General features: G+C 47.0%; 2 protein-coding genes across 5 annotated transcripts; one reads left to right on the forward strand and one right to left on the reverse strand.

Moving 5' to 3' along the window:
* Positions 1 to 1492: 1492 nt before the first annotated feature.
* On the reverse strand, positions 1493 to 15845 carry IHO1 (interactor of HORMAD1 1). Of its 3 annotated transcripts, none has more exons than XM_075574425.1 (8): positions 15742 to 15845; positions 13038 to 13101; positions 11712 to 11880; positions 10867 to 11027; positions 5899 to 5947; positions 5651 to 5738; positions 4134 to 4237; positions 1493 to 3454 (listed from the first exon to the last, which is right to left on the reverse strand). In XM_075574425.1, exons 2-8 carry the CDS (start codon positions 13091 to 13093, stop codon positions 2180 to 2182), a joined length of 1902 nt encoding a protein of 633 aa, XP_075430540.1. In that variant the 5' UTR covers positions 13094 to 13101; positions 15742 to 15845; the 3' UTR covers positions 1493 to 2179. The 3 variants fall into 3 exon arrangements, with proteins under 3 accessions (XP_075430540.1, XP_075430539.1, XP_075430541.1); XM_075574424.1 differs by lacking the exon at positions 15742 to 15845 and adding an exon at positions 15360 to 15735; XM_075574426.1 differs by lacking the exon at positions 15742 to 15845 and adding an exon at positions 15356 to 15735.
* A 91-nt stretch (positions 15846 to 15936) lies between these two features.
* CIMIP7 (ciliary microtubule inner protein 7) lies at positions 15937 to 60359 on the forward strand. 2 transcript variants are annotated; one of them, XM_075574428.1, is made up of 4 exons: positions 15937 to 17038; positions 33112 to 33225; positions 51954 to 52031; positions 59816 to 60359. In XM_075574428.1, the coding sequence occupies exons 2-4, from the start codon at positions 33220 to 33222 to the stop codon at positions 60287 to 60289; spliced, it is 558 nt and encodes a 185-aa protein (XP_075430543.1). In that variant the 5' UTR covers positions 15937 to 17038; positions 33112 to 33219; the 3' UTR covers positions 60290 to 60359. The 2 variants fall into 2 exon arrangements, with proteins under 2 accessions (XP_075430543.1, XP_075430542.1); XM_075574427.1 differs by lacking the exon at positions 15937 to 17038 and adding an exon at positions 24695 to 24788.
* The last annotated feature ends 589 nt before the right edge of the window (positions 60360 to 60948 follow it).

A 60948-nucleotide genomic window follows, 5' to 3' on the forward strand; every position in this document is an offset into this window, starting at 1 on the left:
AGTTTCATTTTCTTTCTACTTAAAGTCTCAGCAAATAAAGGTGAATATGTTACACCCTCTTTAAAAACACACTTTTTTTTGTTATTACAGCTTTTACTTGAAGTTTAATATCACATACCATTTACGTATGTGCGGCACATCCAAACTCCACCCTCCCCCTAAGCGTAATTTTCGTCTTTGTTAAAGAATTTGACACACAAACCATACAACAAATACAAATGTGTTATATACATTAGTGCACAGAGACACACTAAAATGCTCTTCAGTGTTTGTTTTATGACAAAAGCACTTATAGCCATGCTATATACATAGCACCCTTAGTTAATTTGGTAAGGATCAATTGATGACAAATGCAAATGACTAAAGATCATTGCTACACAACAGCATTTTATGTTGATATGAAACTTGTATTATCGTTTCTGTTTTACATCATACTGTTAGGGCTCAACTCTTTAAAGATTATTCAATCTAGCTATGTAATCTGATTTATAATAAAACATAAATTGACACATTTTTACATTTATCTATAATAAATGAACATCTTGTGCTTTATTAAATCCATACATTGCAATTAATTATGTAAAATGTGAATAAAATTAACACTGCATACATAAATGGAAAACAAAGCACATTCAGTATTTACCACAAGTACTTTAACGCAGCAAAACACCATGCACTATATCTTTTTCTTCTTCTTAAAGGATTGAAGCAGGGGGTCTCCGGAGCTGAACCCCATTAATTTCTGCTTCGGGAACCGCCTGCTTCTAGTGATACTTACCTCCATAGGTAACTACGAACTCTGTGGAGTTTAAATATCCAGGTCACGCGGGTCAGTAGGAAGCCACAAGGGGATGACATCACGGCTTCCTATTGGCCAGCGGAACATTTGAACGCCGCTATTTCATTAGGCACACAAGTTCCCTGGCTGCAGAGACCTAGGGAGGTAAGTATCTCTGGGAGCTAGGTGTCCCCAGAGCTGAAATTAATGGGGCTCCGGAGACCCCCTGCTTCAATGTTTTGCTGCTTTAACGTACTGTATCACAGGCTATGGTGTAAACTTCATCCAACTAAAGAATCTGGAGATACATTTACATTTCAGTAAAAAAATATAATAAGGAAATGTATTTAATGAAAAGTAATACAGACAAAAGTGTTAAAATCCTTTAACTGATTCTGTTTTTTTGTACTATCTGTTAACATCTGCGAATCATATACCACAGTTACCAGAAAGGAAATAATGTGAGCCTCTTTTTAAATATTCTTTCATCTCAACAGGTACTTATAGTATAACTAACAGTAAAGATTAGGTGAGCTACACATCCTTATACAAAAAAGAGACTGAGAAGAGCTCTACTACCAAATAATGAAATGTAGCCCTACAACCCAATATAAATATAATTAGGTGGTGCACCCATGAGCAAGAAGACTGCAAACAACAAAGAAAGTACAGCACCAAAAGACAGATACTGTGAACGCTCAAAAAAGAGGCACTCAAGGGGTAAATTACTTGACTGATAATGGTTTATTGTGTGGTCAAAAAAATCAGGACGTGTACAGACACTAAAATCAATTAAAATAACATATAATGCTTCTACATAGGATCGGTGTGAATGTTAAACTAATATACTTGAATAGTAGTGTGGGAAACCATGAGTGAATAGGTCCCTGAATAACAGATATAAATATACGCCCCATACGAAGCTCCTAGTGAAACGCCGCTTTGGGTGTTCCTGCTTCTGCTGGAGTGATCGGTGATCTGCTGTGTGGGACACGGTGTGCTTCTCCTTGCTGCCAATGTCCGCTGCGGAGGTGCTAGCCTGCGAACAAGCCGAACGGATGTGAGGCGCTGTGATCTACAGTGTGAGACCCGGTGCACCTCCCTCTGATACTTACGTCCATTACGTAGTGTGCTGTGCCAGTCTGAGATGAAGACAAGCTGATGTGAGGTGCTGACCACACAATAAACCATTATCAGTCAAGTCATTTACCCCTTGAGTGCCTCTTTTTTGAGCGTTCACAGTATCCGTCTTTTGGTGCTGTACTTTCTTTGGTGTTTGCGAGCTACACATCCGTACAATATTTTTGTGCTGGATTTTCTAATAAAATAAGCATCTAGTAAATGTTCTCTAGCACAAACTAAGGATCCTGGCTGAAAAAGGAATGCAACTGCTCTCACTCATTAATTAGAGTCATCACTACTGTCAAAAAACAGAGACAGGAAAGTCTTCTGCTCTGTTGGTAGTACAGCAGGATTTCTGATATTGCGGGGCAGAGGACTTGAAGGACAAAGCCAGGTCATATCATTTTCACTCTTTATGCTGTAATGGAGGTGATGGCTGCCCTGTGAAGAAAAATCCCAGTGAACAATCTTTTGTTCTGTTTTAGAGAGGACCATTCTCTCGCCTGCACATATCTCCTTCTTTGTAGATGAAGGATGCTCTGTTGTTTGGTGGGAGCTAAGAACTGAACATTTCTCCCCATTCTTCTGCTGTGCCTTCCTTACCGGGGACTGAATGACAGGTAATGAAGGCACACAGCTCTCTGAGTAAAGATTAAAATAATCTTTTTGTGAGTCTTGGACAGAGCCCTCCCAGGTGACAGATTCGTTTCCAGATTTTACTTGTGAACTGTTAGCTAGAGATTTGGAAACGGTCCCTGTATTTTTTTTCATGGGAACATGTGTTCTTTTTTTCCTCATGTTTATTTTACGCTTGCAGGCTTTTTTCCTCTTTATATGGCTAGTATTTTTTTCGGTGATGGTGTTAGGTAACATGTTTTCTGTGCCAATAGATGGATTTGTTAGAACAAATAAATTGTTTTGCCTATGTGAGGTACAATGGTCATTTTGATATAATTTGTTATGTTGTAAAGCTTGCACAGTTTTTACAGTTGTACTGTCCCCATTGGTTAACTTTTCCACTAATATTCTTTTAGATAGCTCCAGAGAGAGCGAATCTGATTGCTCGGGACCCTTCTGAAAAAAGTCAGTGCAAGAATCAAAATCAATCGAAGGATCCTTAACATCGGGAGATGTTACATGAGAGATTTTAAAAGCTCCTGCAGAGTCTTTTAAACACAGATCTTCTCTGAATGGTGTATTGCTTGTTCCATCAGAGCTGCTTCTTACATTAGTTTGGGACAGTGATGAAGTATCCCGACAAGTTTTCATTGTTTTAAACTGTGATTTGATATGATCTTTAAGAGACATATCCTGAACAATTATTGGTGACGTCTGTGTAGTGTCATCTTTCAAGTGCAGTGGAACCTCAGGAACCAAATGAATCTTCTGAAGTTCATTTAGTATTTTATTTTCTGATGACTTCATGTAATCTGACAACCATGTTAATTTCTCTGACAGTTCCAGGTGCTGTTCACACTGTTGTGACTTTATTATATCCACGCACTCTACAAGCAACTGCACATTTGATCTTATGTTTGTTATCTCTGTATCTTTCTGTGGGAAAGGGGACAGGTCATAATCAACAACAACTCCAGGATAAAACTACAATGCATTGCATCAGCAAACCATAATAGTATGTAGACTACTCACTTGTTGGTAAATTAAAACCTGATAGTAATCATACAATATAGTTTTAAATGCCAAAGAGTTTTAGTCAATTGAAAAACTGACACTTAAAAGTACATGTAAGTTGTGTTCTTACATCCTCTAGTCTTGTGGACTCTTAGCATGAAGCCAATTGGAACACAAAACCCTGCTGGCTATTATAATAGTAAACACAGAGATGAACCTGAGGGGTCCAGTTCATTAAGCTTGGGCCCGGGAGAGGAACGGGCCGGACGATCAATCGGCAGAGTCTAACTTTCAGGATTGGCCGGCCTTGCCCCCCTTTGCCAGTTGGGCCTGGGTACCGTTGTCCTGACTCCGCCCCCGCCCCACACCCCCCTTCTCCCTGTCAGTGGCCCTGCATATTTCAGAGAAAGAGAATTAATAGAACAAGAGGTCTTGCTATAAAGCTGGAAGGTAACTCAGGGCAAATGTGAGGTGCCTCCATATTTTTCCAGTTACAAATGTATGGACTCCACTCAATTAAAGTATTTTACTATTGGGGCAAATGTGAGGAATTACTTTTTCACAGGAAAGGGCGGTGGATTAATGCAATAGGTACACTTACTTTATGAATTTTTTCCTCCAAGTCCAATAATACCTGCTCATCATTACTTTTAGCTGACAATGCTTTCAGTATCAATCCATGCTGTGATGCAGCACTGTCTTGCACTAGAAAAAAAAGTGCCTTTAACAGTGCTCTAACATGAGAAAATGTTGTTTTGTTTTTGGCTATAATTAATCTAACTATTTTGATTACTAATTTTTAAAACTATTAGATACTTAAATTGATTTATCTTGATTTGAAACATGGTTATTTTGTAAAATGAGTAACGATTATAATTTGCAAATTCATATAAATGTAAATGTTATATTCTGCTTTGATGTGGTCTGCATTAAAAAGACAATACATTTTCTTACTAGACAAGTGTAAGGCAGTGCTTATACCCAAAGCGGCCAAGCACGCGATGTCGCACGCCACCAAAACAAATGCACGTTTTGCATTGAGCGGCCACTAAGTGCGCGCAACCGCGTGTGCGAACCAAGCGGCCAAGCGCGTGAATTTCGAGCAGATCCAAGAAATTGATTTTCCAGAGCAACGGTTGCGTCATGTGAGCGTTTCAGCCAATGAGGGCGAACCGCTCACGTCACGTAATGCCACGATGCCTCCTGCCTGCAGTGCATTGTTCAGGCGGCGCATCGCCCTGAGGCTACGCCCCAGTGACTGCGTTGCATGCGCCTGCGAGGCTGGCGACGCGTGCAGCCGAATTCCCCGTCTGCAAAGTTGCAAGGGGAAAGACGGGGGGCGGCCGTGACGTCACCCGGCTTCGCCCTCATTGGCTGAAACGCATGGGGGGCGTGGCTTAGCGCTCCGTCGCTAGTTCCCCTCACAATTTTCTTGTAGGCTGGAAAAACTCACCATGCAGCGTGGCGGCCCCCCCCATGCAGCGTGGCGGCCCCCCCCATGCAGCGGGCCTGGCCCCATTGAGGGGCGGCTCTTGTCCCTGCAGCGTCCACCACAGCGGGCGCTGCAGTAGCCAGCGGGGACCTGGCCTGACGGAGCCTGACCGCCGCTGGTATAATCAAGGCCTAAGGCCTCGGCCATGTTACTTGCTTGCTGGCGGAAGCGCGCTGAGGCGCGCTCCCGCTCAGCACTGAGCCCCTACAGCCGCAATTAGAGCGGCTTTAGTAGGGGCTCACCTGCACTTACGCGCGCTTGCGGAAGCGCAGGTCTTGGGGGAATTTAAAATTCCCCCGCTTGCCGGCGAGACAGGCCGGTCACGTGAGCGGTTCGCCCAATGAGGGCGAACCAGCTCCGTGACGTCACTGGCCCGCCCCCGGCCAGTGACGCGCCCGCCCCCGGACCGCCCCCTGACGGCTGCTGAGAGCGCTTGCGGTAAGCAACCGCAAGGCCAGGGAAAGCACCCGCTTTCCCTGCGCCTCAGCGCGCCTCAGCACGCCAGCAGGGACCGTGGACTCGGCCTAAGAGTGAATTCCTCTTTTACGGACTATGCAATAACTATAGCAGTTTTCATATGCCCTCTACTGGTAAAAACATGTATAAATCATATCTAATCCACTCACATGCTTTAGAAACAGTTTTCACTGAATCCAATATTGTCTTGCATCTTAAATCCGTATTCTCCTCAAACTGACAGAAGGTCATTTGCAACTAGAAAAATATAAGTAAATAAACGGTAAGACATATTAAAAACAGACTCTGGAGAAGCTTACATAGTTAAAGATAACCTATTGTTAGAAACATTTTCAGAAAAGATTTCCTTCAATATAAAATTTGCCAGAAAAATGCATTTTTATTCTCATTTACTTACCCCTTGAATGTTTTCTTGAATGTTGGAAACCAAGTTGTTTAACTGTTCACTAGTTGAAACAAATAATTAATTTGTACGCATTTAAAATCAGACTGCATTTAAAATTAGATTTACAGTAGTCTCGGTTATACGACCTAAACGGGACCGATACCGTGGCAGATAACCGAAAAAGACGGATAATACGAAAAGTATTATCCCCCCCACATTTCGCTTACTGGTGGCAGAAGAAGAGGACTTCAAACCACAGGAGCGGTGTCTGTCCGGTGTTGCAGCATGCTCCTCACTGACCGTTCTCCTATACCGCTCTGCTCCGCACACAGGGTCCGATGGTCTTCTCCTTCCTGCTGCCGCCGCCCGCTGTCTTAACTCCATTCCTCCGCTGAAATGTCGTCTTCTCCGGCCATCAGCTGGTTTTACTCTGGTGCCGCTCTTGTGGTTTGCAGTTCTCTTCTTCTGCCACCGGTAAGTGAAAGGGGGGGGATGAGGGCGGTGGGAGAGTGACGGATAAAACGGAGTGTCGGTTAACAAAAGTCGGATAACCGAGACTCTACTGTATATGTATAATGTCATATGCATTGTTGAACTATGCGTGCAACATAAGTATCATTCACTGTTTGCATTTTAGCGTTACTGACATTAAAAGACATATGCCTTTGAAATTACCTGTTTCAATTGCACCTGCACAATAATAACATTATGTCGACTCAGTTCCTCGTTAACTACATCATTTATTAATCCAGTTGGTGAAATTAGTGGAAATATATTCTACTGTGCTTTGTCAAACTATTACATATTAAAAATGCAGAAATTATGCATTACCATTGCTTATTTATTGCTGTCATAGTAGAATACCAATATCTGAAACAATACGATTTGTTTCTTAGGGATATAAAGTAAGTAATGGACCCCAATTACTAAGACTCCCAGGGCCGTCAAAGGGGATGCGCTAGGACTACTGTCCCAGGTCTGGCAGCTGAAGGAGGCCCATCCAGCCACTCCCGGAAGTGTGGACGGACAGGAAGTAGATCGCGAGACTTCCATGATCGGACGAGATGCCAGGCCCCTTCCTCTGCCAGGAGAAATGCAAAAAGATTTTCCATCCCATTTATTAATTTGGTGGCTCTTCCCTGCACTTTTTCTAGTTCCATAATGTAATTTTTATGGAGTGGTACCCAAAATTGGACTCCATATCCAAGTTGTGGTCTTACTAATGCTTTATAGAGGGGCATAATTATGCTTACTTCCCTTCCATCCATCCTCAGTTTAATGCAAGATAAGATCTTATTTGCCTACTCCTAAATCCTTCTCTATCAAGGATTCACCTAATTTACCCCCATTTAAATTGTATGTTGCTTGTTTATTCTTGTTTCCCAAACATATAACCTTACATTTATCCGTATTGAACCTCACCTGCCATTTACTTTACCTACCCACATTTCTAGCCTATCCAAGTCCTTCTGAAGAGAAATTACAGCTTTCTCTGATTTTACTACATTGCACAATTTAGTGTCTTCAGCAAAGATGGAGACTTTGCTCTCTATGCCAACCTCATGGTCATTAATACACAAGTTAAAATGCAGAGGTCCCAGTACCGATCCTTGAGGTATTCCACTCACTTGAGCCCAACCTTAAAAGGTTCCATTTATGACAACTCTCTGTTGTCTATCCTTCAACCAGTTTTCAATCCAGGTGCAAATATTTTTAGAGTCCAATTTGCTTTATTTTGTACACTAACCTCTCAGCCATTGCAAAATGTAACTAGACCACATCAACTGCATTACCCTGGTTCTACTTACCACCTCAAATAAACTAATAAGGTTAGTTTTGCATGACCTATTCTTCATAAATCCATGCTGGCTATTACTAATAATTTTGTTATCCATTAGGTATTCCTGAATATTATCCCATACTAAACCTTCAAGTAGCTTCTCCACTATTGTCCGACTTACAGGCCTGTAATTCCCCGGCTGTGATCTAGCTCCCTTTTTAAAAATAGTCACTATGTCTGCTTTACGTCAATCTTGTGGTACTAAGCCTATGGAAATTGAGTCCTTGAATATTAAATGGAATGGTTTGGCAATTACTGAACTTAGCTCCTTAAGAACTCTTGGGTGTATGCCATTGGGGCCAGGTGGTTAATTTACTTTAATTTTATCAAGCCATTCCTTCCTCAGTTAACCAATTGATCGTTAATATAGATGTCGTGGCTTCATACTGTGGCACTATTTTTGCAATTGATTCCTCCCTGGTAAATACAGAAGCAAATAATTTGTTGAATGCCTCTTGGTATTGGAGCCAGAATTTACCAGTGTCATTGTCAAAGGCCACAATAAAAAAAAAAATCTAATTAATAGTGACTAATAAATATATATAAGCATTAACATACAACACACTTCCTTCAATCAGCCATCAGAATTAGGGAAAGGAAAAAAATAAGTGGGGGAATAAAATGCATCTCAAAATAATAAGTCCCTTTATTTTGTTTTATAAACAACTAGCTGATATACCCGGCGTTGCCCAGAATTTACCCCCCTTCACAGCTGCGGTCTCCCCTCCCTGCACCCCACAAAACTGCCCCCCTGCACCCCACATCACTCTCCCCCATGCACCCCACATCACTCTCCACCCCCCTGCAACCCTCATCACTGTCCACCCCACATCACTGTCAACCCCTTGCACCCCACATCACTGTCCACCCCCTGCACCCCACATCACTCGTCACTCCCCTGCACCCCACTTCACTCGTCACTCCCCTGCAACCCACATCTGTCTCTCCCCCCCTGCACCTCACATTATTCCCCCCCTGAACCGCACATCATTGTGTGTCCCCCCCATGCATGACCCCCGGTCCTCGCTAGCAGCAGTTTCAGATGTCCCTCTCCTTGAAATGTAAGGTAAGGGATTCAGGGAGGAGAGGGACTCCGTGGTGTGGTGTGGCCGGCCCCATCCTCCATCTGCGGCCGTAGTGCAGCATGGAGCGATCGGTGGCCGGGCAGGAGCGAGAGAGGGCCGGGACTCCAGTTGGTCTCTCGCGTGGCGCCGCCTCCCGCCCCCCACACCGCTGGCTGCAAGCGGGGAAGCCAGGGGGAGAGTGTGCTCGGTAGGAGCGGCTGTTAGTGTTGTGACCGGGGGGAGGGGGGTTTGTGGTGGGGGAGAGGTGAGGCCTGCGCCGGAGCAGCTGTTAGTGTTAGTGGCCAGGTGGTTGTGGGCGGGTGAGGAGGAGAAGAGAGTGGCAGTTGGGTGTCGTCATAGAGCCACGCAGGCCAATGAGAGGCGTGCAGGGCGGGGCAGGGATACGGACCAATCTGATTGGCCAGAGGCTGAGTGACAGACCCACGGACCACATCTAGCAACAATCCCACAAAATTCAATTTTATATATATAGAAAAGGTGAAGAGAATGTAGGTGCTTCCAACACAACCAATGTGAATAGTGATTCAAGTGACACAGTATAATGTGACTTTATATAATACACAGTGAACACATAGTGAGTTAATTAAATTATAAGGTTGTAACTCCCTGCTCAGACCCTCTGGTAGGGACTGTCTTCGGTGGTCCCAAGAAGATGCAAGTATTCTTCAGAATCCAGGGGGAGCATGGAAGTTCAACCAAAAAAATTAACAGAGAGATACCGGAAGGACTGAGACGCCACTCCGGACAGCCAACACTACCTGGAAGGACGTTGGTTAATGTCGCGGAGCCCAAGAGAGACACCGGCAGGGCTGGGACGCCGCTCCAGGACGATCAACAACACCCGAGGGGACGGTTGCCGGTGAGAGTTCACGACGTCGAGCACCATACACTTTGTGTTAAATGCTTTTTAATATTGCACACATTGTGAGCGGGATTCTTATACCTCATATATAAAGTTCATAACTTTTTGATCTGCGCAATTGTTTCTCTTTTCTACATTAAGGTACCAATCACTTGTTTCTAATATACAAGAACAGATTAGCAAGGTTTTGGATGTGTCAAAATAAACCACATTATAAGTAGGCAACACATAGGAGCCAAGGTTTCTTGCAACTTCACTAATTTAATACATCTACACTTAGATATGTTTTTCTGTTCCTTTTTTGGTTGAACTTCTCCCACGCTACCCCTGGATTCTGAAGAATACCTTTATTTTGTTTTGTAATTGTTATTCTGTGCACAAGTTTCAGTTATTAGTCATTTCCACCCTTGGGCAAAAAAAGCGAAATAAATTAAAATATGCTTAGTTCTGAGTATTAAGTTACTCTCTTCCCCTCTCCCCTCTCACTATCCCCTCCTCTTACTGGCCCCTCCACCCTCTCACTGCACTCCCCTCCCACCCCCTACTCTCACTGCGCTCCCTCCTCTCACTCTCCCCTCCTCTCACTGTCGCCCCCTCCCTCCTCACTGCCCCCCCTCCCTCCTTTCATTGCCCACTTCCCTCCTTTCACTCTCCCCATCCCTTCTCTCTCTCCCCCTCCCTCCTCTTTCACTCAATCATCACACTCAATTATTCCTCCCTCCCAATACTCAATTCTCCCAGTCCCCCCACCCACTCAATCCCCCACACCCACACAAGTCCCCCCTTACACACACACTCACAAACACACAAAATGCCACCCTTAGACACATACACACAACCCCCCCCCTGCTCCGCCCCCCCCCCTGCTCCACACACACACAATTACACATGTCCAGCACTTTACCTTGGGGCACGGTTAAGTCTCTGATTCAGCGTTGATGTGCAAGGTCTGGCTCAATATCTGGCGCAGCAAGCAGGGCACAGACAAACTAACAGGCACGGGGTAGGAAGAACGTGGAAGTGCTGGCTGGTATTTTAGGTAGGGGCCACACATGAAGCATTGAAGGGTCGCATGTGGCACGCGTCCACGGGTTGATTACCCGTGGACTAAGCTAACGATATCACACTTACTCATTTAAAAGAAAGTTGATTTTATATTCATTTAAAAATATTATTTATACTAAAAAGCATACTTATCCGATTTTTCTTTTGCTTTTTTCTTGTTTTCTTCAAATTGCTCCAAAATTCCTTTGGATTTTCCTGCACCGAAATGCAGAAATGATCCCATGTCTTTGAAGTCACCACTATACAAATGGGGCTTAGTCTGGTATTTCAAAAACACGCTAGGGTCGCTCTGTATTTAAAAGTGAGACAAGAGGATAATAATTTGATCTTTTGGACATATTGATATTGAAAAATTGAGTTAAGCACATAGATATCTGTGTCTACATTACTTATGCAATAAAAAGTGATATGTACCCATTTTTCTTTTTTATAAACACAAACTGTAATATTTCCTATGCCATTTAAGTTGTTTTGCATTTGTTTTACAAATACATTTTATACGTCTGTTATACTATTATATTTGGTCTCCTTGTCAAAATGTTTGCTAAATACTAAATCAATGCCATAAACCCATTAGTAAACTGCAGATGGGGCTAAATAGCTAAAGAATGTTATTTCTGCTTCTTGGCAAGGAATCCAACACAATTGAAATTCTTTCTTTTTTCCACATCCATCTCTTCACCTTAGGTTAAGCAATATTTCAAGTGCTGGGGCTACTGTATTTGTTAATATACTGAGAAAACGGACATCTGAATCTTTCACGGTTTAAATCTGCAATATATGTCAGGCCAACAAAATAAAATACATGTGCACATAGATCAAACCAAAATAATATTGACTAGATTAGTAACAAATTCCTAAAATTATCATATGCAGTTTTTTTTTTGTATTTATTACACATCTATATCTGCAGCAATGAACTCCATCAAATAGTAATTAGCAAATCTGCTAATATAAACAAAAGATCACTTACATCCTGGGAGTTGTGTTGTGAATTTTTTTGCTGTTTAGACTGTGCAGGTAACTCCAGAGATGTTGGCTGTGAAATATCCGGACAAAACTGCGAACCGAATAAAAACTGGGAATCTGTCAGGCTTGAGTAGTCACTGGGATTGCTACTGCGACCAGAAGACCTGTTTGCCCTGCAACACGCCAAACGATTTATATAAGAACATGTCTAAATATATACATCATATAAAAATATTACTTGTGAGCACATTCACGTCTTAGGCGTGTAATATAGTCCTCGCTGCTGTGTGCAGGTGCGCCCAGCGTTACACGTGCACGTGGGTGTTTAGTTGCTAGGGTGCAAGGGGTGACGCCTGCGGTTAGGGGGCGTGACTCTGATGCCACAGCGTGAGGCCGCGCTGTGATTGGTTCGTGGCGTGGCAGCAGCGCGAAAATACAATTTTATTGTATTTTCCCTGGTCTGCCGTGCCACCGCTCACGTTTGTGTGTGAGTCTGAAGTATAGGAACTGCAGGCTCATACCCTGCAATTGTAATTGACGCACGTACGGTAGCGCATGCGCGAGGACTATATTACACGCCTTAGACAGGTCTGCAACCCTGCTTTTCGCCATTATCACCTAGCATACAGTGCTTCCACTGCAGCAAGGGATTCTGGGAAATGACATGCAAATGAGCACTAGTGCCACCTTTTGTCTTAAATCCATTATTACATGGCTTAAGGGTGCATTTGCATGCCATTTCCCAGAATCCCTTGCTGCAGTGGAAGCACTGTATGCTAGGTGATAATGGCGAAAAGCAGGGTTGTAGACCTGTCTAAGACATGTGAATGTGCTCACAAGTAATATTTTTATATTCTATATGCTATATGGTGGAGGGTTTTTAGTCATCTTTTCACCCACCATAACATATATAAATATATATATATATATATTTATGTATTATTATTGTATTTGGGAACCATAAGCAGACAAGTAGTTGTTAACTTTAAGCCTAAATACCTTTTAAATTAAGCTTTTGTTCCTTTTGTGCAGCTTTTAGGAACAGAGGGACCAGCACTGGGTTGTAAAACCCATCTGGCACTCACATGATTACCCAATGATTTATGAACCTGCAATACCACTCGCCTCTCATGTTAAATAAGTAATTAGTTCCATTATATGATGAAGAAAGAAGCACAGGAGTCAATTCATTTCTATATTCTCTTTGCTTATGGTTCAAAACCAGCAAGTTAAATGTTTTAGTATAGTTATGTTTTCAGGAATATTACTCTCTGGTACTAGCAATGATTACTTGAGAATAAATTACATTATAAATACAGAAAACTCTCACCCGGTCCCTGGAGGGATGCTGAACATATCTTTGATGTTCCAAACATTGTAATTCATTTTTACACCTGAGGGGGGAAAAAACAAAGGGAAAATGCATGGAAAGAAGAGGAAATAAAACAACACTAAAGCCCAGGGGTGTGCAAACAGGGGGGCACAAAATGATCCAAGGGGAACGGCGACCTGATCCCTTAGCTTACAGAGGCCCCGCACTCTGTAACTGCCTCTTACTTTCTCTCCGGCTTCTCCTTCTGCATCTTCTGATAGCGACGACGCTTCCCCGTGACAACGCGGGACGGACGTCAAATGGCGGTTCCATATGGACCCAACAAACCACTTTTATGTGATTATCTCTTGTGCTATGCCGGTATATTGGATCTCTAGGGATCCTCACAGACACACACACAGATACCTTTTTTATTTGGACTAACAATTTATGTCATAGGACAAGCTTTCGAGAGTTCTCCTCTCTTCCTCAGGTCGGCGATACTGATTAACAATGGAATCTACGGCTAAAACAGAGGTTAGGAAAGCAGAAAGAAACCCAGAGATTTAGATTAGGGTGGGTGACAAATGGATGTTTGAAGAAATTTGAAGGGTAATAAAACGGTGACAAGTAACAGCATGGAGGGGGAAGGGGATGCTGCCAAAAACTTCAAGGCAGAATGAATATGCGCAGACACTGTATACTCCACCACGAAGAAGGAAGATACTGCTCACCAGTGGGACATCATTTCTCACAGCCAGATCATTCCATAAATTATATAAAAATCAAAATCCTCAATCCCCAAGAACGGAAAACATTTGAACTCAGAATGATAAGACTCTTTGACACCAAAACAAGAGGACTTAATGCGGATATGGGGTTTCTCACACTATCACAATGGTTTGTAATTATCCTGACTGCCTCTCTGCCAATGTTCTTATCCACTACTCCCCCCTTCCCCCTCCATGCTGTTACTTGTCACCATTTTATTGCCCTTCCAATTTCTTCAAACATCCATTTGTCACCCACCCTTATCTAAATCTCTGTTTTTTCTGCTTTCCAAACCTCTGTTTTAGCCGTAGATTGCTAAGGCTAAGGCCCCGCTCCCAGAGTCAGCGCACCCGCACTGCTGACAGGCGGTGCGCTGAGATACACAGACCGCGATATGCGGTCTGTAGGGAGCGGGAGCTGGAGCGGGAGGTGGGCGGGTGGTGGGCGTTTTGACAGGGAGGGGGGGCGTGGCTTGAGCGGAGGGACCCGCTACTCTCCCCCCCCCTCCCTCCACGGACTCGGGCTGGAGCTTCGGTAAGTAAAACACACACACACGCAGGCACTCATCCATACATACACACACACACACACACAGGCAGGCACTCACGCACTCATACACACACACACGCGCGCGCACACACACAGGCAGGCACTCACGCACTCATACACACACACACACAGACAGAGGCAGGCACTCACGCGCACACACAGACACACACACAGAGAAAGGCACTCACCTGCTTTCACTCCACACTCCTCCCCGCTCCCCGAAGCCTCTCCTCCTCCCGCAGCCTCCCCTCCCCATTGGCTCACAGCCACACACGTCACGCGTCAAAGCTAGAAAACACCATTCTGTGGTGTCTCCAGCGGCTGACGCGCGACAGCGTGTAGTCAGCTGTGCCGCCAGTGGGGACCGGGACCGGCTCGCGAGGATTCCCCTGCTGGTGGGGAACTCGCTACATTGCCGCCCGCGCCAACGAGCGCAGCGGGACCGAGGCCTAAGACTTAACCAATATTAGGGTTAGGCTGGCCAAGTCGTTTATTGATTCTGCTATTCTGATGCCAATTAAATAAAACAGAACAAGACCCGTATTTACCCGGCTCGCCCGGCCAGAGAGCCTCCACCTCCTCTTCAAAATACAGTGCACTGTTTGTAAACATCTATGGAGGTCCCTTTTCGGTCAAATTAATAATACCAGACCCTCCAACACTTGGCACATAAAAATAAAGTACTTTATTTGCTGTCAGTGTGGGATATATAAGACCTTCCAGGCACATGACTTCACCAAAGAGGCACAACACGTACAATTCACTATATGCAAAGGTCATATTATAAATAAAATGTGTACATATGGATGTATTTGCATATGTTTATATCTATAATATATACACACAACCAGCTGATTATTAGCAGAAATGTCATCAATCTCCCATCTTTAATTAGCTGAAGGTTCAGCTACTGACATAAGTAAGTACATAGGTACAGCTGAATTTAGATACAGGATACAGAGAATATGCACAGTGCTTGCTAAATAAGTACAGTTGAAGGACTTCTTAATATTCACCTACAAAGTACAGCCATTTTCGACAGGAATGTTAGGGACATTTCTTAACTATGAGGCTGATTTGCATTTTAATATGATCAATAAAAAAAAGTTTAACATTTTTTTTTCATTTGTTTTCGGCTGTAAACTCTTTAGAAATATTATACAATTGTCAGCCACATCTCCTGATAATGAGAATATGCGGCCCACTACCCGAGGAGGCCTGAGCTGCTCCTCCATCTAACACAATCACATTTGCCCAACCCCTCGAAAGAGGCATTTGGAGGAGGTTCCTGCCGCTTGGGAGGAGGGTGCGGAGAAGGGGAAGCGCCGCCCCCCTCCCTCTCGCACCTCCAACTGCAGCAACTATAGGGCCCTACAATTGTGGAGGCGACGATCTCTCTCACCTCAGGTCGATGCCATGGAGTTTTCGCGCCAAACAGCACGCGCCTCTTGAAGCACACCAGGCCGCGAGCGCGTGGACCGGCGGAAGGGAGGGGGCGCGAGGCCTCTGGTGCGCGCGCATCTCTCTATCCCGCCTTTTCTGTTGACTATAAAGCGCGCAGAAAAAAAAAAAAGCGTCGTTGTACATCATGAGGTGATGGTGTAGAGCCGCCATTGTGCTGCTCAGTGTCACCAATTAAGGACACGGTGTGGCGTATTATTTGTTTCCAACAAAACGTTTAATTTCACTTAAATCTAGTACAGCATACTACAGGGCATGTGTCCATAAGCCCAGATATACATTTACATAGTTTAAAAGATTTTATTTAAATAGTATTTTATAAGAATAAGCCATTTTAATAGTACTGTACAATTAAAGTGCAGAAATAAAAGAGTGACGAATAGACACTGATTGGTACTTAGGTTGCTACCAACAAACTAGGGTTAAAATAATGGGATAATGTATTATTTGAAGGTTTTAATGGGGCTCGCCTCAAAAATACAAATATGTTGCAAAAGCGCATAGGCGACCTTGAGGATCTAAAAAATAGTATATTTTGATCTTGGTGTGATTAAAAATATATAACCTGAACCAAATCTGATAGAATTGGAGATACTAAATGTTCTTTGAATATAGATAATGTGCATATGGTAAAAGTTACCCCTCCCCCACCCATTCATTCAATATTAATGTCAATTATATGAAATCAAAGAAAGAATGACTTGAAAAACACTTGGAATTCAAATGTCCCCTTTCTCTCAATTCCACTTTGATCTCTCAGAATTGAAACTGATTTGCTTTTTTCTAATGAGATTTTTTTTGTAAAGTTTCTTTTTCTTTGAGCTCTTAACTATATAAAAAAAATACATCAGTCTCTTTCCGAAAAAAAAAACCTTATGCAGATGTATCAGAGTGCCCAAACTAGGTTTCTTTTCTCTGTTTGTTGTTCATAAATACTTACCTAGGGAGCACCTACATCAGTATCACATTATACTTATTGACAGCTGTGGGGGTCCCCTATCTACGGGCAGATTTAATACCAAGAGGTCTAAGGGCTAATGTGCCACCAGCACATCATATAGTAGATGAAAAATTTACTAGGTCCTGGGAATTAATACTCAAACAATGCTCAATTATGCTAATGACTCTATTAGTTGATCATCAGAAAAAGAGTCTAGAGGTTATTACTAAGGACCTTGAGACCCAACTCAGTGAGATTACCACTTGGAAATCAGATGACAAATTTCTAGAATTAGAAGGTAAGCTCAAAGAAAATATAGATACGTTTACGTCAGAACTTAAAGAACGCAAAATAACTAAGTACGCCAGGGATAAAAAGGATTTTGCTGAGGGTAAGATCTTTCGTTACAAATTCACCAACAAAGGTAGGGCTAGGAAACAACACAACCCTAATCAAGAGTCATCCACAGAGTGGGAGAAATCAGATAGCGAGGAAGAAGTTTTAGTTCAGGACCAAGAGAGCGTACCTTTTTCCCACCCAGCTCTCCCTCCTTTTTTAGACCCCAGTCGGGCACCATTAGGACCCAGGAGGAGAGGAGGAGGAAGAAGACAAGAAGGGGGAAAGGAATGGGTCCTAAGGGACCGAGACACACTGTCCAACAAAGGGAGGAGGGGAGGGAATCAGCCGAGATACTAGAACACCATGATAAATCTAGAATTGTCAACCTGTCTAGTTTCACACTTAGGGCCTCATGCAGAGAGCAGCGCTAACATGGAAAGCGGCATTAATTGGCGGATTCTGCCTTCAGAAAGGCAGAAACCGGCAAGTTTAAAAAAAAGCGCCATTTTTTTTTTGTTCCCTTCAAATTCACCGCGCGCCTGGAGAGTTTAAAATCTCTCCAGTTTTTTTCTCTGCCGTATGCAGAGAGCCGCGATCGCCATCTAGTGGCTGCTCGCGCCAAAAAAATGGCGCGATTTTCAACATTTTCCCTCTCCACCAAGCAGCTGGCGCTCCGCGGCCGGTGGAGAGGGGAAAAAAAAAAACGCGATTTTTTCCCCAATAGTTTCAACAGCGCTAATAGCGCTGGTTGAAACTCTCCATATGCAGAAAGGCAGTTTTCTGCCCTTTCTGCATATGGAGATAAAAACTCTCCAAAAAAGGTAAAATGTTTCCCCCCTCTCCAATTCTGCATAGCGCTGCTCTCTGCATGAGGCCCTTAATGAGAATCATCTCAGTGTTCTGGCAAGAGGCCTTTCTTTCTCCCCTACGACAAATATGGACACCTTTGAATGGATAAAAGATATTAATCTATTCGCACGAAAACTAAAACTTCACAAATTCTTTAAACGTAGGGAAGATAGACTGGTAGCAGATGGTAGGGACCCCCTGGAAATGGCCAATGTTAAACTCCTGGAAGATCTCCTAGAGCAGCGGTGTGCAAACTGTGGGGCGCGACCCCCAGGGGGGGCGCGACACTGCCGACGGGGGGCACGGGGTTTACAGAGGCCCCGCGCGCTTCCCGAAGGCACTTAAATTAAGTGCCCGGGGAGCTGCAGGGACTCTGTAAACCTAACTTACCGTGGCTCCGGCGGCTTCCTCCCTGCGGTGCCATGGCAACGCGGCGTCAAAATGACGCTGCGAGGTCATGTAAGCAACGTGACGTCATTACGCCGGAGCGCGGGTAAGTTGGGGTTGCGGGGGGCGCGGGAGTGAGGGGACAGCCGTCAGGGGGGCGCAGGGAAAAAAGTTTGCGCCCCCCTGTCCTAGAGGATACTAATAGGATCCAGGGTGAGGGCCCATATACAGATCTGAGACCTAAGTCTAAATTTATCCCTGCTGGCGATATTTTCAATCACATTGAGGTCTTTGTGGATCTCATTACGAGGGACATTGAGGGCCCCCCTAAAACTAAACATCTGAGTAACCTTAGCTACCAAGAAAGCACTGCACTCACGGAGCTTGAAAATAAGAATGAAATTGTCATCAAACCATCTGATAAGGGGGGAAATCTGATCATTATGAATAGGGAAGACTACAAAGCATAAAACCGCAGGCTTTTATCGGATCTGACCTGCTATGAAGTCTTAAGAATGATCCTACTGTGAAGTACAGTAAGACACTTTTGATCATCCTCAATGAGGGGGTTAACAAACAAGGTAATCTCCAAACAAGAATTTGAATATATCATGAATAAGACACCAAGAATAGCCACCTTTTATAGTCTTCCCAAGATCCATAAGAACAGAATTCCCCCCCCCCCACCCCCACCCCGGGGAGACCTATCATCTCAGGTATAGGCAGCCTCACTGAGAATGCGAGCTCATACATTGATAAAGTCCTACGGTCCTTTGTAGCCAGTTTACCCTCTTACATCAAGGACACCAAGGACATCCTCAATAAATTAGAGGGTGTATTTATTACGGAAGACACTCTTTTGGTGAGCCTTGATGTGGGGGGCCTCTATACAAGTAAACAGCATGAATCAGGTTTGGAAGCAGTATCACACTTCTTATCCACAAGAGGTCAGTGGCATGGGACTCATAATACCTTTGTTTTGCGCCTCCTAGAGTTCGTACTTACGAATAACTATTTCCTATTTAACAACAAGTACTACCACCAGATACAGGGTACGGCAATGGGGACGAAATGTGCGCCCTCATATGCCAACCTGTATCTGGGGTGGTGGGAATCGGAAATAGTCTTCTCTGAACTTTTGGAAGAATACACGAGCCACGTGGAATTATGGACAAGATACATCGATGATGTGTTCTTGCTCTGGCGTGGCTCAGTAGACAAGGTCAGAGAATGTATTCATATTCTGAATAAGAACACTCTGAACCTTAAGCTTACTCTAGATTTCAACCTAAATAACATTTGCTTTTTAGATATCAGGGTATCCAGAGGAGCTAATGGCGAACTAAGCACCACCATTTACAGAAAACCCACATCCACGAATAGCCTACTTCAGGCTAGTAGCCATCATCCTAGGGCGCTAGTGAAAGGCATACCAGTAGGCCAATTCCTGCGGTTAAAACGCAACTGCAGTGACAGTGGAGAATTTGAAAAACAGGCAATACTGATGACAAACAGATTTATTAATCGTGGGTACAGTAAAAAGGTGGTCAGGATGGCATACAAAAGAGCCAAATTTACACCTCGGGCTGACCTCTTGAAACAAAAGACACCACAGACAGAGAAGAAAATTATACGTTTTATTGGTGGGTACAACAGCCAATGGCACCAGGCCAGGAGTATATTCCAACGTCACTGGCATATACTGACATCAGACCCAGACATTCAAGGGGCAGTGTGCAGCTATCCGTCGATGGTGAGCCGCAGGGCAAGGAACCTTCGGGACTCCCTAGTACATAGCCACTACACCAATCCCCAGGTGAGTACCTGGCTCACACCAAAACCACTTGGTACCTATACGTGTCAAAGATGCAAAGCCTGTAAAAATATTATGGTGACCAAGTCATTTTCTAACCATGATGATACGAAAACATATGATATACGCAAGTTTATCAATTGTGTTAGCGTAGGGGTCATCTACTTGGGGACTTGTGCGTGTGGCAAGAAGTATGTGGGGAAAACCAGGAGAGACTTCAAACAAAGGGTTCTTGAACACCTGGGCACCATCAGGAATAAAACTGACACCCCTGTGTCTAGGCATATGAACATGTGCCAGAATGGGAACATTGACTCCATTAAATTTATCGCCATAGACAAATACTCACCTGGCATCAGGAAAGGAAATTGGGACGCAGACCTTTTGAAAAAAGAAGCAAGGTGGATATATACCCTGGGGACACTGTCACCTAGAGGACTAAACGAGGGGTTTATGTTTTAACCTTTTATCTGATATCCCACGACTCTCTCTGGTATCTCTGAACAAATAGGAACATGTTTATTCACCATACTTTGTGAGTTAGTCTTTACTCCCTGCTAGCCCAGTCTCTGGAGTAGGTTAGTACCCAAGGATCACTGTCCTTACTATTACTATCATTTATTATTATTCATCTCATTGTTTGTACCAAGGGTGGATATATACATACACCTATGAATTGTTTACACCACAATACTGCTATCTACCATTACTCACCTGCACTTCATTAGGGACATGAAATAGGCCCCCAATGCCTGCAATAAACTATTATAGCATCAGCCCTTATTCTGGCATTTTTACTGATACTGCAGGCACTGTCATTCACAATCTGTGAGGGATACATGCTCCCCGATCCTCAATCAGCCGTGCAGTCAGGGACTCTCTGACGTCACGCACAGGGGGCGGAACTGAGCTAATGGGACAGGAAGTTTTTGAATGCTAGGGGTATAAAGGTACTCACAGAACCGGTGGGTCCCTCCCCTCCTACCTGCCTTGAGGAAGCGTTGTTACGCGAAACGCGCGCGTCGGCACACGGGTGCACGCGCATGACTCAGACACCTACACGTGAGTCAGCTGACAGCATTGCCTCCCAGCATTTGCAGCGTGTTTTCTTATGCAGTGGCTTCTGTAATGGATTGTCCAAGGGAGCCTTCTAACCAGTAGCTTGCCACTCTATCTGTCTACACTAACAAGATACATGCACATTAGTGCACCCTACTTATGATTTTGAATCTACCTACCCTCTCACTAGCACTGACCCTTTATTGACCGGCTCTGACTAACAGAGCAGGTGTTGGGTCAGTACCGTTTACCCTGGTTACTCCTATGAAACAAGCTATATATCGAATTAAATCCAAAGGTATACTGTAGATGTGAGGGTCACCGGCATACCACACATTGAGCTGTGCCTGCTGTTTTTATTAATGTAGCTTATGTATGTATCAGTGCTATACTTGCCACAATACTTTTGGCTGGGGAATACATTAACCTCCACACACCCAGTTTTGATTATACCTTGGACATACTATCGTTTCAGGTACCTGGGTTTGATTACATTACCCTGACACATCATTTACACCTCACAACTACGGGCCCTACCTCTAGTAGTACCTATCTAGTCACTGTGGAGTCGCAGTGCCACGATCACTGTTCTTGGCTACCGGCAGACCAAGCTAGGGTCCATTTTTGTGGCTGTTGTATTATTTTATATATTATGTATTCGGGATATTTAAAATTTTCATACCTCACCCAATAGATGTATCAGAGTGCTCAAAACTAGGTTTCTTTTCTCTGTTTGTTGTTCATAAATACTTACCTAGGGAACACCTACATCAGTATCACCTTATACTTATTGACAGCTGCGGGGTCCCCTATCTAGTACTTGCAGAATTATTACAGCATCTTACACTTTTTTCTACATTTACTTTCAAGTGTGAACATTTTGGAAACCCCTAAAAAAAAAATCAAAACATTAAGTAATATATTTAATCAGCGTACTAAATTCCAAAGCTAAAGGCTAACCTCAAGGAAATGCTAACACATTTATAGATTACAGAAACAAATTCTGCTTTTTAACATGTGTTGTTACCATGAGATTTGTAACTTGCACTTTCTTGTTATTTCATGAAACATGTAATGTTTCTTACACTTTAACCCCCCTCCTGAGGGGTTACTAGTAGGTTAATGTAGGCTGGGCCCCACCCTGTGTTGCTATAGTGATCATGAATCACAATGGAGTATTTAGAATAGGAGGATGGTTCTGGAGGGTCAGGCTCCTGGAGGACAAGAAGAGAGGAGCCTCTGGGAGAATAGATAGGGATATATCCATAAAGTGATAGAACAAATCAGACCCCCTTATTTATTGTTATAGATAGGTTCAGTACCCTTTAAGTTAGGGAATACAGCAGTTCCCAGAGAGCGGAAAATATTGCCCCACAGAGGGCCCAAGACAGAGGGTTCCTGGGTGTCGGCGGATCGGCTCTAACCGCATATCCGTACAAGTATTCATCTTCGTGCGTGGAAGTGGCAGTTTACAAACAGGAAAGGGGTACAATAGTCACCTGCAAAGACCCCGCCAGGAGCCATTTAAGCGCCCAGTTTAAACGGGTTATAGCAGATGTTACTCCACAGAAGGGGCCGGGTCCAACGCCAGTAAAGTAACAAAGTAGATACATCTCCCTCTGAGTGTTAAGAGTGGGCACTTAACATGTTTGATAACCCAAATTTTCCCCCAGGATGCAATACAAAAAGATTTGACTCATGGAAATCTAGAGGTATTACAGTATGGAGGTGGGCAACCTACTGTCTAAGGCCGCGTCCAAAGTATAACGGGCTAGCTTCCGCGCTTCCTTCTCCTGGCATCGGGCTTGCAAAACAAACTTGTTTGTATTGCGAATCTCCGCTCTCCCTGTAGCGCATGTGCATGCGCTCACGCACTATGCACATATGCATTGCCGTCCTAGTGTTTGTTTCGGTGCGAGATACGTGGCTTGTGCCGTATCCTGCACTATGGACAAAGCCTAAAGGGAAGCTAATGAGCTTCGAGGAGATGTGTCTCAAATATTCCTTGTAAAAATCAGAGATATTTAAGTATTTACAAGTAAGACATTTTACCCAGAACATCCAACTCAGAATTCCTGAACACTACAGTCTTTGAGAGGATATGTAGAGCTAAAAAATATGAGAAAGGCCTGATCACGGTAATATATAAGGAAATTGGCCCTTCAGGAAAACTTAGAAATTAATATAGCAATAAATCGCTAGACAAAATACGTATCTTTTTGAACTTTTGAAGACGTCATTCTAAAAAAATACAGTGAAATTGTCATTTCAGTTGGTCTAATTTAAGATGGTTACTTTTTTCTCTCTCCATGATATATACATTTTGATTCTGTCATGGCATCAATTTTTAATTAATAGACAGAGTAATTGATTTAGTAGTGGACGCTCAATTACAGGGACATTATTACTTCCATTAACGCGATATGATGGGTAAACTGTGTTGTTATTGCACGTTTCTCCACGTGCGTTATCTCCTAAATACACACAATATTAACTGTGTTATTTTTTGCATTAACCCATGTTAATAGGGGTAATAACATCTGCTTCATCTGCAGGTTTTGGTGTCTACATTGATTGAAGACCTCCAAGGCCATTAATCAGGGGACATAGTGTTTCTGGTGGACAAAACATGGCATTTGAATGGAAAAGTACTGATCTTTGAGACTGAAGTCTATAAGGCCACGATTATACTTGAGGCTTGCACGCGCGCGTGCGCAACTGTGTGATGGCACGCATGCATGGCCCCCATGCGAAACATGCACTAGGCTGGAGGAGAGCTGGAAGTGATCGAGAGGCGTAGCAGAGGCGTTGCGGACGCTGGTTCACCCTCATTAGTTGAACCGCTCACGTGACGCGGCCATCGCTCGAAAAAAAAATTCAATTGTATTTTTTAAAAACGCTCGCGTGGTCACTTAAACGCTGTGCGCGAACTATGTGCACCTTCATTGGTTTACATTAATTTGTTCTGCGCGCCGCGAGTATAATCGCGGCCGAAGGCTAGCTTCAATGGCCCAAACACCTGCTTCGGACAATATAGAATATGTCCCTAAATGGTATCATGTTCAGTAATTGACCACCGCCCAGACATTGAATTGAGTTAAAGGTTATTTACATGAAAGCAATTTTCTGTGTTTTATTCTGTTATGGATGACAGTGAACCCCAAGCTTTACAACATAAGAGTACAACATTGCATAAAATGGGGTGCAGAACATACCAATACTAGGAGAACCTGTAAAATATTAAATATTCAGTAAAACATAGTAGTAAAAAATTTTTTAAACAATTTATTGTGTTTAGTATATATGCAAAACAGCATTTATGCCACAAATAGGATTTACTTGGTATACATCAGTAGGACGTGGAAAACATATTTTGAGTCACAAATAAAATATGTTTAACAGCACTACTGTAGGTATAAGCTTAGAGTGATCACACCCTTCTATCCTTGTCACTTAGCAACCCATTAAACAGCACCGTGGCAACTAATTACAAATATAATAAACAGACATTCCCATGCAGCACTTGGGTATTGAACATACTTGACAAAAGGATTTTTTTGTGGGTTTTGGCTTAACGTTGATGTCTGTGACTGGATCCTGGGTAAGGATGTTCCTTAATAATTTCACCCTTCAGTCAGTTTTACTGCTGGAGTTGTGTCTGACAAAGCGGGGCTGTTATAAACCTCTGAACAGAGATTGCAATTCTGCACTGAGGGATTTGGGGCTTTTAATTCATATATTGCCACATGGTCGCCCTAACATTTGGGACTGGCTGAGTGCCACTCCCGCATTTAATTCCCATTTTCAGATGTGTAACGCTTTGCAAGTTCCTCAAAGGAAGCTGAAAAGTGGCATGTTTCATTGACTGATAAGTGTCGGATATTTTGTTTGTGACTGTGATGTATCCAAATATATATTTTTGAATTTGAAAACAGCAGGACAGATTTGACTAGACTAGACTATGGTCAGATAAAATTCACTGAGATATTGAAAATGAAAAATTGAGGTTTTTATAGAGAAACATAGAATTTGACAGCAAATAAGAACCACTTAGCCAAATTTAACCTGAGCAGCTATCTGATCCTTGTCTTTCTTTTACATTCTTATTCAAAGTATTTTTTAATTCCCTCTCTGTGTTAGCTTGTAGGACCTGTGTTGGGAGGCCATTCCACGATTCCACCGAACCTGATATCTGAGGTTTAACCTCTGATGTGTTTGACTTTGTCCCAAAACTTCCTTAGACATAAATGTATTTAACATAAATTATTGTATACATTGTTATATATAATAACTCGTTTAAGGGTACAACTGGGAAAAGTATGACCTCCTCCACTTAAACAAACACATTCAGTGCAAAATGTATCAACATGGAACAAAAATAAACCAAGCCTCATAATCATAATCGCTTGATTCTTAAAATGACTAAAAACAGCTGTTTTATAATGCTCCAAACCAGTTATGTTTCTTCTCAAAAGTCAAAAACAATTGAGTTAGTTTTGTAAATTACATCTAACTAAATCTGTTTATATTTATTAATTACCATGTTTCACTGAAATTGAACGTTGTCTGCACTCTATAATAATAATAGGCTATAGTTAAAAGAAAAACATATGAATGGAATGCAGCGTTACATTATAACAAGCGGTTTGTTTTTCTAGGGGAGAAAAGTGGATTGAATACATTTGAGTTAGCTTTAGATTCTACAATACAAAGCAGGAGGGGGTATCAGTAGGCACATTTTAAACGTTGACATCTTTTTTTTAAACAAACCTAAAATATATTGTTGGATCTCTCCAAGAATTATCGTTGCCACCGCCAACTTCTCACAATTGACACTTTAAAAAAAAATTGAAGGAGCCACTAATAAACGTAAAAAATAAATCAATCTTTATTTGATACTAGCTGAGAGCCCCGGCGTTGCCCGGGATGTTTGTGGTGTGGGGGTAGCATTTGGGTGGGGAGTGGTCCACACGGCCCATGTGCGGTGGTAGTGCTGCTGTGGCTGTACTGATGGTGATTGTATCGGTGTGCTGATTTGGGAGGGTTTGGTGCTGATGTGGGGGTGCGGATGTGGGTGTGCCGATGGGGGAGGTGCAAAGGTGGCGATGTGTGGGTGCTGATGGTGTTGATGGGGGCTGGGAATGGCGGGGAGCCGAGAATGCCAGTGTGCTGGGGGGGCATGGGATACCGGTGTGCTGATGATAGTGTGTGTGTGTATACATGTTTGTGTGTATAAATTGTGTGTGTGTGTGTGTGTGTGTGTGTGTATACATGTGTACGTGTGTGTATACATGTGTGTGTATACATGTGTGTGTGTGTGTGTGTGTATACATGTTTGTGTGTATAAATTGTATGTGTGTGGGTGTATATACATGTGTGTGTGTGTATGTGTACGTGTGTATACATGTACGTGTGTGTATACATGTGTGTGTATGTATACATGTGTGTATGTATACATTGTGTGTATGTATATATTGTGTGTATACAACATGTGTGTGTGTGTATACACATGTGTGTGTGTGTATATACACGTGTGTGTGTGTGTGTGTGTATACGTGTGTATACGTGTGTGTATACACGTGTGTGTGTGTGTATACACGTGTGTGTGTGTATACGTGTGTGTGTGTGTGTATACGTGTGTGTGTATACATGTGTGTGTATATACATTGTGTGTATGTATATATTGTGTGTATACAACATGTTTGTGTGTGTATACACATGTGTGTGTGTATACACGTGTGTGTGTGTGTGTATACGTGTGTGTGTATACACGTGTGTGTATACACGTGTGTGTGTGTATACACGTGTGTGTGTGTGTATACGTGTGTGTGTGTGTGTGTGTATACGTGTGTGTATACGTGTGTGTGTATACGTGTGTGTGTATACGTGTGTGTGTATACGTGTGTGTGTGTGTATACGTGTGTGTGTGTGTGTATACGTGTGTGTGTGTGTGTATACGTGTGTGTGTGTGTGTATACGTGTGTGTGTGTGTATACGTGTGTGTGTGTGTATACGTGTGTGTGTGTATACGTGTGTGTGTGTGTATACGTGTGTGTGTGTGTATACGTGTGTGTGTGTGTATACGTGTGTGTGTGTGTATACGTGTGTGAGTGTATACGTGTGTGTGTGTATACGTGTGTGTGTGTGTATACGTGTGTGAGTGTATACGTGTGTGTGTGTGTGTGTATGTCTCCATGTGTGTGTGTGTGTGTGTATGTCTCCATGTGTGTGTGTATGTCTCCATGTGTGTGTGTATGTCTCCATGTGTGTGTCTCCATGTGTGTGTGTACGTGTACATGTGTGTGTGTGTGTGTGTGTACGTGTACGTGTGTGTGTGTGTGTGTCTATGTGTACTTTCGTGTGTCTACGTGCGTGTGTGTGTACGTGTGTGTGTGTCTACGTGTGTGTGTGTGTGTCTACGTGTGTGTGTGTGTGTGTCTGTGTGTGTGTGTCTACGTGTGTTTGTGTATACGTGTGTGTGTTTGTGTATACGTGTGTGTGTGTGTATACGTGTGTGTGTGTGTGTGTGTCTACGTGTGTGTCTACGTGTGTGCGTGTATACGTGTGTGTGTGTGTATAAGTGTGTGTGTGTCTACGTTTGTGTGTGTTTGTCTACGTGTGTGTGTGTGTGTGTGTGTGTCTACGTGTGTGTGTGTTTGTGTCCCTGTGTGTCCTTTGGCCCGTCACTCCGCCTCAGGCCAATGAGAGGTGTGCGGTGGGCAGGCCAAGAGACCAATGAGGTGGGAAGGGGGGGGGGGAGATGAGTGGAAGGGGGGGGGAGGAGGTGGGGAAGGGGGGGGAGGTGGTGAGGAGGGGGGAAGGGGGGGAGGTGGTGAGGAGGGGGGAAGGGGGGGAGGTGGTGAGGAGGGGGGAAGGGGGGGAGGTAGTGAGGGGGGGGGGAGGTGGTGAGGAGGGGGGAGGGAGAGGGGAGGTGGTGGGAAGGGGGGGTGGAGGTGGTGGGGGGAGGTGGTGGGAAGGGGGGGTGGTGGGAAGGCGGGGAGGAGGGGGGAAGTGGTGGGAAGGGGGGAGGTGGTGGGGAGGAGGGGGAGGTGGTGGGGAGGAGGGGGGGTAGAGGGGGGAGGTGGTGGGAAGGGGGGGGAGGAGGGGGGAGGTGGTGGGAAGGGGGGGAGGTGGTGGGGAGGAGGGGGGTGGGGAGGGGGGGAGGTGGTGGGGAGGAGGGGGGTGGGGAGGGGGGGGAGGTGGTGGGGAGGAGGGGGGTGGGGAGGGGGGGGAGGAGGGGGAGGAGGGGGGGGGGGAGGAAGGGGGGAGGGGGTGGGAAGGGGGGGGTGGGAAGGGGGGGAGGTGGTGGGAAGGGGGAGGAGGAGGGGGGAGGTGGTGGGGGGAAGGGGGGAGGATGGGGGAGGGGAGGAGGTGGTGGGGAGGATGGGGGAGGGGAGGAGGTGGTGGGAAGGGGGGGGGAGGTGGTGGGAAGGGAGGGGGAGGTGGTGGGAAGGGGGGGGGAGGTGGTGGGAAGGGGGGGGAGGTGGTGGGAAGGGGGGGGAGGTGGTGGGGAGGAGTGGGGAAGGGGGGGAGGTGGTGGGGAAGTGGTGGGAAGGGGGGGAAGGTGGTGGGAAGGGGGGGGGTGGGGGGGAAGGTGGTGGGAAGGGGGGGGGGGTGGGGGGGGAAGGTGGTGGGAAGGGGGGGGGGGTGGGGGGGAAGGTGGTGGGAAGGGGGGGTGGGGGGGAAGGTGGTGGGAAGGGGGGGGTGGTGGGAAGGGGGGGAGGTGGAGGGGAGGTGGTGGGAAGGGGGGGAGGTGGAGGGGAGGTGAAGGGGGTGGGGGGTGGAGGGGAGGTGAAGGGGGTGGGGGGTGGAGGGGAGGTGAAGGGGGTGGGGGGTGGAGGGGAGGTGAAGGGGGTGGGGGGTGGAGGGGAGGTGAAGGGGGAGGGTGGAGGGGAGGTGAGGTGAAGGGGGGGGTGGAGGGGAGGTGAAGGGGGGGGGTGGAGGGGAGGTGAAGGGGGGGGGTGGAGGGGAGGTGAAGGGGGGTGTGGAGGGGAGGTGAAGGGGGGGGGTGGAGGGGAGGTGAGGGGGGGGGGGTGGAGGGGAGGTGAAGGGGGGGGATGGAGGGGAGGTGAAGGGGGGTGAAGGGGAGGTGAAGGGGGGTGGAGGGAGGTGAGGGGAGGTGAAGGGGGGTGAGGGGAGGTGAAGGCCGCTCCCTCACCCGTCCGGCCGCTCACTCACCCGTCCGGCCGCTCCCTCACCCGTCCGGCAGCTCCCTCAGCCGTCCGGCAGCTCCCTCAGCCGTCCGGCAGCTCCCACGTGGATCTGAGGCGGGAGGCAGCTTGTTGTGGCCGCTCCCCCGCTGTGTCCCGGGCGCTCGCTCCCCCGCTGACTGTAGCGGCGCCGGGGGGGAGGGGGTGGAGGGGAGGTGAAGGGGGGTGGAGGGGAGGTGAAGGGGGGTGGAGGGGAGGTGAAGGGGGGTGAAGGGGGGAGGTGAAGTGAAGGGGGGTGAAGGGGGGTGAGGGGAGGTGAAGGCCGCTCACTCACCCGTCCGGAAGCTCCCACGTGGATCTGAGGCGGGAGGCAGCTTGTTGTGGCCGCTCCCCCGCTGTGTCCCGGGCGCTCGCTCCCCCGCTGACTGTAGCGGCGCCGGGGGGGGGGGGGGGAGGTGAAGGGGGGTGAGGGGTGGGTGAGGGGAGGTGAGGGGGAGGTGAAGGGGGGTGAGGGGAGGTGAAGGCCGCTCACTCACCCGTCCGGAAGCTCCCACGTGGATCTGAGCCGGGAGGCAGCTTGTTGTGGCCGCTCCCCCGCTGTGTCCCGGGCACTCGCTCCCCCGCTGACTGTAGCGGCGCCGGGGGAAGGGGGGGGGGGCTGAAAGCGCGGGAGACACGGGGAGAGGAGGAGGTGCGCGCGGGTGTGGAGGCTGATGTTCGGGGAGGAAGAGGCGGAGGCTCCGGGACCGGTGGGTATGTGAGCCCCACCCCCCCGGGTTATACATGCTGCTAATGTACACCCCCCCCCCTACTGTGTGTATGTGTGTGTCCCTGTGTGTGTGTGTCCGTGTGTGTGTCCGTGTGTGTGTGTGTGTTTGTGTCCCTGTGTGTGTGTGTGTCCCTGTGTATGTGTGTGTCCCTGTGTATGTGTGTCCCTGTGTGTGTGTGTGTGTGTCCCTGTGTGTCCTTTGGCCCGTCACTCCGCCTCAGGCCAATGAGAGGTGTGCGGGGGCGGCCCAAGGGACCAATGAGATTTCCCCTAGGGACACCGGACATCCAGGCATGCATGCAGGCAGGCAAACATACAGTGCTTTCACTAATATAGTATAAAGATGATTATTCACATTGGATAAACGTCTTTATCTTGATGCAACTTTAAGTTGTGTTTTCTTTCATGGAGAAGAAGGGATACCATTTCCATGTATAAGGCTACTTAGCAGAGATGTTAGAAATATTTGCCAAAGTTCGAAAACCAAGCAAATTTTTCCGTCCAAATTTTTCCCCATAAATCGTCAAGCTGTTCGCCTTTGTGTGGATGACCTTCCACTGTGCCCAGATTATGATGTCACTGCGCTGACTTGAACTGAAGAAGAACGGTAGACATGTTCTCTTCTAGGAAACAGGGGAAAGGATGTGACATAGAGTAGCTACATTCCAGCCATCATGAAATCATAGGGCACCCTGAGGCTGCGTCCACGCTGCCGCTGAGCGCGCTTGTCGCTTTCACTTCAATGAAACGCTATATGTACGGCGATACTCACGCGGCGCTTGCGCGCTCGTGCACGTACGCACTCCAAAGCTCAGCGCTTGGAGAGACAGGGAAATTTGATTTCCAATGGAGAGAGAGAGACAGACACAGAATGGGGAGAGAGAGAGACAGAATGGGGAGAGAGATAGAGAATGGGGAGAGAGACAGACACAGAATGGAGAGAGAGAGACAGACACAGAATGGGGAGAGAGAGACAGTATCGGGTGAGCGGAGAGAGAATGGAGGGAAGCGGAGGGAGGGAGAGATGTGGGAAGGGGGAGAAAGGTGAAAAGGGTGGAGAGAGAGAGGTGGGAAGGGGGAGAGGGAGGGAAGTGGGAGGGAGAGAATTGAGGGAAGAGGGGAAGGGTGAGAATGGAGGGAAGGGGGAGAGAGAATAGAGGTAACTGGGAAGGAGGGAATGGAGGGAAGGGGGAAGGAGAGAATGGAGGGAAGGGTGGAAGGAGGTAAATGGGGAGGGAGAGAATGAGGGAAAGGGGGAAGGGAGAGAATGGAGGGAAGGGAGAGGTAGAGAATGGAGGGAGCGGGGGAAGGGGGGACAGGAGAGAATGAAGGGAAGGGGGGAGGAGAGAATGGAGGGAAGGGGGAAAGGTGAGAATGAAAGGAAGGTGGGGATGTAGAGAATGGGGGAAGGAGAGAATGGAGGGAAGTGGGGGAGGGGGAGGGAGAGAATGGGGAAAGGGAGAATGGAGGGAAGGAGAGAATGGAGGGAAGGGGGGAGGCAGAGAATGGAGGGAAAAGGGAGGGAAAGGGGGAAGGAGAGAATGAAGGGAAGTGTGGGAATGAGAGAATGGATGGAAGGGGGGAAGGAGAGAATGGAGGGAAGGGGGAGTGAGAGAATGGAGGGAAGGGGGGAAGGAGAGAATGGAGGGAAGGGGGGAAGGATAGAATGGAGGGAAGTGGGGGAGGGAGAGAATGGAGGGAAGGGGAGAATGGAGGGAAGGGGAGAATGGAGGAAGGGGAGAGGGAGAGAATGAAGGAAGGGGGAGGGAAATAGGGAAAGAGAGAATGGAGGGAAGGGGGGAGGGAGAGAATGGAGGGAAGGGGGAGGAGAGAATGGAGGGAAGAGGGGAAGGGAGAGAATGGAGGGAAGAGGGGAAGGGAGAGAATTGAGGGAAGGGGAGAGGGAGAGAATTAAAGGAAGGGGGTGGGAAATGGGGTAAGGAGAGAATAGAGGGAAAGGGGGAGGAAGAGAATGGAGGGAAGGGGGGAGGGAGAGAATTGGCAAAATGTTGCACATTTTCAAGCAAAGTCAACTTTTGAGAAACCTTGGCACACAACACTGAATTGACCGAACATTTGTGAATCATTTTGTGAAGCATTTTAAAGATGTACACACATATGTAATACTTGCTACCATTGGGCTTCACATCATATACATTTTCAGAAAGAACAATATTTATTAAGCCAATGCATCAGAGCATCAGGAGGTTTTACCACTATGCATACAGTGCTTCAGTTAACCTTAAGGGCACCAAATGAGCCATCACAATTACTTCATGAATTATGAATTTTAATCTCCTTTGGGAATTAAGTCATTGAAATACATGATACAGAGTTCTAATAATAATAATGTAAAGAATTAATGAACGATTGCTGTTGCCCGAAGGCCTCAAGCTGTTTGGCTCAGCCTTAGATATAAACTGCATACAAAGGGGTGATCAAAACATAAAATGTTCATTTTGTGGCTAAAAACAGTAAGTGGTGTTTACAGTGATTATGGAAAATGGGTCGACAAGAGAGACACTGGTTCTTATCGGAAATCAAATTCTGTTTTTCTATCAGCATAATTAAAAAGTCCAGATATACCAAGTCATGTTAAGCTGCTTAAGGCAGGGGGGGCGCAATCTTTTCCCCCTGCGCCCCCCTGCCGCCTGTCCCCCTCTCCTTGCGCCCCCCCCCCCCGGCTTACCTTAACTCAGACGACCTGGCGTCATGATGTCACGTTGCCATGGCAACGCAACGTCACATCGTATCACCATTTAGTTAATAATCCCATTTCAGCATAACACGATTTAAGGAAACATGGCCCAGAGTCCTAAGATTTCTAAAATGTTTTATAATATTAAGCCAGTTAAAACACAGTGGGGATATGTACCAAGATGGGACAATTTTCACCTTAAAGGAGAACAAAATGTAATTCACACAAGGGTAACTGTATTTCAATCATGCTATGCATTTCTCTGGAGTCTAAAATCATTGGTTTTCTTTTCTCTGTCTCTTTTCAGTTTCCCACTGGCTTCTATGGCCATTCCAGAGGCCGCAATCGGAATGACATTCGCCAGGAATATCGCAAGGAGGCTCAGCCTCCCCCCCCACAAACATTCGTAAAGAGGATGAAGGTGCGTTTCACAAGGATGTGGGATTTATAAACATTGCATTAAATCTTGGAAGATAGACTGTAGACCAGGGGCGGCCAACTGCAGTCCTCAATGGCCACCAACAGGTCAGGTTTTCAGGATATCTCTTCAGCTCCAGCACAGCTTGAAGTCACACAGCTCAGTCAATGACTGAGCCATTGCTTGAGTCACCTGTGCTGAAGCAGGGATACAGGCAGTCCTCGGTTATCCAACGGAATCCATTTGGGAAGTAGCGTTGGATAGTGAAACCGTTGTAAAGTGAGTCCCATGTTAATCAGTGGCGGTGGGCGTTGGATAACGCATTCCGGCGTCGAAAAACTGCCCATAGGGTTGCGTTGGATATACCATTCGTTGTAAAGTGAAGCGTTGGATAGCGAGGACAACCTGTATCCTTAAAACCTGACCTGTTGGTGGCCACTCCTGCCGTAGACTCTCTCCAAAAAAGTGTTTTATTTTTAGGGAAATACATTAAGGTTATTACTTTTATCTATAACCCTTTAAAGGCGTTATAGGAATAAATGAACTATAGGAGAAAAGCACCAGGCACCAGAACAAAGGGCGAGGCCTTAAATTGAAGAAGGGTACGTTCAGGCGAAATGCAAGGACGTTATTTTGATACTGAAAGATTAGTACGTGCATGCGACACACTTCCAGCAGCAGTAGTGGTGGTACTGTAGGTGAATGCAGTCTGTCAATGAGACAATGTGTGGGTAGAGACAAGCAAAGCGTGTGGGGGATAGTAGGATCAAAAAAAGGTCACATCTTGTTTGGGATTTTTACAAAGAGGTGAAGGGTCGGGGTAAGTGGGACGAATGGCTCTTGTTTCCTGCCAATTTCTCTGGCATGTGTAATATTTCCAAACTGTTCATAATCCAAGGGGATCGCATTGGCAGCATCTGTGCAGATGTGTAAGGGATGGCAGGGGACATTCTGAAAGTCGCTCTGTCACTGCCAGCACTTCGACATAAATTATTAATGTACCGGAGTGGATTATGATATTAGCACCTGTGTTTTGTGCACAGACAATGCAAGAAAAGGCATGAAATGTTCTGTCAGATTGTAACAAGGATTCTCAGTTCTGCCCCATCCCCACTGCTGATTAAACCCGCATGTAATAAGTATCTTTTTTTGTAATGAACATGCTCTGTGGGGCTGTTTGCATAAACAGAGATTGCTGCATCGTTCTTTAATTCAAAGCCCCATAAAAGGCATGCTTGTTTGTTGAAGTAACACTCTCCAAGGGACACGTTTTTTGTTTACGTGTATATTAATTGTCTACCCCAGAGCATACACAGGGAAAGATCTTATAATAATTTGGAAGTGAGTCTGTGCTTTAACCCCTTGGAAGCAAATGTCTGTTTAACTCTACTAAATGCACATCCATAAATACTTGCAAAGAACTTACAGTGAAAAGAACAAAGGTGCTTTCCCTCTTACCTATATTATTATTATTATTACTTATTACTTGATCATTTATGAAGTATATGCACTCAGTGCCCTTATAGTAGGAACATAAATATATAGGGGTTGCTAGGCGGCTTCTCCAAAAATACTGAACACAATGGTGAAAGGTACAACCCGCTTGATACACACACACCCCTCTCCGCTCCATGCTGTTTCCTCCTCTACTTGGTCCCACCCCCAGGCTCCTAACACCTCCACCTGATTGGCTGCATTACCCAGCAGCAGCCAATCAGGATGGAGGAAGCTGCTGAACAAGGGTCTGAGTCTGAAAGGGGGAGGCGGAAACTTAGGCCTCGGGCATGGTCAGCGCTTATGCGCTGACCCGTGCTGAGGCGCGCTGCTGCTCGGCAGTGAGCCCCTGCAGCCGCAATGAGAGCGGCTTTAGTAGGGGCTCGCTTACGCTTCCGCAAGCGTGCGGAAGCGTAAGTCTTATCAAATTTTTTAGTTTTGGCGCTCATGGGAGCGCAGGGCCGGTCACGTGAGCGGTTCGCCCAATGAGGGCGACCAGCTCCGTGACGTCACTGGCCAGCCCCCCCGACACGCCCCTGGACGGCGCGCTAACCAAGGCCAGGGAAAGCACCCGCTTTCCATCAGCCTCAGCGCGCCTCCGCACGGGCTGAGGCACCATGGACTCGGCCTTACACTGAAGTGCCGAACGGGTCCCGCTGGTGAGCGTAAGGGGTCCGGACCACTCCATTGCAGAGATGTTACCACCGCACGGACTTCCTGCAAGCGCCGCCTCAGCCTCACAGCATACGCGCAGAGTGACCTGTCGCAACCTCTACGCGTTTCGCACTACGTGCTTCGTCAGGAGCAGTTCAGCCTTGCTACTAGCATCATCCTGTTATTTTACATCATGATTTTTGAGCATTTAGGTCTTTTTATTTATCTATAAATGTAGTGTTTAGATCTAGTCTTTTAGATAGATCTACTTATGTTTTTATTTTACTATTTCTAATCCCTGGTGCGCATTGTGTGCATTCTTGTTCTTGAAAACATAAGGAGTAAAGAAAGAAATCCTTGGACCCAAATTGCTTACAATCTAATAGTATGATGCCGGAGAATAGAACCAGCAACAATACATATGTATGCTGGATATGGGGTGCATTTCTTGAGTGTGAGAAGTCTTTATTGTTTTTTCAGTGCTATCAAACGCCTAATTTTTAATTTTTTTAACTTGTATTTTTATTAAGATTTTCCATCAATGAAATGGGGAGGGGGAGGGAGAGGGTGCATAAATAAAAAAGGGAGGTAGAAGGGGAACAACCATCTTATACATAACTTCGAGATTACATATACACATTCCTAATCATGTTTCATTTTACATTTAGCCAAATAACCCTGCCCTCAATCCTTTTCTCTCTTGCCTGCGTGTAACTTCTCAGCTAACATAACTCTGCACTCTCAAGTCTCAGTTGTCTTGCTCTACTCAGTTATCCCCTTCATGGTTCCCATGTCCCATGACATTTCTTAGTAGTGTGATTTAGGAATGAGGTAAGTTTCTCCTTTAGCTGAACTTTGTTTATTCTCCTAATGACTTCTTTCCTAAAAGGAGGGCGTGTTTTTTTTACCACACCGCTGATACAGCGCCCCTAGCAGCCGTTCGTATATGTGATATTAAACAAGAAACAAAGAAGTCCAGAGCAACATCCAATGTGACAAAAATACACAGTGAAATTTCTATATATCTCTTGAAAAAGGATCATTTCGTTAACCCTTTGGCCAAAGCGTATAAGCCAGCGAGGCACGTTCAAGGCATGACCATAATATCGCAGGTCCTAACACTAACTGATTAAAATCCTTATTCACCTCTATAATTAGAGGAAGGATGGTCCTGGCATTGAACCTGTCGCAACCAGCTGCATGAAAAGAAAACCTGCTTACCTGGACAGTGAGGAGAGGAGAGCTTTAAACCCTGGGTGGGAGGAGCCACTAACTCCAAAACAGCTGAGACCAGCTGGACAAAGTTAACAAACACACAGATACCCAGCAAGCTCTCAGAAACCCCCCAAAATTACCACAATATATATTATATATATATATGTGTGTCAAAAGGAGTGCTACTGGGCGTGGCTAATTGTATATATGTGATATTAGTTTGAGCATGTAGAAGTCCACTTTTTCCATTGGATTGGCTAGAATTATTATAATTGGGGCTAATGGGATTGTAATACTCACAACATCCTTTATTGGGTTCAATATCTTTTTCCTGTAGCTCTGTATTGCCGGACAAAACCACCAAATATGCGCTATATACCCTGTCTGTCCACATCCCCTCCAACACCTATCTGATGCTTCTGGGTACATCTGTTTTAGTCTCTTAGGGGTGGAATACCACCAAAGCATGATTTTGAATATGTTTTCTTTTGTCGCTGTACATATGGAGGTCTTACCCGCATTATCCCATATATTTTCCCAGTCCTCTCTTGATATTTCTGTCTGGAAATCCATAGCTCACTCTTCCATGTATTTATGATCTAGAGTGTCTCTCATCAGGACTAGGCTTTGAAACAGGGATAATAGTAAGCCTTTTTGATATCTTTTTATCCTACATAAATCCTCAAATAATGTGGGTTCTGGGAATCCGTCCCTCTGAAGGTTCTGTTTTACAAAATGTCAGGCTTGCATATATTTAAACATCTCAGACTGTGGGAGATTGTATTTTTCTCTCATATCCTCAAACTACATTAGTTTATGCCCCCTACGTAAGTATCCCACCTCTACGATCCCCGATCTTTCCAACTATCAAATCCCCGCCCTTGCATGCCAGGGGTGAAACTTGGATTACCAAATAGAGGGCTGAGCCTAGAAGGGGTTGACAACACCTGATATATATATTTTTTGGCAATTTGCCATATTTTTAGTGTAACCCAATCACATCTGACTCAAATTGTCTCCCTTTCCTGGGACCAATTCCCGACCACAATAGAGAGGGCAGCCCAATCGTTTTTTCTAAGTGAGCTTTCCAAGTCCACCCAGCTATGCACCCTACTCTGAGAATGCCAGTAAACAATCTGTTTCATATGTGAGACTATATAATATTTCAGAATGTTTGGGACTGCCAGCCCCCCTCGCATCTTTAGTGTCTGGAAATGATAGAGAAGACTAGGGAGAATATTAATTTTAGCTGGTTATGTGCCCTACCCAACATATACAGTATGGTAGGAGGTCCAGGACTGTAAGTCTTTCTTATTTTTGGTGAAGAGTTCCGAGTAGTTGTATTTGTATAATGAGTGGTAATCTCTTAAAAGATGTATCCCTAGGTATTTTAGATGAGTCTGTTAGGTTTAAGGCCTCTGACTTCCCTGTATTTACCTTTTATCCAGACAAAGTACCAAATTCCCTAAGTGTGGACTGTAGGTTCGGGAGAGATAGCTGTGGGTATAATATCATCTGCAAACAGCGACCATTTATAGCTCCCATCTTTTATTTTGACCTCTTGTGTAGTGGTGGAGCCTCTAATGGTAGCCGCTAATGGTTCAATTGTTAGTGCAAACAATAGGGGTGAAAGTGGACACCCCTGCCTTTTCCCATTCTTAATTGTTATTTGATTCCTATCCCCACCCGGCAATTTCAGCATGGCTGTAGGAGTCTGTTAGAGAGCCCGAACTCCCTGCAAAAACGTCCCAGAGAACCCAAATGCTTCCAATGCTCTATCTAAGAAATCCACCTTATTCTGTCAAATGCCTTTATGCATCAAGGCTCAATAACAGCTTTAGGTCATACGTGGTTCACATAGTCAATGATATTAATGATTTTCCTCATATTATCCGACGCCTGGCGGTCACTCACAAACCCCACCTGAACTTAGTGAATTAATTTGGGAAGTATTGGGTTTAACGTGTTAGCCAAAATGTTACTGTATATTTTAAAATCTGTGTTTAAAAGCAATATCGGCCTATAACTTCCACAGCACCATAAGGTCTTTCCCCTCCTTAAGGATCTCTACTATGTACAGTAGGCCTTTGTAATTTGTGTTGGGATCTGTTCTCCCTTCAAGAAACCATTAAAGCGTTCTAACAGACAGGGTACCAGAATCCCTATGAAGCTTTTCTATATATACAGTATATATATATATAAAACTGAAATGTTTGTGTGTCAGGATGTTTGTCTGTGGGGTTGTGCGTTTTGTGATTGGTTGTCTCGCCCGGCCACGCCTCGCACGGGAGGCGACTGCTCAGCAGGCGGGTCACACTGGGATCCACACTGGAGCAGAGGCGCACGCGGTGTGAGGGTGGTGTGAGTGTCACGGCCTGCATAGCCCTGGCCATGATGTCACCCCACCCCGCAGGCCAATCAGAGCGAGAGGCGTGGCCGGGCGAGACAACCAATCACAAAACGCACAACCCCACAGACAAACATCCTGACAGACCAACATTTCAGTTTTATATATATATAGATATACCTACTGTAATTCTCAGATTGTTGTCTTTTTGCACTTAATACTAAGTGCTTTTCAGTGTTCATCATCTCAATTATAGATTTAGGGCCCTGACTCCAGTAGACGGGTATAAAAGTATGCAGTAACATGGCAGGTTTAGACACGGCTCACTTGTCTCTCTGATTCTGGAAGCCTGTGATTATTGCATTTTAGAAGGTGTAGTCATGACCACACTATTCAACTCCTGGTAACTCAGAAACTGAGCACAGAATGTTACAGATAATTGTGCAGTTTCTGCTCAGCTGTTTCAAGCCTCCTATCAGCTTCTAATTGTAATGTTTCTCACTGTTCTGTTTAGTTTGCATGCACACACTGCCCTTTAGCACATTTCAGACCATTTACAATTACTCTTCAGCTACCCTGAAAGAACAGGCACTGTTCATAGGTTATACAATAGTAGCCTTGAAAAGGAGGCCATTTCAATGCAAAGTATAGCAAATAAAAATACCACCTGTGAGCACATTCACATATCAGACAGGTCTGCAACCCTGCTTTTCCCCATTATCTCTTAGCATACAATGCTTCCACTGCAGCTAGGGATTCTGGGTAATGACATGCAAATGAGCACCCACACTTTTGCTTCTTGTGCATTTTAACATGGACCTCTATAATGCAAACTATCCCAATTCAGCATCCTCAAGATCACACTGGGCATTAGCACAGTAAGTGACACCGTTTGTGCATGTGTGGACGTTGATCATTGAACTATCCTGCCTGAAATATGCATTTTCCTTGCAATTATTATGCTTTCCCTTGCAGTTCTTCTCATTGTGGCAACCACTTGTGCGTGCTAATGTTTTGCCCCCCTCCAGTTCCCTGGGCCTGCAGCTCATGTGCTATAAATACTACATTGAACTCTCCACTGCGTAGAATAAAATTGGACGGAGAGATGACACACTAGGACTGCCAGACTCTGGTCTAGTAAAGAGAAACCCAAGTATTCCTTATAGAACTATGTTTGATGCAAGTTGTATTTTTTCCCTAGGCTATTATTAGACACACATGAACAATTATTATATTGTACTACCAGCGCTTTAAAGCTGCAGACCAAGCAATATCCTATATGTGTTTTTATTAATAAATCAGTTCTGTACTATAAGAAAATACTTGTAGCATTTTTTTAAATCAACTCTAAATGATATTTTTAATGTATTATAATGTAACAAGCATTTAATGTTTCTATAGCAACTATTTACAAAGTCACATCCCCTTCCTCTTCTGAACAGGCTCTGGCACACCCCTTTTTGAGCCCTACCCTCTCTCTAGCAGTGCATCAATTGTATCTAGTGACTGCCTGGTCACATGATCTTCCCCACAGAACTTTGCATCTTTGGTCCTCTTCTGCTGCCATTTAGTGAACCCCCAAACCGAATCTTCACCGATCGATCAAAGAAGAATGGATTGATCGGCAACTTAACTAATTACTTAGCATTGTGTGGATTGTATTGATGCATATACTGTATTAAAGGGGGAAAAAAGTAATTAAAAAAAAAAATACAGAAACGGCCGCTTGGACTGCTGCTTTAAAAACCACATAGAGTTTGTCTTTAAATGTAATACTATTTGTGATTTATTTTATTGTGATAATAATGAAGAGATTGAGGGGATGTTTTTTGCACGGAGCCCTCAACTTTGGCCACAGAATGTAGTGAGAAATAATATTTTTGACTGCTATCATTTATTTCCTTAGACCTGCATATAGTTCAAGGCTGATAACTTTTTTTTAGCAATTGTATATACAGTACTAATATTATATATAGATATAGATATATACATATATATATATATATATATATATATATATATATATACATATATATATATATATATATATATATTATGTGACAAACGCCCCTCTTTTGTAGTGCTGACGTCTGTCTGGGTTCTTCCCGACACAGTCTTCTAGGGTTATTTAATACAAAAACAGGATCATGCAAAGTATTAAGCTGCTTAACTCAGGCTTCTGCCTGCTTTATTTTCATCCAAGTAAGGTACTGCAGCTTTAACATGTGTAGGTTAGAGGTACTCAGATACTTTCATTCAGCAGTTCACTCATTTCATTGTTACAGTATTTCCCACACTGTTATTTCAAGTAAAAAGAAACCAAATTATATAAACAAAATCCTATCCCTTTCAGGGATCTAACTACACATAGAATCAGTCTCTCTAACAGCTGCTGGCCAACTAACCTGGTTCCCCAGCTTAAAACAATGCTCTCTCATTTAGGGTCACTTAGATACAGCACAGTCTTTTAGCAACAGCAGTAAACATTTGTTTGGTCTTATCTGTTCGTGGTGGGAACTCGGTCCCGTGTCCAGGCAAATCCTCTGGTACTGTGATACGTGGAGGGGCCGTCAACCCCGATACTGGATGCAGGGGAGCAGCGATACCCCCAGCCTCCAGGCTCCAAGGAGAGAGAGAGAAATGCAAAACCTCTCTGCTCTAAATACCTGTGCATGTCATTAGAAGAGCAGGTGAGGGAGAACTAGAGCCATTGTAATCTGTGGTCTGGATTTTCCATCCAGCTGCCTGAGTTAATGTGAAGCTGTGGACCGGATCATTTTTAGCTATTCCTGCACTTTCTGCTCTAAAATGGGGCAGAAAGCTGCCTAACATCTTTGGACTATGTCACAATATATATATATATATATATATATATATATATATATATATATATATATATATATATATATATATATATATATATATACTATTAAGGTTATGGTGGGTAAAAAAAAGTGACAAAAACCCTCCACAGTAAAGCATAAAGCAACTGTAAATATTACTGTATGTTCATTTGCATGTCTTAGACAGGTCTGCAACCCTGTCTTTCCCCATTGTCACCCAGCATACAGTGCTTCCACTGCAGCAAGGGATTCTGGGAAATGACATGCAAATGAGCACTCAGTGCCACCTTTTGTCTCAAGCTCGTATTACACAAGCCAATCCTCAAGCCAATGCATGCTGTTTTAAACACAGCTTTTAGACAGAGGCTGGGATGAGATGCAAAGCCATTAAACCCACTCACAGACATGTTTCAACCTTGATGGGTATCATCAGTGTGAGGTTGCTTGCTGCAGTGGAAGCACTGTATGCTGGGTGACAATGGGGAAAGACAGGGTTGCAGACCTGTCTAAGACATGCAAATGAACATACAGTAATATTTACAGTTGGTATATATATATAATATTCTGAATGTCTCTCTGCTATATCATCCTGGATGGCCCTCCGACGCCTTAAACTCAACATGGCTAAAACAGAGCTCCTCATACTTCCTCCCAAACCTGGCCCTACTACCTCCTTCCACATTACTGTTGGAACTACAATCATTCACCCAGTAGCCCAAGCACGCTGCCTAGGGGTCACGTTCGACTCCTCTCTCACATTCGCCCCTCACATTCAAAACATTTCTAAAACTTGTCGCTTTTTCCTCCGCAATATAACTAAGATACGCCCTTTCCTCTGTTGTTCGACTGCTAAAACTCTGACTCAGGCCCTCATTCTCTCCCGTCTTGATTACTGTAACCTCCTGCTGTCCGGCCTTCCTGCCTCTCACCTGTCTCCCCTACAATCTATCCTAAATGCTGCTGCCAGAATCACTCTACTCTTTCCTAGATCTGTCTCAGCATCTCCCCTCATGAAATCCCTCTCCTGGCTTCCGATCAAATCCCGCATCTCACACTCCATTCTTCTCCTCACTTTTAAAGCTTTACATTCTTCTGCCCCTCCTTACATCTCATCCCTAATTTCTCGGTATGCACCATCCAGACTCTTGCGTTCTTCTCAAGGATGTCTTCTTTCTACCCCCTTTGTATCTAAAGCCCTCTCCCGCCTTAAACCTTTTTCACTGACTGCCCCACACCTCTGGAATGCCCTTCCCCTCAGTACCCGACTAGCACCCTCTCTATCCACCTTTAAGACCCACCTTAAGACACACTTGCTTAAAGAAGCATATGAATAGCACTGTGGATATTCTAAACACGATACATAATGCTTGGCCCCCTGCAGACGCACTTACCAGAACTCCCTCCTACTGTCTCTGTACGTTCTCCCTACCTACCAATTAGACTGTAAGCTCCTCGGGGCAGGGACTCCTCTTCCGAAATGTTACTTTTATGTCTAAAGCACTTATTCCCATGATCTGTTATTTATATTATCTGTTATTTATTTGATTACCACGTGTATTACTACTGTGAAGCGCTATGTACACTAATGGCGCTATATAAATAAAGACATACAATACAATATAGATAGATAGATAGATAGATAGATAGATAGATAGATAGATAGATAGATAGATATACACACACTTGTGAAATAAATGTATAAAATAGTAGCGAAGGTGTTATTTAACTGTGTTATGTTTTTTTGTGGCCTCCACATATTTTTCTAAGGTGAACTATATCTTTTTAATAAACAAAACACACAAAAAGGGATATTATAGATCAGGGTTTCCCAAACTTTTTTCCGTGACCTGGTTATTTTTTAACTTCTTTTTCGTGACCCACTAAAAATGTTATCGCCTATACTGGCCTATAGGGCCTGCATAGACACACACACAGCCACTGATACACACACACACACACACACACACACACACACACACACACACACACACACACACACACACACACACACACACACACACACACACACAGCCACTGATACACACACAGACACACACACAGCTGCTGATACACATACACAGCCACTGATACACACACACACACACACACACAGCCACTGACACACGCAGCCACTGACACACACACTCATACAAACACAGAGCCACTGATACACACACACGCAGCCACTGACACACACCCAGCCACTGACACACACGCAGCCACACAGACACTGCTACACACACACACTGATACACACACACACTGATACACACACAGAGACACTGCTACACACACAGAGACACTGCTACACACACAGAAACACTGCTACACACACACACACACACACACACACACACACACACACACACACACACACACACACACACACACACACACACACAAACACTGATACACACACAGACACTGATACACACACAGACACACACACACACACACACTGATACAGATACACACAGATACACACACACACACACACACAGACACTGATACACACACACACACACACACTTGCTCTCCCCTATACGCACACAGACACAAACAGTGAATTACAGGCAACAACGGATGTGAGTGACTGGATTGGGGGCCAGGGACACTTGGGTGGGAGAGGGGGGGGGGCAGGGACACTTGGGTGGGAGGGAGGGGGCCAGGGACACTTGGGTGGGTGGGAGGGGGCCAGGGACACTTGGGTGGGTGGAAGGGAGCCAGGGACACTTGGGTGGGTGGGAGGGGGCCAGGGACACTTGGGTTGGCCAGGGACACTTAGGAGGGCCAGGGACACTTTTAGGGGGCCAGGGACACTTGGGTGGGTGGGAGGGGGCCAGGGACACTTGGGTGGGTGGGAGGGAGGGGGCCAGGGACACATTGGTGGCCAGGGACACACTTAGGAAGGGGGCCAGGGACACTTGGGTGGGTGGGTGGGAGGGAGGGGGCCAGGGACACTTGGGTGGGTGGGAGAGAGGGGGCCAGGGACACTTGGGTGGGTGGGAGGGAGGGGGCCAGGGACACTTTGGGGGCCAGGGACACTTGGGTGGGTGGGAGGGGGCCAGGGACACTTGGGTGGGTGGGTGGGAGGGGGCCAGGGACACTTGGGTGGGTGGGTGGGTGGGAGGGGGCCAGGGACACTTGGGTGGGTGGGAGGGAGGGGGCCAGGGACACTTGGGTGGGAGGGAGGGAGGGGGCCAGGGACACTTGGGTGGGTGGGAGGGAGGGGGCCAGGGACACTTGGGTGGGAGGGAGGGAGGGGGCCAAGGACACTTGGGTGGGTGGGAGGGAGGGGGCCAGGGACACTTGGGTGGGTGGGAGGGAGGGGGCCAGGGACACTTGGGTGGGTGGGAGGGGGCCAGGGACACTTGGGTGGGTGGGAGGGAGGGGGCCTGGGACACTTTAGGGAGGGGGCCAGGTACACTTTGGGGGCCAGGGACACTTTAGGGAGGGGGCCAGGGATACTTGGGTGGGTGGGAGGGAGGGGGCCAAGGACACTTGGGTGGGTGGGAGGGAGGGGGCCAGTGACACTTGGGTGGGTGGGAGGGGGCCAGGGACGCTTGGGTGGGTGGGAGGGGGCCAAGGACACTTGGGTGGGTGGGAGGGAGGGGGCCAGGGACACTTGGGTGGGTGGGAGGGAGGGGGCCAGGGACACTTTGGGGGCCAGGGACACTTGGGTGGGTGGGAGGGAGGGGGCCAGGGACACTTGGGTGGGTGGGAGTTAGGGGGCCAAGGACACTTGGGTGGGTGGGAGGGAGGGGCCCAGGGACACTTGGGTGGGTTGGAGGGAGGGGGCCAGGGACACTTGGGTGGGTGGGAGGGAGGGGGCCTGGGACACTTGGGTGGGTGGGTGGGAGGGAGGGGGCCAGGGACACTTTGGGGGCCAGGAACACTTGGGTGGGTGGGAGGGGGCCAGGGACACTTGGGTGGGTGGGAGGGGGCCAGGGACACTTGGGTGGGTGGGTGGGAGGGGGCCATGGACACTTGGGTGGGTGGGTGGGAGGGGGCCAGGGACACTTGGGTAAGTGGGTGGGAGGGGGCCAGGGACACTTGGGTGGGTGGAGGGAGGGGGCCAGGACACTTGGGTGGGTGGGTGGGTGGGAGGGAGGGGGCCAGGGACACTTGGGTGGGTGGGAGGGAGGGGACCAGGGACACTTGGGTGGGTGGGAGGGAGGGGGCCAGGGACACTTGGGTGGGTGGGAGGGGGCCAGGGACACTTGGGTGGGTGGGAGGGAGGGGGCCTGGGACACTTGGGTGGGTGGGTGGGAGGGAGGGGGCCAGGGACACTTTGGGGGCCAGGGACACTTGGGTGGGTGGGTGGGAGGGGGCCAGGGATACTTGGGTGGGTGGGAGGGAGGGGGCCAAGGACACTTGGGTGGGTGGGTGGGAGGGAGGGGGCCAGGGACACTTGGGTGGGTGGGAGGGAGGGGGCCAGGGACACTTGGGTGGGTGGGAGGGAGGGGGCCAGGGACACTTGGGTGGGTGGGAGGGAGGGGGCCAAGGACACTTGGGTGGGTGGGAGGGACGGGGCCAGGGACACTTAGGGGGCCAGGGACACTTTGGGGGCCAGGGACACTTGGGTGGGTGGGAGGGAGGGGGCCAGGGACACTTGGGTGGGTGGGAGGGAGGGGGCCAAGGACACTTGGGTGGGAGGGAGGGGGCCAGGGACACTTGGGTGGGTGGGAGGGAGGGGCCCACGGACACTTGGGTGGGTTGGAGGGAGGGGGCCAGCGACACTTGGGTGGGTGGGAGGGAGGGGGCCTGGGACACTTGGGTGGGTGGGTGGGAGCGAGGGGGCCAGGGACATTTTGGGGGCCAGGGACACTTGGGTGGGTGGGAGGGGGCCAGGGACACATGGGTGGGTGGGTGGGGGCCAGGGACACTAGGGGGCCAGGGACACTTGGGTGGGTGGGTGGGAGGGGGCCAGGGACACTTGGGTAAGTGGGTGGGAGGGGGGCAGGGACACTTGGGTGGGTGGGAGGGAGGGGGCCAGGGACACTTGGGTGGGTGGGAGGGAGGGGGCCAGGGACACTTGGGTGGGTGGGAGGGAGGGGGCCACTGACACTTGGGTGGGTGGGAGGGGGCCAGGGACACTTGGGTGGGTGGGAGGGGGGGGCAGGGACACTTGGGTGGGTGGGAGGAGGGGGCCAGGGACACTTGGGTGGGAGGCAGTGACTGGGTGGGATGACTTACCTTGCCGTCGGATGCTTTCCCCTGCTGCCCGGGACGGGAGGTGGGATTGAACACATGCTGGTACAGTAGAACACACACCGGTACAGTAGAACACACCCCGGTACAGTAGAACACACACTGGTACAGTACAACACACACCGGTTCTACCACGCTGGTACAGTAGAACACATACTGGTACAGTAGAACACACACCGGTACAGTAGAACACACACCGGTTCTACCACGCTGGTACAGTAGAACACATACTGGTACAGTAGAACACACCCCGGTACAGAAGAACACACACCAGTACAGTAGAACACACCCCGGTACAGTAGAACACACACCGGTACAGTAGAACACACACCGGTACAGTAGAACACACACCGGTACAGTACAACACACACCGGTACAGTACAACACACACCGGTACAGTACAACACACACCGGTACTGTAGAACACATACTGGTACAGTAGAACACACCCCGGTACAGTAGAACACACCCCGGTACAGTAGAACACATACCGGTACAGTACAACACATATTGGTACAGTAGAACACACACCGGTACAGTAGAACACACACCGGTACAGTAGAACACATACTGGTACAGTAGAACACACACCGGTACAGTAGAACACATATTGGTACAGTAGAACACACACCGGTACAGTAGAACACACACCGGTATAGTAGAACACACACCGGTATAGTAGAACACACACCGGTACAGTAGAACACACACCGATACAGTAGAACACACCCCGGTACAGTAGAACACACACCGGTACAGTAGAACACATACTGGTACAGTAGAACACATCCCGGTACAGTAGAATACACCCCGGTACAGTAGAACACATACCGGTACAGTAGAACACACACCGGTACAGTAGAACACACCCCGGTACAGTAGAACACACCCCGGTACAGTAGAACACACACCGGTACAGTAGAACACACACCGATACAGTAGAACACACACCGGTACAGTAGAACACACACCGGTACAGTAGAACACATACCGGTACAGTAGAACACACTGCTACAGTAGAACACATACTGGTACAGTAGAACACATACTGGTACAGTAGAACACATACTGGTACAGTAGAACACATACTGGTACAGTAGAACACATACCGGTACAGTAGAACACACACCGGTACAGTAGAACACACACCGGTATAGTAGAACACATACTGGTACAGTAGAACACACACCGGTATAGTAGAACACACACCGGTATAGTAGAACACACACCGGTACAGTAGAACACACACCGGTACAGTAGAACACAGACTGGTACAGTAGAACACACACCGGTATAGTAGAACACACACCGGTACAGTAGAACACATACTGGTACAGTAGAACACATCCCGGTACAGTAGAATACACCCCGGTACAGTAGAACACATACCGGTACAGTAGAACACACTGGTACAGTAGAACACATACCGGTACAGTAGAACACATACTGGTACAGTAGAACACACACCGGTACAGTAGAACACACACCGGTATAGTAGAACACATACTGGTACAGTAGAACACACACCGGTATAGTAGAACACACACCGGTATAGTAGAACACACACCGGTACAGTAGAACACATACTGGTACAGTAGAACACACCCCGGTACAGTAGAACACAGACTGGTACAGTAGAACACACACCGGTATAGTAGAACACACACCGGTATAGTAGAACACACACCGGTACAGTAGAACACACACTGGTACAGTAGAACACACACCGGTACAGTACAACACACACCGGTACAGTACAACACACACCGGTACAGTACAACACACACTGGTACAGTAGAACACACCCCGGTACTGTAGAACACATACTGGTACAGTAGAACACATACTGGTACAGTAGAACACACCCGGTACAGTAGAACACACACCGGTACAGTAGAACACACACCGGTACAGTAGAACACACACCGGTACAGTAGAACACACACTGGTACAGTAGAACACACACCGGTACAGTAGAACACACACCGGTACAGTAGAACACACCCCGGTACAGTAGAACACACACCGGTACAGTAGAACACACACCGGTACAGTAGAACACACACCGGTACAGTAGAACACACACCGGTACAGTAGAACACACACTGGTACAGTAGAACACACACCGGTACAGTAGAACACACACCGGTACAGTAGAACACATACTGGTACAGTAGAACACACCCCGGTACAGTAGAACACACACCGGTACAGTAGAACACACACCGGTACAGTAGAACACATACCGGTACAGTAGAACACATACTGGTACAGTAGAACACACACCGGTACAGTAGAACACACACCGGTACAGTAGAACACACACCGGTACAGTAGAACACACACCGGTACAGTAGAACACACACCGGTACAGTAGAACACACACCGGTACAGTAGAACACACACCGGTACAGTAGAACACACACTGGTACAGTAGAACACACACCGGTACAGTAGAACACACACCGGTACAGTAGAACACATACCGGTACAGTAGAACACATACCGGTACAGTAGAACACACACCGGTACAGTAGAACACACACCGGTATAGTAGAACACACACCGGTATAGTAGAACACACACCGGTACAGTAGAACACACACCGGTATAGTAGAACACACACCGGTACAGTAGAACACACACCGGTACAGTAGAACACACACCGGTACAGTAGAACACACACTGGTACAGTAGAACACACACCGGTACAGTAGAACACACACCGGTACAGTAGAACACAGACTGGTACAGTAGAACACACACCGGTACAGTAGAACACATACTGGTACAGTAGAACACACACCGGTATAGTAGAACACACACCGGTATAGTAGAACACACACCGGTACAGTAGAACACATACTGGTACAGTAGAACACACACTGGTACAGTAGAACACATACTGGTACAGTAGAACACACCCAGGTACAGTAGAACACACCCCGGTACAGTAGAACACATACCGGTACAGTAGAACACATACCGGTACAGTAGATAGCCTAAGGATTTGATATCCAGTGGTGAGTCCGTGGTTCACCTATGCGTGAACAATCTATCGTCAAGTTCCCACCGACCTTAGCTAAATCCCATATGCTGGAGCAAAGAAGAGCTATTAGAAGTTTGCCCGATGCCCCTGAGAACTAAAGACTTATTTTACAGCCCATTGAGTTGAGGCTGTGTAATGGAATAGCAATGCTTAGCAAATATGTGTTAACTCTTTGTTATGTATTCCATTAGTGCAACAGGAATTTTATTTGTGTTGTTTCTGAGTTTCATGTGGTTTCAGTTTTTTTCTCAGCTTTGCAGTGCTCGGAGCAGAGCTCCATTGTTGTAAGATAACATAGAAAGTCTGGTGACATGTATGTATATATCATGTGTAATCCTCTATGTCTGCTGTCAGCACAGGACATGGCCCCTTTAAGAATTACATTCCACTGTACTATACTAACTGTAAACAATGACACTCAGGTTCAATCATGGAACCTGGTTCAATTTCTGGCGTCAGGCTTTCAGCTCCTTGTGACCTTGGACAAGTCACTTTATCTCCCTGTGCCTCAGGCACCAAAAACATAGATTATAAACTCATCTGGGCAGGGACTGTGTGCTGTACTGTAATTGTGAAGCACTTTCAGTCCTACAGTATTTGGAGAAAAGTGCTATATATGGAATAAAGTTATTATTATTGTTATTTCTGCTGCCATTTTGGAACGGACTGCAACCTTCAGTAATATTGAGTATGGTCCATCACCTGAACTACTGTAAGCTGTCATTATTACCGCCTCCTGACGAAATTCTGTCTGCTATAATAGCTGATAAAGAAAAAGAAAGTGTTACCTGCATTAGGCTTTTGGCTGAAGCTACTCTGCAGTTTCCAGGTGATAAAAAGCACGCACTGCAAATCACTGCTGAGGCCTCTTTGGGATAAACATGTCCATATACTTCACTTCTACCTTCCTAGTTTTAGACTTTTTATTCCCAAAGCAACAGATTAAATTGCTCCAGAAATGAATCACATGTATTATCCCACTGAGCAAGTGGCTCTTAGAAATCATTTCACCCTGATTGCATGGAAATAGCGGAAGATAGATGTACAGTGTAACAATAAAAATACTGCTTAGGTAAGGCCTAAAGAGTGGTGTTGCTGGCTGGTAATGGCTCAGAACATTCAGGTAAACAAGTTCGGAAACTAGTCATACCACAAACAAAATCAATGTTGAAACATGGCAAAGGTAGGGGTCCTCAAGCTCCACCAACAGGTCAGGTTTTCAGGATATCCATGCTTCAGCATAGATGGCTTAATCAGTGGCTCAATCATTCCACCTGTGCTGAAGCAGGGATATCGTGAAAACCTGGCCTGTTGGTTGACCTTGAGGACTGAAGAGTTGGCCACCCCTGCGCTAAAGCTAACTCCCCTTTTAATTAATGAATAAAGCCTGGCTGGTAAAAGCAATAATGCCCTATAACATTACCAAATCGCCACAGATCATTGTGGATGTAAAAGCGTTGAAGACAATGATTAATGTAAATTGTGTAATTAATGCTTTGGTGGCAAGATTATTAACGTCGTTAGGGTATGCATATTATAAGCAACTCAATTAACATCCATTTCATAACGTAATACCAAAACGTGAGACTCAATACTTAGCTCCCCGTCCTCAAGGGTATAATGCAGGGGGTTCACAACTCCAGACCTCAACATCACCAACAGGTCAGGTTTTCAGGATATCCCTGCTTCAGCAACGGTGGCTCAGTCGGTGGCTCTGTGGACTGAGCCACCGTTGCTGAAGCAGGGATATCCTGAAAACCTGACCTGTTGGGGGTGTCGAGGACTGGAATTGAGAACCCCTGGTATATTGTATTGTACGTCTTTATTTATATAGCGCCAAAAGTGTACTCAGCGCTTCACAAAGAATACAACAATGTGGCAAAGCCCATTTTTTATGTGATGTCTTTTTTTATTTCAGGAATATCGAGGGAATCATATATTTTCCCAACATGATAATCGACAAATATTTCCAAGCTCTGTCCTTAATTTTGGAAATGTAAGTAATTATGATATGCATGTAAGGATGGCCATTCTGGGGGCCTTGGCTTAATTAATACATTTCTTTTGTGATACCTCTGGGATTTAAGGTGATTGAAGTTCTTTCTCTGCAGAAGCACCAATAATATATTGCATTTGATCTGTCCCTACCGTCTCTCGTTGTTATTTTGGTCCATTGTTCCTTGATTCCTTTCACAAAAGGGTGGATGTAGTTTAATAAAACAGTTTAAAAATAGACAGGCTTTGGTTTTTAGTGATTCATTGTGGCACCTCTTGCGTGAATAATTAATGTAGCCATTCAGTGTGGTTTAAGATGGCAGTCTTACATTTGCGATAATATTGAACATATTTTAAATGATAAACAACAATTATGGTACAGAAGTTGTTACTTAGCTGAGTGATTTCACGTTATTCCAACTAAAATACAGTATATGTTGCTCTGGGGGACTTTTAGACTAACTAAGGCCTTGAGCACACACAGCGCTACGCTTCCGTGCGCGCGCTTCCGTGCACGCACGTGTTCGGCACTGACCCCTGGCGGCCGATGGTAGTGTTCATTGTTGAAACTTCCGTTGGCTGCGCAGCGCGGCGGCGTCGCTGCTGCTGTAGCTGGAGTCTTTCAAAGCTGTGATTCCCGGCTGCAGCAGCGCGGCGTCAGTTTCAGCAGCCAATCAATGCATTGGCTGAAAGTGAACAGACTCGGCAGCTCCCTGCACACACATACACACACACACACACATACATACACACACACATACATACATACACACACACATACATACATACACACACACACACACACACACATACATACATACACACACACACACACACACACACACACACATACACACACATACATACACACACACACATACATACATACACACACACACATACATACATACACACACACACATACATACATACACACACACATACATACATACATACACACACACACACACACACACACACACACACACACAATTATGCTTTAGTTTTATGTTTTACACCGCTCCCCCCGCTCTCAATTCCCCGCTCCCCCCGCTCATAGCTCCCCCTGCTCTCAATTCCCCGCTCCCCCCGCTCATAGCTCCCCCCGCTCTCAATTCCCCGCTCCCCCCGCTCATAGCTCCCCCCGCTCTCAATTCCCCGCTCAGAGCTCCCTGCTCTCAGGGTAGGAGGCTGAGCGCGTCACGTGGGGGCGGGCTGTGTCGGCTCATTCCGTCTGCTGGGGATGCTCACACATCGGCCAGCAGACGGAGGCGCACGCGCCTGCGCTGTGTGTGCTCCTGGCCTTAGGCTTGTTCCTGGCAATTAGAATGTAATGGTCAGCCTACAATTAGCGGGGATGTGTTTTTCCACTAACCATATCAGCAGTCTAGTGCCGGAAGAGCCTGTAAACAAATACAGAATAAAGACTGTTCCTTGAGCAGCCTTATTAGGTTTGTGTGTTTGAATACTAAATCGGGCAGTTTAATTCAGTTAAAGTAAAACTGTAGAAGCGATTGTAAAGTGTGGATACTGTACATCTTTTCATATATGTGTAACGGGTATTCCACCCCACCCAATCGCATATATAGTGTGGGTGAGTAGAACATGCAGTGTTACCGGTGTGGTGCATTACCTGTTGGCTCGCAGGAGGGCTGAGCTTCCGCCACGGGGAACCTGGGGCAATTATACTAGGGGTAACCACTTACTCAATAGGTGCAGCGCCTCCACCTGCGATGGCTCCCACCAGAGGAGGAAGTGAATCCTCGCAGGACAAACACAATGATCACATACACAATGGGGTATAATAACTAAGGACTTTACTAACATGTAATACGACACCTCACATTCATAACATAACCTGTGTCCCTATCAGGAGGAGACACTAACCATGACGTCTCGCAGGACGATTCCCCAACACTAGGTGATCTCACCCAGTGTCCAAAGAACCCCACCCAATGTCCCGCACTCTTGCAGAGAATCAATGGGTGACTGCGCAGTCACTATTAAGCTAAGGGCCCGGTGGTGCACTTAGAACTGTAGATACCTGCCGAGCACTCCAGTGCTCGGATCAGCAACGCTTCACAAAGGGTCAGACGCGTGATGAATCCGTCTGATCCTATCCTGGCGATATTCTCTGTGACCCCAACGTGGGTCCGAACTCCTTCACTGGAACCGCAGCATCCGCTGAGTCCCTCACTAACGATACAGCAACGTGACACACCCTGCACTACAGGCCGTCCCTATAGCACAGCATCCTTAAGTGGCTTAAGGGTCACTCTCCTAGGGCCTTCGGGGTTGCCTATCCTATATAGGTAGGTCTTGTACCCACCCTACTCATAATACGGGCCCTGGGCCATGGATCCCCGGACTGGTTACCGCTATGAACCCCCCCCAGTTGCCTCGTACTACGCGCAACGCCGCCCTGGGCTATGGCTCCCCGGATTGGTTACCGCTATGAAACCCCCCCAGTGGCCTCGCCACTCGCGACACGGACCCTGGGCTATGGCTCCCCGGACTGGTTACCGCTATGAAACCCCCCAGCTGTCTCGTGCCTCTAAATTACAACAGGACCCTGGGCTATGGCTCCCCGGACTGGTTACCGCTATGAAACCCCCCAGCTGTCCCTATCTTCCCTTCTGTTCCCCAGTGGCCAACTAAGGTAAGTGACAGGTTCCCTATCCTGAGGGCTGTCCCTGGCAACACTCACACTACTGGGGGACTCAGGGCTATATTGGGCCAAGGGGGTGCTGGCCTAGTACAGGGAGTCCCTCGCTCCTGTACCCTACCTCCTTCCCTTGACTGCTCCTTCCTCTGACTGACAACGTAGCTGCAAGCCCGCCAAATGTATCCACTTGCTCTCCTGGCAGTCCTGCAGCCCTATTGGCTCCTATGAGGCACCTGGTGCCTCCCTCGCTATGCCTCCTGGGAATTGTAGTCCCAAGGCCCTTACTGTAACATTGGGGCCGCGTGCGCGCCTTCCCTGTGCTTACACTAACCCCTAATGGCCGCCGCAATCTCTCCCTACCTCTCGCGCTATCTTCTGCGCATGCGCGACTATCTCGGGCCGCCGGGGACTCTCTGCGCATGCGCGAACCGGCGCAACATGGCGGCGCCCTGTGCAAGAGCCGCCGGAGATCTCCTGCACTCCGGGGAGCTCCCTCCTCGGCCCCCACCCTCCTGAATGGCCGTCGGGTCTGCCGCTTGCCGCTGGCAGTACCCGACAGCGTCCGTGACCACGGAGGTGCCCGGGGGGGTCGCAGGGGGAAAAAGATGACCTGGCTACACTCTCCCCCTGGTGAAAAACCCAACGCCCTCGCTTGGGGAACGACATAACATGGTACAATTTTACACACTGAAAAATGGCATGGCATACCCCGTACACTTAACAGATCGACTGCAACATCCTCAAAACATGGCACATTTTCACACAATGCAAAATTACATGGCATATCACACCCACTATTACCCGAGGCCAGCTGAGTATCAGCTGCTTGCTGAGACCATTTGTGGGGTGCCCCTAACTGATCAGATGGGGGTACCTCACTTTTGCGTCCGTGAGCCTCCCCGGGGTGAATCTCTCGGAAAGCACACTCTGGCGTAACAGTCACTGCTTCAGTGCTACTTCCTCCCCCTGGTGGAAGGAATAGCGCAGTGTCCTTCACACCAACCTTTACTTGATCATCCATGGCCTGGAAGCAGCAGGCCAGGCGGCCAGGACCTTTCCCTCGGTCCACTACGTGACGAATGGGCCGCTTCTTCTTGGGCGCAAAGGAGGCAACTTCTACCAGCTCCTTTGCCACATAGTCCTCGTCCCTACATACGTGCTCAGCTTCCACTGAGAAGCGAGAACTGGACACTGTCTCTTTACTCAAAGTCTCTGCTTCACCTGGCAGGGGGTAAAGAGTAGACACCTTACCCCAGTGGTGATTCTCGGTGGCCAACAGGTCCTCGGGGACGCTGTCAGTTCCCACCTCGGCTGTCTCGGGACCTGCCTCCTGTACTTCTGGGGCAGTCCACTTGCTGTCCTTAAACTCGGGAGCGTTGGATCCCAGTCCTGGGACCATTTGGGTTAGAGCGCACGGGCTCTCACTCAGATCAGGAACCGTAACTCTGGCCTGTTGCACGGCCACCTCCATCGGAGCCTGTGGGGAGCAAGGGGGTTCCTTACCACTCTGCTGGCTTGCGATGGGTTTCTCTTCTTCTGGAACGATAGGCAGTGGGTACTGGTCCACTCGCACTGCAGGACAGCTATCTTCTAGGGGGGACACCTCCGCCAGGACGCGATGTCGAGTGGAACCCTTCGCCCAGGTGTCCAGACTTAAGAAGCTATCGTGCTCCGCGGTCACCTGGAGGCTCACACCCAACACCCCTGGGGCAGTCAACTCACCCCTGTCGTCGTCAACAGGTACTGATCCCAAGCCTGGGACCGATGGTACCTCTGTAGGCCGGACTGGCCGTGGTAGGGCACACGGGCCCACAGCAGGCTCTGTATGCTGTGATTCCTCTGTCTCCTCTGCTGGTTCGGCATGCTGGGGAACAATAGACTTCAATAACCGCACACCGCAACACTCACAGTAGGACCACCATGTCAATGTCTCTCTAGAACAGTTACAAGTGGGGCTAAAACACTGTATGCCCATTTCTCCTTCCACCTCGATGGTCCTGTAGTCGAGGGATAACCGAGACACTTTGGCTCCCTGAGCGTGGGCTTCTTGCAGGCAGGAGCATATGAAGAGAAGAGAATCTACTCCGGGCGCACGCCAGGCCACATACATATTGGGGTGTATGTCCTGACAGTCTATCTCGGTTTCCTGCTCAGAAAGAAAATATTCCATGTCCACGACAATGCCTTCCTCCTCCTCTTCCTCCTGGTGAATAGAAGGGTCTAATGGCTGTTCACTGTGCTCACTCCCCCTGGTGGAATTTAAAGGAGGGGTGTGCTCTATCACTGAGTGGCTCACATTACGGGGGCGGGGCTCTGGTTTTCCCGCCAGTCCCGGATGGTTTTCTGTAACCTTTTTCTGAGCAGCCTGGCAGTCAGAAGCACGTGTGTCATCTTGAGTTGGCGGGAGCCGCCATTTTAGGTGGGACTCACTGTTAGCATTCCCTGCTGCAGGAGCCTCCATTTTAACTACAGTCCTGTCAACTACACTGCAGCTTTTTGCATAGATCATGAGACAGTCCCCTGGTGAAGACTCGGGGAGTGTTAATACATGGGGAACAGTCTCTAGGCATATGTCATGCGTGGTGAACAGGAGATAGGTAATCCCCCGGCCGTCAGTATCCAGCCTTAAGTCTGTCACCCGGGCAGTGGCCAATTCCGGGCAAGTTCTTACTTGGGCGCGCATAGTGGACAATTGCGTATCATGGGATACTCCGGCCACTACAAACACGCGCCTTGGGGATAATTGCCGCGCTAAGGCCCAGTCATCGACGTCTTGCGGTGACGGCACCGCCATGATGAAAAATATGAATGGGACAATTTGAAAAATTGCAAACAGGGCACCCCAGGTCTATCTCAGCAGCGCCTCCAAATGTAACGGGTATTCCACCCCACCCAATCGCATATATAGTGTGGGTGAGTAGAACATGCAGTGTTACCGGTGTGGTGCATTACCTGTTGGCTCGCAGGAGGGCTGAGCTTCCGCCACGGGGAACCTGGGGCAATTATACTAGGGGTAACCACTTACTCAATAGGTGCAGCGCCTCCACCTGCGATGGCTCCCACCAGAGGAGGAAGTGAATCCTCGCAGGACAAACACAATGATCACATACACAATGGGGTATAATAACTAAGGACTTTACTAACATGTAATACGACACCTCACATTCATAACATAACCTGTGTCCCTATCAGGAGGAGACACTAACCATGACGTCTCGCAGGACGATTCCCCAACACTAGGTGATCTCACCCAGTGTCCAAAGAACCCCACCCAATGTCCCGCACTCTTGCAGAGAATCAATGGGTGACTGCGCAGTCACTATTAAGCTAAGGGCCCGGTGGTGCACTTAGAACTGTAGATACCTGCCGAGCACTCCAGTGCTCGGATCAGCAACGCTTCACAAAGGGTCAGACGCGTGATGAATCCGTCTGATCCTATCCTGGCGATATTCTCTGTGACCCCAACGTGGGTCCGAACTCCTTCACTGGAACCGCAGCATCCGCTGAGTCCCTCACTAACGATACAGCAACGTGACACACCCTGCACTACAGGCCGTCCCTATAGCACAGCATCCTTAAGTGGCTTAAGGGTCACTCTCCTAGGGCCTTCGGGGTTGCCTATCCTATATAGGTAGGTCTTGTACCCACCCTACTCATAATACGGGCCCTGGGCCATGGATCCCCGGACTGGTTACCGCTATGAACCCCCCCCAGTTGCCTCGTACTACGCGCAACGCCGCCCTGGGCTATGGCTCCCCGGATTGGTTACCGCTATGAAACCCCCCCAGTGGCCTCGCCACTCGCGACACGGACCCTGGGCTATGGCTCCCCGGACTGGTTACCGCTATGAAACCCCCCAGCTGTCTCGTGCCTCTAAATTACAACAGGACCCTGGGCTATGGCTCCCCGGACTGGTTACCGCTATGAAACCCCCCAGCTGTCCCTATCTTCCCTTCTGTTCCCCAGTGGCCAACTAAGGTAAGTGACAGGTTCCCTATCCTGAGGGCTGTCCCTGGCAACACTCACACTACTGGGGGACTCAGGGCTATATTGGGCCAAGGGGGTGCTGGCCTAGTACAGGGAGTCCCTCGCTCCTGTACCCTACCTCCTTCCCTTGACTGCTCCTTCCTCTGACTGACAACGTAGCTGCAAGCCCGCCAAATGTATCCACTTGCTCTCCTGGCAGTCCTGCAGCCCTATTGGCTCCTATGAGGCACCTGGTGCCTCCCTCGCTATGCCTCCTGGGAATTGTAGTCCCAAGGCCCTTACTGTAACATTGGGGCCGCGTGCGCGCCTTCCCTGTGCTTACACTAACCCCTAATGGCCGCCGCAATCTCTCCCTACCTCTCGCGCTATCTTCTGCGCATGCGCGACTATCTCGGGCCGCCGGGGACTCTCTGCGCATGCGCGAACCGGCGCAACATGGCGGCGCCCTGTGCAAGAGCCGCCGGAGATCTCCTGCACTCCGGCGAGCTCCCTCCTCGGCCCCCACCCTCCTGAATGGCCGTCGGGTCTGCCGCTTGCCGCTGGCAGTACCCGACAGCGTCCGTGACCACGGAGGTGCCCGGGGGGGTCGCAGGGGGAAAAAGATGACCTGGCTACATATGGAATAATAATAATAATAAATTAAACACAGACTTGCATGGTGAATTCTTCAAATACATATTGCTGTGAAATTTCACTTAGTGGACTACATTTAGATCCATACTGCAGTAAAGTGCCCAATTATCTTTGAATGCATATAATCTTAGTACAAGAAATGTGTAATGCATTATTTTGTTACTTGCTATGCACTGCACATAGAAGCCATTATTTCTGTACGCTTTTATAAAGCAAAGATTAAGGGTGAGCAGAATAAGTTTGAAAAAAATAAAACCCATACGCATATAACGATGAGTTCTTAGCAATGCTGTACAAGGTATATGAATTAGGCATGAAAATAATTAGGGCTGTGAGGCTTATGAAGACTGCCACCATGGAAATTACATATGAGAGGAGATAATTACTATAATGATTATATTCTAGTTCAGAAAAGAAAGTATTTTCCCTCATGGGTGGTTAATTTACTGTAAATACAAAGTAACAAAGGAAGTATTGAAAATGTATTTGCTCTTCATTAGGGACAGGGTAAGCGAAAACCTCTAAAAACTGGAGTGTCATATAACTTTACCCACTGGGCCCCTGTGGAAGAGGAACTAAAGAGACACATGCCACATATCAGCACCTATCAGTCCGATTTCTGGGGGAAGGAGGAAATAATGCCGATGAACTTTCCTCAGCTCTTAGTTTCCAGGGTTCGTCAGCTGACATCTGCCTCATGTTCTGGACGCACGACCTGTAGGCACATGTTGAGGAGCGAGCAGCCTAAGCAGAGCTTCAGCAAAGATAAAGTTAATAACCAAGACCCTCAAGAGACGACCGTCAAGGATATCTCTCATCTCTTGAACAACGCAGGACCTGGGGCAGCAAAGACTGGGTTTCAGAGAGCTTGGTCAGCACCGTACCAACGAATGACAGTGTCGGACTGCCTCATTTGGCCTACTCCGGAGGTCATCAAACAGGAGAGCTTCCAGCAGCCCATACAGACAAGTTAATGGGAAATGGTTTCAGCTGATTTTATTAAATCTGCGTGCTAGAAAATTGTGCATATGTAAGAGTGTGATGGAGGCTAATGTGTTATTTCAACAAATACTTTTACCAAATTACATTTTTCTCCTGTTTTTATGTTCAGATGCATTCATAAATACATTTCTATAGGAATTTGATTAAATATATACCGTAGGTTTTTTTGTACGAAGTGCATAGCTACACATTTTATAGGGAGCTAGAGACAAATGTTATGTATATGGCCCATTATCCAACTACTTGTACATTTAAAGTGTGCTACTTGTATAAGCTTTTACATTTTCACACTGGCCTAGGAATAGGCAATCTGTTTAAGCTAGGTTGCTATCAGTATATATCATTCAGTGGATCAAAACCAACCAGTAATGTTACTGTCTACTAATATGGGCCTTACACTATATTTGTGAAAGTGGCAGTTTGGAGACACTTTTCTTCCGAAAATGTCAGAACTTTCGGCATATATAGAATTAGCCCCTATGTCTTCCATTCTATCACATAGATTGCAAGATCCCATATATTTGCTTTTATGCTCTCATATGTATTGCTTCCTTGAATGTTTGGTTATGTTTGGCTTGTGTACATGGGTATTCCTGTTATCCGGATTCTGCCAATAATGTTCCATTTGGCT

The sequence above is a fragment of the Ascaphus truei genome, chromosome 17 (genome assembly GCF_040206685.1).
Source record: "Ascaphus truei isolate aAscTru1 chromosome 17, aAscTru1.hap1, whole genome shotgun sequence".
NCBI lineage: Eukaryota > Metazoa > Chordata > Amphibia > Anura > Ascaphidae > Ascaphus > Ascaphus truei.

Bases quoted from the DNA above. Each gene is read 5' to 3' on its own strand.
- IHO1 (XM_075574424.1), bottom strand. From the start codon at position 15,396: ATGTCCCTAACATTCCTGTCGAAAATGGCTGTACTTT. The intron at 5,948-10,866 runs GTATGCTTTTTA...TGTTTCAACTAG, and splicing joins GCAAAAGAAAAATCGGATAA to TGAACAGTTAAACAACTTGG. The intron at 3,455-4,133 runs GTAAGTGTACCT...CCTTTCCCACAG, and splicing joins TGGAGGAAAAAATTCATAAA to AAAGATACAGAGATAACAAA.
- CIMIP7 (XM_075574427.1), top strand. From the start codon at position 24,768: ATGTCTGTGACTGGATCCTGG. The intron at 24,789-33,111 runs GTAAGGATGTTC...GTCTCTTTTCAG, and splicing joins TGTCTGTGACTGGATCCTGG to TTTCCCACTGGCTTCTATGG. The intron at 33,226-51,953 runs GTGCGTTTCACA...TTTTTATTTCAG, and splicing joins CATTCGTAAAGAGGATGAAG to GAATATCGAGGGAATCATAT.